We start from the raw sequence: 72,089 nt of genomic DNA, 5'->3' as shown, positions 1-72,089 counted from the left end.
TGCGTTTTGCACTGACGAGAATAGTCCACTATGCACTGAGTAATGTATAACAAAAACTCAATTTCTACAAAGGATTTCTGCAGCAATACTTTATAGAATAATCTAATAATATTAGAAAATGAAGGAAGAGAAGAAATAATATTAGAATTTTTTTATATGATTTCCAAATGAAATCCCATTCCTATTTATAGAAATTTTCATGTCTCTTCATAGAGACATCTTTCAATAGGTGTCTTTATGAATAAATAAATAATAATAATTATTCATTTAATTTTGTAACTATTCAAATAATATTTTTGAATAGTTATAATTCTTTTTAAAAAAATCAAATGATATAACTTTTGACCAATGACCAAAAGTTTTATCTTTTGATTAATTACACTCATTCATTTATAGTTATTGGGATACTATAAATATTTGAAAATATTCCAACACAAAATTATGTTGAAAGTTTTGACGCAACCCCAACTCAATTTCGCACACTTACCTTGCATGTAACAGAAGAAACCGGGCTAACATGGCGGAGGAGTGTCTCTCGTGATATTCTCGCCTAAAAAATAATCAATCGAGTGTTTAAACAAATTGTTCAAGTAAAACGGCAAAATCTCGTTTTGACAGAATAAACATTAACAAGATGAAACTTACAGAAACAAAAGGAGATAACGATGGAACTTATATAGTAATCGCACAATCGGCGTAACAAGCAATGAAAGAAATCCCAATTAATAAAGAATCAAGTATAAAACCAAGAAAAAAGATAAAAAGAGAAGAAGAACAAAGAACTTGAAAGAAAAGAAAAGAAAAAGAAAAGGACCATAAAATTGATTTTAGAATGGTTTAGGTTAACCACCAACCAGCCTTCTAGCGTTTAGAAAAAGTGTTTCCCTATCGTATACTCTAGGATTCGAACAGGGGACCTAAAAAAAATATAGACGCTTAACCAGTGAATCAGCGGGCTCATTTTAACTTAAATTTACACTAAATTGAACTTAACTATATGATGCATGATTAAGGGTCACTTTTAAAATAACAAAACTTTTAACAATGCGACTCAAACTCCAGACCTTAAACATAATAGCAGAATACAAAACCACAGATACAGAGATTTAATTAGTGCAGAGTTTCACAATTAAATTCTCAAAATTTTAGGGCGTTACATTTGGGTCATTACACATACCATGGGAATGATATCGGTACTTGGGAAATTTTTCTCAAATTTTTGAAACATCAAACCTGGTTTTGGTATCGATACCAAGGGCTGAGTATCGATACCATGAGGAGAGTATCAATACTTTTATTTTTTACCCAATTTTTCTAGAACTTCGAAGCTAAATTTTATATCGGTACCACAACGGATATTGATACTTTGAGCCAAGGTACTGCTACATTGACCTCACTTTCATAGAGAATATTTTATAAGTATTTGAAGACAGAAATTTTATAATTCAGGTATAAGCGTAATTATTTAATGATATTAATTAATCGAAATTTTATTTTACTGGCGTAAGCATGTCATTTATTTGATTTAAAATATATCTATTTATTAGAAGACTAATGTGGCATCCCGAGACCTTAATTTGACTAGTGAGCCAAGTTCAGAGGTGTTATTAGCATCCTGCTTCGTCATATGTGAGTGGGTCATCATCTTCCTGTTCGGTAGACTCAGTATTTAAAACACTTCTGCAAATTTGGAAGAACTCAAGTCTACGAGAGACCTTTCCACTGACAAAGCACCCTATGTTGCTGATCATTTGCAGGTTTACTATTATGAAGTGGTTCTGGAATCGTTACCATAAGGTTTTGTGCATTTCTCGAAAGTTCCTTGAGTACTTTTTACTTCGAAGTTTGAAGTCATTCATGTATCTTTTCTCAAAGAAAGTAGCACGATTTGATACTATCGCATTTTGCTCTTTCAAGTTATAAATAAATCACCCTTTGTTCCTTTTGGATATCCTACAAACATGCACAATTTTGTACATGAGTCCAACTTCCTCACATCTTTATTCAATGCTTGGGTTGGGCATCCCCAAATCCTTAAACGGTTTAGATTCGACTTCCTACCATATCACAATGCGTATGGAGTTTCTGATGTTGCCTTAATTGGCACATAATTCAAAATATAGCAAGTCGTTTATACCGCATATATCCAAAAACAGACTGGTAGCTTCGAATAACTTGACATCAAACGAACCAGTCTAATGAACCATAATACATCAATATATTTTAATAATTTAATAAAAAATATAATTTAAACATGGTTATTTTTAGTTTTCATGGAACCTAGACTCCGATGTACCTTAGTACTATTTAAAAAAAAAACAAAATTGATTTTATTTAAAATTAATTGGTGAATGGTTTAGGTGGAGGGGGCTAAGGCCTTGAATTTTGACCAAAGTCAAAACTTAACAACAGGCAAAAGGAGACCCAAAAACTATGGGTACGAATTAAAAGGATATGATTTGGAGAGGCTAAATAGTAGTGTTGACTCTCAAAATTCCCACCATTTTTTTTTTGTTTGCGATCATTGTGAGTGGTTAAGCGCATTTGTCTTTGGTTTGTTAAAAGAATTTCTTGTTTCATCAAGCTATAAGATGATGAGCTTCTTCTTCCAAGTCGAGAAGGTGAAAAAATCCATAACTAGAAGAAAAAACAATGAAGGCCATCATCACCAATAATGTTGCAGTTGCTCTATCTTTCTTCATTTGCCTTTCTTTCTTACCCTTACTAAATGCTTCCGAAGACATGGACAACCCGGCGAGCCAAATCTGTGAAAAAAGTGCCACTAAGCTTTGCTACGATACCCTTTATAAGGAACCCGACGCTACAAGGGTCGACTTTCTTTCCCTTTCAATAATCGCTATCAATATGACTAACAAAAATGGCACAGCCATTTGCGATTACATTAACAAAGGTGCTAAAGGATTTGAGGGCAAAAAGGTGCTAAAAAAATGCCAAGTAGATATAAGAAAGGCAATGCATAACCTTGATAATGCTCGGAAACTTATAAAACCTGAAAAAAGAACAATTCCCCTGGAAGTGAAAAAACTTGTGAACCAGTCCATATCTGATGGCCATGGATGTTTGGATATGTTGAATCCGCCGAAACCGCCCACGGAGTTGAAGTCTTACGTTGATATCTTTACCAACCTATTAGACATTATCTATAACATCATCATTATGATACCAATTGCAAAACCAAGCCATAAACCCTTGTGATTAAAGCTCTCCTACATTTCCAGTTTTGTTATTTCGAGCCTTAATATTTTAATAATAAAATCATATTTTAATTTGTAAAAGAATTAATAATTGAGTAGACATTATTCTTTGATTGAATATAATGAATGTAATTCTAAGAGAAAACTTTAATAACCATGCCAATTTAGGATTTAATTTAATTGGTTTTTAGAATGATTTTTTAAATTTTTTTAATATCTAATAGATTTAAAGCTTGACTCCATGTATTTATAGTTTTTTTTAATAAAAGTATATGGATAAAAATGTAATTTTATTATAAAAGAAAAATGACGAGAGGTAATAAAATATTTTAGGTGAAAATAACATTTAGAATAGAAAAAAAAATCAAGGTATAGACTAAATCAAAATATAAAAGAAGTTTAAGGGACTTAAAATATAATTTTTTTCATTAAAAAATAAGGATGATTTACATAACAGTAAAATTAAAATTACATGGACTAGATTTTTAAAATTGTAAAATCTGACTATCGAGGATTAAATAGTAAAAAACTGTAAAATTTACCGTGACTGTTTTATAGAAACTGAAAAATTTGCAAGACATGGTTTATAATAGTGACACATATTTTAAATATATTTTTAGCAACATTTATTTTTGAACAATTTTATTATAGGTTATGATTATTTTTTTTATACAATACTTAAAATTACTTATAGTCTATCACCAACTCATAAATAGGAGGATAATACGTTTTAGCGAATTAATGATGTATCCAAAGTTAGGTAATTTATTTGATTTTTTTGAAGGAATGGTAGGTTATTTAAAGATGCCTTGAATGTTTTGGAAGATAGTTGGAAACTCGTGTGGTCCTTTGCAAGGCCACAACGTGTTCGACAGTTTTTTTGGCTGGCTTTCAAGGAATGCTTATTAACTAATGCGGAACGATGTAGAAGAGGTATGTCAGACAATTCCTCATGTAATCTTTGCGGATTTGTGAATGAGTCTATCATTCATTCCTTAAGGGATTGTTGTAAGGCAAGAGATGTTTGGAAGCAGGTCATTCCTTCGATGTTATTGCGTCGATTTTTCTCTTACTCGCTAAAGGATTGGTTAACGATCAACTTGAGAAATGAGTTTGGTTTAGTTTTTCAAGAGTTTGATTGGAGGTCTTTGTTTGGTATTCTCTGCTGGAAGATCTGGAAACAAAGATGTTTGTGTGTGTTCCAAGATGTTTCGTTCAACAAAGATCACATCCTTCATTCTTCATGGAGTTGGGTTAAAGCTCTCAAGTTTTTATTTGGTAGACCCGTTGAAAGTACCAGAAGACGGAATAGGTGTCGGAAGTGGAGTCCACCTCCTTCGGGGTCCATTAAATTAAATACTGACGGTGCCCGTAATCTAGTTTCAAGATTAGCCGCATCGGTAGTAGTGGCGAGAGATGAATTTGGCAATTTGGTGTGTGGGGTAGGTAGAAATATAGGTAGGTGTAGTGTGGAGCAAGTGGAGCTTTGGGCAATCTATGACGGTTTTTCTATGGAATGGGATGCTCAGTGGAGAGATGTTGTTGAAACGGATTGTGCACTTGTTATTAAAGGGATCAATGGTGATTCAAGAGGATATGCACATAGAGATTTGGTTATAAGAATTTGGGAGTTACGTAGTTGAGATTGGAGTGTTGTCTTTGAATAGATCCCAAAGGAGGTGAAATTTGCCGCTCACTCATTGGCTAAAATGATGAAGGATTTCCCAGTTGGGGCCTAGAAATTCCATAAAACTCTCTCTTTAATCCGTCACCAGTTAAGCATAGATAGCATGTCTGTGCTTTCGAATTCCGTTATATCTTGTTAGTTTAATAATCTATTTTCTTGTTAAAAAAAAGCTAAGTGATAAAAACGATTAAATAATTAATAAGTCAATTATGTAAAGATGAAAGTATGATTAAATTTTTGGTGGCTGTCGGCAGTCATATTATTGAAGTTAACAATCAAATTAGTCTGCGGTGAATTAATTGTTTTTGAGCCACTAGAAGCTCAATTGAATGTATATTTTTTTTATAAAGGCTTGAAAGTTTTTTTACCTTTAAACCTTTAAAAAATTGTTTCATAATTTTTGTGATGGTTTTTCTTAACCTTGTGATCATCTATTTTTTTTCATGATTTTTAGATATTTAAGTTCAATTTAATTATGTATAAATCATGGGATGTTTCTTAATTGGTAATTGTTTGGATTTGTTTTATATTGTTAATAATTTTGCATATAAAATTGTTCATGGATCAAGTTTGGTGTCTACCTAAAAAATTAAAAAATTTGAAAAAAAAAATGTAAGTTCAAAATATGAGTTTAGACAAAAAAATAAAGCTTATTTAAAGCTGTTTTTAGTTAGGGCTCGACTGGACCCGAATACAAGCCCTGAAATGTTACCCTTTTTTCCTTTATTCAGCTAAATCTCACTCTCATACTCTCATTTCTCCCTCACCTATTTTTTAAATCCCTAACAAAACAACTTTCCCTTCTCCATTCCTCCACCTAGCTCTCCTCCTCTAGCGACTCCCTCGTCCGTTAGTGTTAGGGGTGTTCAAATGATTAACCAAACCGAATAGTATTAACTAAATTAAGCAAACATTTTAATTCTTTAACCATTAAACGAGTCGAATTTTTTTAAAAAAATTAACCAAACCGAAATATTTCGGTTAATTCAGTTGGTTACCTGAAATTTATATGTTTTGTTTTATTTTTTTTTATAAAATAAATATAAAACTTATCAAAAATAATAATAATGTTCATTTGACCGAATTATCCGAATTAGTAATAGCCTAATACATAAAATATATAATATTATTTATTAAGTTCAATTAATTCAGTTAATTACCTGATTTCGAACCGAATTAACCGTTAACCGAAATTTTAAAAACCTTTAATCGACCTCTGACCGAACTAGATCTGTTATCCGACCAGTTAACCGAATTAGATCAATTCGATAAGTTAATTTAATTTTTACCGAGGTTTAAACACTGCTAATTAGTATTCTCTTCTGTGGGTTTCCCTCTTTTCTTTTCAGTTGTTTCCAATGTCGTTTACAAGAAATAAAGGTATTGATGATTAATTGTTTCCTTTTTTGAAGTGCCTTTTTTCTGGGCGGTGCTCCATTCTCTGAAAATGACCCTTTGTTTCTTTTTTTTTCTTTTTTCTTTTTTTTTTTCTTTCTGGAAATTCAACCTCTAAAGTGGTGCTTTGAATGGAAGCAATGCATCACGGGATCAGGGATTTATTTGTAGTCATCGCCCTCAATAATGTCAAGATAATGTCACCTCATCTACTGCTATCTTATTTATATATAGATAAATTATGGCAGTTTTTTTTGCTTTTCAACAGTTGAAAAGGAAGAAAATAATATTTTTGTTTGGCTACTCTCTTTTCTTTTTCATCTTGAATATGTGAATCTTATACCACTTACAGGATTCTATTTCGATGAAACGAATAACTATGGGGCACAGAGACATCTTGGAATTTATAATTTACTATTTTTTTTTTGACAAATACTCATATTGGTTTTTAAATAGTATCATTGGATATGTATGGAAGCTCAACAATAAATAGAGATATTCTCTCTCAATTGTAATCACTCAGTTGTAATTCTTCAAAGTAATAAAAATACTTTGGGAGTATTTATTCAAACACTTGTGTGCATAGTTTTCTTTTGGCCTTTTTGGTTCTTTCATTGCTTCTTTGCTTGAGAGTTTATTTCTGTTTTATTTCAATGTATTAGAGAATTTCTTTTGTGAATTCTTAATTTTTAAGCGTAAGATTTATTTAAATGGATTTGGAACAAAGAAATCATCTAAATTCGTATGGTTTTCCAAACTAAAATTCTAGCCTTATAACACTTACTTGAAATTTTGACCAAATTCAACTTAACCACAAGCCAAAAAGGAGTCCTAAAAATTATGACTATCAATTAAAAAGATATCATTTGGAGCCGCTAAAGATATTCGTAATTTTGATTGACTTTCAAAATTTCGCCATATTTGAGGTCATTTTGAGTGGCTAAGCGCATTTGTCTTGGGTTTGATAAAAAGGGAGAAAAAAAAAAGAAAAAAGAACACTTGTTTCAACAAGCTATAAAAATGACAATTCCTTGAGCTTCTTCTTCCAAGTTGAGGAGGTGAAAAAATCCATAACTAGAAGTGAAAATAATGAAGCCCATCATTACCAATAATGTTGCAGTTGCTCTATCTTTCTTTATTTTCCTTTCTTTCTACCCCTTACTAAACGCTACCAAATACTCGGACATGGTCAACGAAATCTGTCCTAGTGTTAACAACACTAAGCTTTGCTCCGAAACCCTTAAGAATGATTTACCTGACGATATAGGCGCCAGCGATTCTTTCATTGTGAGATTTGTCAATATTGCTAAAGGAAATGCCACAGAAGTTTCTGCTAGCATCGACAAGTCAATAGGGTCAGGTGGTGAAGGAAGTGAGGACCTTCTGGCCTTGGAAAAATGCCAAGTAGATATAAGATCTGCAGTACAAGAACTTGGTGCTGCCGCGGGACTTGTATCATATAAAGAATACACAAAAGCGAGAAACCATGTGGCAGATGCCAAGAAGTTTAGCCACCTATGTGTGAAAAAGCTGCAACCGAACACGAAGTTGTATGGTTCTGTTAAAACCATCACCGAATTATGTGAAATCGTCGATGCTGTCCTAAAGATCTGATTGAATCTGCCCGCCTACCTTCATTGCCTACTTCTCTAACTAAATTACTTCGTATTGCAAAAATAGATTTTAAATGCTCTTTGTGCTTTGTATTTCTCGGAAATGAGAGGCTTAATTTTTTTTTCTATTTTACACCAACAGATGAAGGTGACAGTTATAAACAAATTATACATGATTGAAATGGATGAACTAGTTATAACCAAATTTGATGATCTAATGAAGAACTTTTATTTATTTATTTATTTTAAGAATAGTTAATCTTTTTTCTATCTTACATGTGGCCTGGAAAACTTTATAATTTTAGTTGGAAATTTTGAATTCGTCCAACAAATTTCCTAACGTGCCTGCCAAATTTCTTATTGGAACCAGTCACGAAGTCGGGGAACTCATCTTTAATATTTTAAAACTTATAAAGATATAGGCTATTAAAATAGTGAAATTATATTTTTACCATTGTAATAATCACTACAGGAAAATAGGGTTTTAGCGGTGTTTTTAGCGATAAGCGCTGCAAGCGCCGCTAAAAGTCGGAGCATTAGCGGCGCTTTCGGTAAAACGCTGCTAAAAGCCAGAGCATTAGCAGCGCTTTTGGTAAAACGCCGCTAAAAACCAGAGCATTAGCGACGCTTTTGATAAAATGCCGGTAAAAGTTATATAACCCCTAAAACCTAAAAAAATCATAACACTAACCTATAACCCATAAAACACTAAACCTCTAAACCCTAAAAATCCTAAACACTAAACTATAACTTCTAAAACCTTAAACCCCAAAAAACATCACATGGATGTTGATGTGTTCATAATAAATTATGGAAGCAATACTTAATATTGATTAAATTTATTTTTTGGTTTACGGTTTAATATTTAAGGTTTAAGGTCTATGGTTTAGGGTTTTATGGTTTAAGGTTTAATGGCCATGGGTATACAGTATGTTAATCTCAAGTGAATCATATTCAATAATTAAATCCTAAACCCTATAATTAATTATTGTTATCGATAATAGATATCTTGATTCTGATAAAAAATATTTTTTATATATTAATAAGGAGTTATATTGTTTAATGGATTGAAGGGATATTTTGTGGAAAATATTTTAAATGATAAGTTTACCTTTAAATTTTATTAATAGTTTTTTGTTTATACTATTTTAATATTTATCTATACTGATTAATTAAAATATATGTTTATTTATACGAACGAAAATTCTCTGCACTCATTTGTGTCTCCACGTTTTTTAATTGTAACTCATTTTCTTTTTAAAATATATATTTGTGTCTCCACGTTTTTTCATTTTCTTTTACACAATTATTGATATAACATCATTTTATATTTATATATTGCATGGATAAATAAATATTTATATTTATTCAATATAAAATATATTGATGTATTTATTTTTTTAAATGTGTATGATTAAATCAAAATTAAAGTTTCAACTATACATTTAAACCATAATTAGAATTTCACGTCTACAATTACACATTAAACCGAAATAAAAAATAAACTCAAAAAATAAAAATTTAAAAATTTAAAAATAAAAAATAAAAAACTTAAAAATTTAATATTTAATATTTTAGTCCTTATTTCAATTAAAAAGTTTAATATTCAAAATTTTAAAAAAATTTTAAAAAATGATAAACTCAGCACAAAATTTTTTAAAGAAATAAATAGAAAAAAAATATGTTAAAAATGAAAAAATTAAAATTAAGTAAACCCCGCAAAAAGTTTAGCTATAGTGGCGTTTTTAGTGAAAACGCCGCAAAAAACCAATAATTTTTGGTTACCCGCTCATTACTCCTCTTGGAAAATTTAGTCGCGCGCCCTAAATCCCCAATTTTCCCCTTTTACTCTAAAAATTTGCCCCCAAATTTCCCATTTCCAACAACACCAAGTTTGGGGAAAATGGATGCCGAATTGGGAAGGGCCGTATGTCGATGAAGGAATGAGTGATCCGAAATAGGAATCATTTTCATAACATTTTGCATTATAACATGTCTAATTAGGAGAATTTGACTCACTTCGATCATAGCATCCTAATTATTAGGCATGAACTCATATGCATTCTACAGGTTATGTCTTTTATGGGACAATGTAGATCAAAGAAACAAGATTTGGCATACCTGTGTTTATAGGGAACAGATCAAAGATAGCAGATCTGACATTCCTGTGCTTATAGCGAAGCAGATCGAAGATTTCAGCATGGCATCCCTGTGTTTATAGGGAACAAGTTGAAGATAGCAGATTTGGCATCCCTATGTTTATAGGGAACAGATCGAAGATAACAGATCTAACACTCCTGTGCTTACAGCGAAGCAGATTGAGGATTTCAGCATGGTATCCCTGTGTTTATAGGGAACAAGTTGAAGATAGCAGATTTGGCATCTCTATATTATCAGAGAACAAATCGAAGTCTGGCATCTCCACTTCGACGGAGGGCAGACACATAGCAGATCCAACTTTCAGATGTTTATACTGAAGTAGATCCAAGATGGTTTGGTATCCTTGTACTTATAAGGAACAAATCGAAGACGTAGCTGATTTGGCTTTCACGTGTTTACGTTGAAGCAAATCTAAGATGATTTGGCATTTCTGTATTGGCGGAGAGCAGATCGAAGACATAGCTAATTTGGCTTTCACGTATTTACGTTGAAGCAAATCTAAGATGATTTGGCATCTCTGTATTGTCAGAGAACAAATCGAAGTCTGGCATCTCCACTTCGACAAAGGGCAAACACATAGTAAATCCAAACTTCAGATGTTTATACTGAAGTAGATCCAAGATGGTTTGGCATCCTTGTGCTTACAAGGAGCAAATCAAAGACATAGCTGATTTGGCTTTCACGTGCTTACGTTGATGCAAATCTAAGATGATTTGACATCTCTGTATTTTCAGAGAACAAATCGAAGTCTGGCATCTCCACTTCGACGGAGGGCAAACACATAGCAGATCCAACCTTCAGATGTTTCTACTGAAGCAGATCCAAGATGGTTTGGTATCCTTGTACTTACAAGGAACAAATTGAAGACGTAGCTGATTTGGCTTTCACGTGTTTACGCTGAAGCAAATCTAAGATGATTTGTCATCTCTGTATTGTTAGAGAACAAATCGAAGAAGCAGATTTGGCATCTCTGTGTTCGGCGGAGAGCAGATCGAAGATATCAACATGACAGTCAAGAAAATTGAAGACTATGATTTGATAGGACTGGTCAAATTTGGTCTTTTTGAATCTTTGCTCAATTCCCGTTATACAGCAATAAGCAAAGAGGGGCAGCTGTAATAGCCCAAATTTGACCAGGCCCTTAACTAAAACAGAAACAAAAAAATAAATGTTTATTTATTTTAAAAGTCCATTAAAAAATAAACACTCCATGTTACAAAGCCCAAACAGTGGGCCCAAAATCAAACATCTTAGACCCATTTACCCGGATACCACCTAGTAGGCCTAAAGCTACCCAGTGGACCCACTTACAACCTTAACCCAAATACACCCGAGGCCCAGACCTAAACTAGACCCAAAAAACAGAGGCCCAAAAGCCTAAAATTATCAGCTAGGGTTTTCAACCCTTTCCCCTCGCTCCGCAACAGGTTCTGGAAGGTTCGGGGAGCGTCTGTCCAGCTCTCCAATCAAGGCCATCAGTGCTGTGATTCTGCCTTCGAAATCAGCGCGTGAATCTACACTAGCCCTCGTCACCACTAGATTTCTCGCAAGTATCTGCAAAAGAAAAGGAAACACAGCAAATACAGAAAAACAAAAAAAGGAAACTAAAATAAAAGGATTTCAGCAGATCACAATCAAAGATACGGTGGATAAAGTGGACAAGAAATGGAAAGAAATCGAAGATTTCTTTCCCAGTTTTAACAAAGCAGTGGCTATAAAAGCCCAAATAAAATGATGTAAAGATTTACGTTCAAAAAAAGAATACACACTGAGAGAATCAATAAAAGTTTAGAGATTCAGCAAAAGAATTTGTTCTCGTACACATATACAGAGCAAGCATCTCAATCGATTGAATATACAAAGGTGAATTTTTTTAGATATATGTACATATATACTGCAAATAATGAAAAGAGAAAGCAATGCCTTTAATCGGAGTTGAAACGCGAGGTTTTTAAACCTTCGACCACCGCATGCGGAGGAGAAGACGAGGGTGCGTGAGCACGTACAGACCCCTAGATGGAGGTCCGGTGACCCTCCGAATATCCCTCCCCAACTCTCTTTCAGAGAGGTTTTTTTCTTTTTTTCTCAGAACCGATTCAAAATGATTTAAAACTAATAGTTTGGCTTATATAGCCACAACAGAACGACGCCGTTTTAGCTTAATCCAATAAGCTTAAAACGACGTCGTATTAAGGCTAGGATCCGCGCGTTAACCCGATTACCCGGGGAGGATCCGCGTGTTTTTTAGAATTGGGTTAATTACCCAATCGGTCCTTCCACCTCTTTTAATTTATAATTACGTTTTATTCTATTTTTAATTTAGCCCTAATATTTTACAATTGTTTCAATTTAGTCCCAACGGTTATTAAATCACATTTTGGGAAACGGCGCCGTTTTGGGAATAGGGCAATTTGCCCAATGAGTCTTTTTTTTTACGCGCGTTTTAATTGGGACCTAAATTCAGTTTTATTTCTTTTGAATTCGCCCAGTAATTTTGCTGAACTTTAAATTTAGCCCTATATATTTATTTATTATTATATATATTTCATATATTGTTATTTGTTTTTATTTTTAACCTTGCTTTTATATTATATATTGTAAGATTACTTTATTATATATATCAATATTATTTATTATCTATTATTTTTCACAAATTATTATTATTATTTTACATCATTATTTTTATATTTTTATTATATTTTTATTTGTATTATATATTTATTAATTATTTATATATATTGTTTTTACATATATACGTTCATTATTTTATATTATATCTATTATATTTCTTATTTTCTATATATATTTAAATTATATTTTATTATATAACATTTATTATATTTTTATTTTTATTCTATATTACTTATCATTTTTTTATATATGTTATGTATATCATATATTATCTATTATATTATTTATGTCTATATTATTCATTATATTATTTAAATTTTTAAAATTTGTAAATTAAATTATATTTTTAACTCCTATTATACACATATTAAATTATTAATTAATTATTTATTATTTATTATTTTACTTTAAAATGATATTTTTATATTATGTGTTATTTTATAAATTCTTTTACATACTTTTATTTTATATATTTTTTAAACCCCATATATTTTATATATAGTTATTATTCTTTTATAAATATTTTGTTATTATGTTTTATATATTGTATAGCAAATACTATTTTAAAATTATTATTAAATATTTTGTCTTTATTTGTGCTATATGTATATTTTGTTAATAATAACTCATTTCATTTTTTTATATTGCATATATCTTGTGTTATATGTTATTTTATATTTATTATTTGATATTACATTTCATGAATATGTACATTGATATTGTATTACTCTTTTTTGTATATCATGCATTATTTAATTATTACTTTTTTGTATATCATGCATTATTTAATTATTACTTCGTATGTTTGTATGTTTTGTTTATTGTTAATATTTGCTATTTATGTATATTATTTTTATATGTATGTATCTAATGCACGATCTTTATATTATTGCCATCATTTTATTTAAATGCAGGTATTATTTACTTACTACAATAATATGTTACTATGTATGATTTGTAATGCAATACAATTCCCCACGCATCATTTTTTTTAAAAAGAAAAAACAAGGCTCCAAAGTTTTCAAAAAATATAAAGGCAATGCTTGGCGTTTGGAAATTTCGAGAAAGTAGTGCCCTAACTTATTGGGTTACAACTTTTCTCGTTGAGTTCGAATAATCAAGTACCCTTCTAAGTTTTTAAAGGTTTTCAAAATATGAGCAACTGTCTTAGAATTGCAAAGCAATTTGTCCTAACTTATTGGATTTGGCGTTTTGTTGTTTCGAGATGGAGGTTTCTAAAAAGCTAACTTAGTGTCAATGCTTTGATACGAGTGAACTCCAATTTACAAAATCAAAATATTTTAAAGAGGATTACATCTTAAAAATTTTAAATTTTCGACATTAAAAACACTTGATAATCAATTAGGTACCAATTTTTGGGCATTACGAGGGTGCTAACCCTTCCTCGTATGTAACCAGCTCCCGAACCCATCTTGTGATTTCGTAGACCAAAACTAATGATTTTAAAACAAAATGTTTTAAAGGTGATCCAATCACACCTAAAAGATTGGTGGCGACTCCTATTTTTGTTTTTAAAGTCGATTCCCATTTTCCAAAACTCAATTTAAAAATGGTTTCGACAGCTGTAATTGAGGTGTATAAGTGTTGTTAATTGAAATGTTAAAGTGTTGTAAATTGAAGTGTTTTAATACTGTAAATTGAAGTGTTAAACTGCTGCAAATTGAAGTTTTTGAATGCTGTAAATTGAAGTGTTTAAATACTGTAAATTGAAGTGCTTCAATGTTGCAAATTGAAGTGTTTAAGTACTGAAAATTGAAGTATTTAGTTGCTGGACATTGAGATGTTTTATCGCTGTAATTGAGGTGTATAAATGTTGTTAATTGAGATGTTAAAGTGCTGCAAATTGAAGTGCTTAAATGCTATAAATTGAAGTGTTAAAGTGCTGCAAATTGAAGTGTTTGAATGCTGTAAATTGAAGTGTTTAAATGCTATAAATTGAAGTGCTTAAATGTTGCAAATTGAAGTGTTTAAATACTGCAAATTGAAGTGTTTAGTTGTTGGACATTGAGATGTTTTATCGCTGTAATTGAGGTGTATAAATGTTGTTAATTGAGATGTTAAAGTGCTGCAAATTGAAGTGCTTAAATGCTATAAATTGAAGTGTTAAAGTGCTGCAAATTGAAGTGTTTGAATGCTGTAAATTGAAGTGTTTAAATGCTGTAAATTGAAGTGCTTAAATGTTGCAAATTGAAGTGTTTAAATACTGCAAATTGAAGCGTTTAGTTGTTGGACATTGAGATGTTTTATCGCTGTAATTGAGGTGTATAAATGTTGTTAATTGAGATGTTAAAGTGCTGCAAATTGAAGTGCTTAAATGCTGTAAATTGAAGTGTTAAAGTGCTACAAATTGAAGTGTTTGAATGCTGCAAATTGAAGTGTTTAAATGCTGTAAATTGAAGTGCTTAAATGTTGCAAATTGAAGTGTTTAAATACTGCAAATTGAAGTGTTTAGTTGTTGGACATTGAGATGTTTTATCGCTGTAATTGAGGTGTATAAATGTTGTTAATTGAGATGTTAAAGTGCTGCAAATTGAAGTGTTAAAGTGCTGTAAATTGAAGTGTTAAAGTGCTGCAAATTGAAGTGTTTGAATGCTGCAAATTGAAGTGTTTAAATGCTATAAATTGAAGTGCTTAAATGTTGCAAATTGAAGTGTTTAAGTACTTATTTTGGGTTTTTTAACTTGTAAGATTTTTTCTGTTTCTAGCTGTTGGTTTCAATTAGATGAGGCTAACATCTCCATCACCGGTGTATAGAGGTATCTTCGCCATGTTCCTCGCAGGTTCAAGACAAGTTTCAGGGAAGGTAGGAAAATGCTAATGTCCTTAGGCTCATTGCATTCTGATTTTAGTTCCATTGGGTATTTCTGCTCTTGTAAGAAATTTTGGGTTTTTTTTTCTTTCAAAATGTTCTTATTTTTTATTGGGGGTGATGTATAGGTACTGAAGCAGCACCAAGAAAGAAGGTTGCAGCAGCTTCTGCTTAAAAGGCAAATTGTAATGGTATGAGGTTTTGTTTTGGATGAAGCCATGTTTATGAGGAAACATTTAGTGATGAAGAGTGAAATTATGTTCCATTGGATGTTTTAGTTGTTATTTAGTTTCTATTTGAATGTAGCTGTCTTATATTTTGAACAATTATTGGAGCTAATGTTTGACCCTTAATTTCTTCATTGTTTTTTTTAACTTGATCAATGTTCTTGTTTCGTTAATTTAAATTCATTAATTTTTATATTTAGTTTTGAAGTTTAAATTTTAATACAAAATTTAATTTAATTAATATTTTTTATTTATCCTTAAAAGTATATAGTTTAAAGTTCAAATTTTAAAAATTAAACATAATATAATATTTATCATAGAAATAAATATTATTTAATTAATTTTTTTAAAGGTTATGTTCTTTAGCGGCGTTTGTGGGAAAAGCGCCGCTAAAGGTCCATTTTATAGCGGTGTTTGTAGGAAAAGTGCCGCTAAAGGTTATGACTTTTAGCGGCGCTTTCCCCACAAACGCCGCTAAAAGTCATGACTTTTAGCGGCGTTTTTTTGAATGAACGCCACAAATTTTGCGGCGTTTCCTATAGCGGTGTTTTTTGCGGCATTTTTACTAGTTTTAGTGGCTCTTAAAAACGCCGCTAAAGGCTAAAAAAAGTGCCGCTAAAACTCTATTTTCTTGTAGTGAATATACAATTTAATTTTGATTTCCCAAACGGTTTTGCTTCACCCTTAATTAGAATTTATCATTCTCTTGAGCAAGATTTATCGTATATTTTGATAGTAATTCACACTTTCTTTTCCAATTGAAAATTGACAAAAAGTCGAGAGAAAAGTCTTCCTTAACATTGAACACAACCATCTTGAACTTTCCAAGCATGCCAACACATAAGCAATGAACCCTCTCCAGTGCTAAATGAGTCTAAATTCGAAAATCATGCACCATTCCTTCCCATTATTTCTTGAAACTTTCCCTAAGTGGAGAGTAGAAAAAACCCAGTGTCACCTAGATGGGTAATTCTAGCATAAGCTTCTTTAAAATACGCTTCCCACAAGTTTTCATCCATTAGATATTTTGATAAAGTGATAAAATTTTTGGTATAGTGTTAGAAATAATGGTATTGGTATGTCGTTAGAAATTTTAGTATTGGTATATCGTTAAAAATATTGGTATAGCATTAGAAATTTTGATATAACCTTACAAAATTTGGTATAACTTTTTTTTTGCAGTGTAAAATAGAGCTATTGCATCCAGACTACTCTGGCAAATATGCAAGTAATAAAGTATGAGCATAAGTGACTACGAATGTGAGCACTTCTGGAAAAAACTGCGACAAGCACAATGTAAATAGGGTTCAACAAAGTTTGTTTATGCAATTCGATTTCTATACGTTTGCGAAGCCTAGCTTAGGGATGAAAAGAATTCACTAAATTTCTTGAATTGATGAAGTAAAAATGTTCCAATCCACCAATAATTTAAAGTTCAATTATTGAATTGAGTAATCAAATAAAATAGAAAATAGAAAATAGAAATAAACTTAATGAAATACCTAAAGTACAGAGTAGCCCTTATATTCTAAGAAAAAGTAAAAGTTGCAACAACAAAATTAAAACCTTAATCTAGAAATTAACCTAAAAACATCTAACTCCCTAAAAAAATCTGATAAGCTATAAAAGTAACATATTTTAATCACATTCTTAATGTATTTTTTTAACTCAATATAACCCCTTTATAGATATCTAACCTTCCCTGCAATTTTAAACCGAGACCAATCCATATCAACCAATCCAATTCAACATATTTTCAAGATAGATTCATGCATATTCATAAGATAACCTCATCACATACCAAAACCAGGATTTGTTAGCCATACCAATGGCTTACTTTACATTCATTGCACCTTAACTTTTACTTTATTAATTTATACATGCCATTGATTTCCAAAATAAAGTTTCTTGATATACCAAAATATTGAGGTTGATAGTATGATGTGTCTCCGACCAATTTCGACCTCCGAGCTCTTAGTACTACAAAACAAGGAAAAAGAAAACAGGGTAAGCACGTTGTGCTTAGTAAGCTCATGTAACAAGAATTATACTTACCTAATATTTTCAATACAATGCAATAAACATTCATATATCCATTCAACGCATTATTACCCTAACATACACAAACTCAACATTCAAGTTAGTCCAATAATTTCCATGTATCAATAATATATACCATGATTGATGAGCTCATCAATACCATGATTTCCATTCCCTTGTTATTTTTCCATATTTATCTCGTTAAATTTCTTGAAATTTCGACGGATTTTCAGACGTACACTTTTAATGTACAATTTTCGGGTCCGTCAATTTATATTCATGTGTGCACATTTCCATTTCAGAGAGCACACTCCTGTGAACCTCATTCTTACAGTGGGATTATCAGTCTAGGCTAAATCCCCTGTAATATAAACTCATAGAGTATTGTCGGGATTACCAGTCCAGGTTAAATCGCCTGCAACGATAGTTACTCTAATGAGCTTGGATCTGAATTACCAGTCCAAGCTAAATTCAGACCCTAATTTGGATTACCCGTCCTGCTAAATCCATTTTACACATATTCTTCGGGAGGGCTATATCAGAATAGGATCACCCGTACGGGCTAGATCCTTTTTACCCTCAATTTCTTTTCAGAGATCCATCGAATTTTCCTTTCATTCAATTGGGATTTCTTCCCCTTTTTATCCAATATATCAATGTTTCATCAATTTTCATACAATGAACATTCAAATCATATTCACATCAATAACATACATTTCAAGCATTTAAGAATATAATTAAAGTTACACGAATTTACCTCAATACTTGTTCGTATACAAAAATCTACTATTCTCAAACTTTTTCCTTTCCTCGATCTAGCTTCGTATTTGAATTTTCTGGATCTAAATAAATAACTTTAATCATCAATTTAATACATTTCATCTTCATATGTAACATTATTTACAATTCCACTATTATTTATAGTTCATTCAAAGCTGTCTACTTGAGTCGTAGTCACTAAATTATTTATATTTTAAGATACAAAACTCTAAATTAAGATCTACCAATTTTTCCTGAAACTAGACTCACGTATCTTCTTACCATAAATTTTTCAAAATTTTTGGTTTAACCAATAAATATAGTTTATTCTTTAAAGTCACCCCTGTTCTGCTGTCTGACAGTTCCGACCCTTCTTCACTAAAAATTAATTTAAGCCCCTAATTATTTTTCTTCAATTTTTGATGATTTTTCAAAGTCAGAACAGGGGAACCCGAATTTATTCTGACCTTGTCTCACAAAATTTATTATATCTCATGATTTACAATTCCATTGCTTACACCGTTTCTTTTATGAGAAACTAGACTCAATAAGATTTATTTCTATATTTTGTTCATATTCTAATTCGATTTCCATAATTTATGGTGATTTTTCAAAGTTAGTCTACTGCTGCTGTCCAAAACTGTTTTAGTGCAATATGTTTATTACCATTTTTCCCCTAAGCTTTTAATAAATAATAATTTCGTCCCTACTCAATTAGCCTCTCAATTGAGCTGATTTTACTCAATTAAGACTTTATTCTATCACTTTAAACTACTTTATAACCTTTGGGAATCAAAATTTCACCACTAGACTTTAATTCCAAACATTTTCACAATTAGGTCCTAAAAATCAATTTCTATTGAAATTACCTAATAAAATCATCTCATAAACAAATTAAAGCTTCAATTTCATGCTATTTCATCATAAAATTACAGCACTCAACCATGGTGACTTTCAATTTCATCCATGAAATCAAAAACTAATGAATTTAATAGTAGGACCTAGTTGTAAAAGTCTTAAAACACAAAAATTATAAGAAAAAGGCAAGGATTAACTCACTTGGTGCAAATATTATGAAATACCAGCTTAAGTAATCCCTCCTATGGCATTTTGGCTAATGAGAATGAAGAGAAATCACAAGAAATCTAGATATTTCCATACTAGTCCTAATTTTGTTTAGTTAATTATGCAATATTCCAAATTTTCCCTTAAATCATCCATTTTCTTGCTGATTTCATGCCCTTCCCGTCCAGCCCAAATAAATTTTGGGTCTAATTTCCTTTTAAATCCATTCTCATTAGACACTTAAGCTATTTAATCATCCCAACCACTTTTACACCTTTTCCAATTTAGTCATTTTCATTTAATTGACTACCCAAATATTAAAATTTCCTAACAAAATTTTAATACCACATTACTAAAATTTCATAAATATTTATAAAAAATATTTCCAACTTTGCTTTACGAGATCGAGGTCTCGATACCCTTTTTTACCCAATTCTTTTGGTAATTTCTTTTTTTAACTAACCACTAAATCGGTAAAATTTTTCTATCGATATTTTCATACGATTTTCCTATCATATCAATATTCATGCAAAAATATTAAAATAAATTTCTCTTTAAATCAGATTTGTGGTTACGAAACCACTATTCCTATAGCCTTGAATTTAGGCCATTACAAAAAAGAGTTATTTTCAGAATCCACACGGGTTGGCCTTACACCCATGTGCCAGCCAGTGTCGGTATTGCATCGTTCTTCCCAAATACATGGAAAAACCCAATTTTTAGGCTTTCTGAGCATTTTAAAGTCTATAAATACCAATTAGAAGAAGACATAAGAGGGCAATCAGAGAAGGTCAAAGAAAACACTCGAAGAACGCCATCGAAATCTACTCGGAAGCGGATCTCCCTCAAGATCGAAGATCTCCATTTAATTTTTTTGAAGTTTTATTGAGTTTCTTTATGTCTTGTGGTTATCCTAACTTTGAAATGTTTCTATTCAGGATTATGAACTAAATTCCCTAAATACCCAGGGAGGATGAAACCTATGGTGAATCTTATTATTTGATTTCTATTTACATGATAAATACCTGATTCTTGTTCTCAATTATGTATGCTTATTTCTTGTTTTAATATTTCTGGGATATTAATTCATGTTTAATGTACTTATTTCAGTAGAGCAAAACTCTCTGTTTAAGAGTAGATCTAGCATAATTGAGTGGAGTTGAATGTAATCCTAGAAATAGTACGATATAAATCTATCAGATTTGAGTCAAATCTAATAGGGAAATCCTTAGATCGAGTTAATACGGCAATAGAAGTTTTAATTAGAAAGAGATTTCAATTAATCAACCTAGAGTCAATTTTTCTTACTCTCGAAAGAGGTATTAACATAATTTAGGGATTTCTACGGATCAATACACAAGTGAATAAATCATTTAATTCAGATTCATAATACAAGGTGAAGTTTAGGTGGATTCTTTCCTGGGTATTGTATATCTCATTGGTTATTATTCGATTATTTTCTTGATTTATTCTCTGTTGCGTTCTTAGATAAATTAGTTTAGTAATTTTAGATTAAACGCAATCACTCCAATTTGTCGGCTAAATAATAGAAAAATGGTAATTACTAGTACTTTTAGTCCTCGTGGATATGATATTCCCTATTCACCATAGCTATAATATTATTCGATAGGTGCGCTTGCCTTTGTCGTATTTATAGTTAGTTTAGTGACCATCAAGTTTTTGGCGTCGTTGCTGAGGACTAAAATATTAGGAACATTTGATTTGTATTAATTTAGCCATTTTTTATTGTATTTTATTTTTATTTTCTAATTTTTCTTTTATTTGCTTCTGATAGGTTCCTTTAGTTTATGACTAGAAGGAATCTGTCGGGACCATTACTGTTTGACAGCAAAATTAAAAGTACAGCTCACAGAAACCGTAGAGAAGCAAGGCAAAGTCGACAAAATATAGTAGACGAGCAAGAGGACATTATTATTACTGAGAAGATGTGTAATAATCAGAATAATCAGCTACCTCCTGCAGTTGTTGCAAATCCAGATCCTATTCCTCGTACTATGTACGATTATGTCAAACCTACTCTATCTGGGGTTGAATCGAGTACTGTGAGACCCACTATTTCTAAAAATAATTTTGAACTGAAGTTGAACACTATTCAAATGATACAATAATTTGTTTAGTTCGATGGTTTGCAAGACGAAGATCCAAATAATCACTTGGCCAATTTTCTGGAAATCTGTGATACTTTTAAGATTAATGGGGTTTCTAATGATGCCATTCGCCTATGGGTATTCCCTTTCTCGTTAAGGAATAAAGCTAAACGGTGGTTGAATTCTTTACCATGAGGTTCCATCACTACATGGGATCAAATGATCGAGAAATTCTTACTGAAGTACTTCCCACCGACTAAGACAACTAAGTTGAGGAACGACATCTCTTCCTTTGTACAGATTGATTTTTATAAGGATTTATTGAGAAGGTGTCTTTACCATGGTTACTTCTATGGCCACAGGTTCAAACCTTCTACAACGATTTGAATCCCTCAACTAGGCAGTTGATTGATGTAGTAGCTGGTGGAAATCTGAATAATAAAACACCTGAAGCAGCTTATGAATTTATTAAGGAAATGTCACTGAGTAATTATTAGTGGCAAGTCACGAGTACGAAGCCGATAAAAGCAACTAGCGTTTTTAACTTAGATGTAATTACCATGTTATCAAATCAGGTAGAACAATTAAATAAGAAATTTGATGGTTAATATGTTTCTACGTAGGTACATCCGGTTATGCATTGCGAAACAAATGGAGGAGGAATGTCTAATCTAGAATGTTTACCCTTCGTTCTTAGCATAAAGAACAAAAAAAAATCAATTATATGGGTAATAATTCTAGGCCTCAAAATAACGCTTATAGTAATACATATAATACAAGTTGGAGGACCCATCCCAATTTCTCTTAGGGTGGTCAAGAAAATCAGAGAGCACAACCCTCTCTAAGCTTCCAACAACAACCTTACCAGCAAGAGAAGAAGTCGAACATGGAGCAGATGTTGACGAAGTTTATCTCGATGTCAGAAACCTGCTTTCAAAACACTGAAACATCACTTAAAAATCAACAAGCATCCATTCAAGGGCTCGAGAACCAAATTGGTCAACTTGCTAAGTTAATTTCAGAACGATTTGCCTAGCAATATTGAAACTAACCCAAAGGAGCAACTTCATGCAATTACTGTGTGAGATGAAGAAAGGTTAGTTGAATTTGAACCAGAATCGAGGTAAGAAATTGTGGTAAATAACGATAAGGTTGAGGTAAGTTAGAAAAAGTAAAAATCGGTTGGTAAGGAGTATAAACCTCGAGTGTCATATCTTAACGTGACGAAGAGAGACCACACAAGTAAATAATTTGGTAAATTTCTTAAACTTCTAAAAAAATTACATATTAAGTTACCGTTTGTTGAAGCTCTTTTGTAGATGCCCAATTCCGTTAAATTTTTAAAAAAGCTTTTGGCAAACAAAAGAAAGTTAGATGATTCGTCGACTATGGAGCTAAATGCAGTTTGCTCGGCCATATTGCAAAATAAACTACCCAACAAATTAAAAGATCCAGGGAGTTTTACTATTCCTTGTTTAATTGGTAGTTTGAATATTAATAATGCTTTGGCTGATTTAGGGGCTAGTATTAATGTCATATCTTATAAAATGTTTAAGTAATTAGGTCTTGGGAAACCCAAACAAACTAGGATGAGTATATTCAATTAGCAGATAGAACCATTAGATTTCCTAGGGGTATTTTTGAAGATGTTCTTGTAAAAATTGATAAATTCATATTCCCAGTTGATTTTGCTGTTTTAGACATGGATGAGGATAGTGACGTATATTTGATTCTAGGTCGACCCTTTTTAGCAACTACTAGAACTATAATTGATGTCGGTACGGGTGAATTAGTACTTCATGTAGGTGACAAAACGATTACTCTCCAAGCTCGTGATTCGGTTAAGACATCTAATAATTAAGATGATTTTACAAGTTCTGTTAATATGAGTAACCATGTGGTTCAACCTTCTTCACAGGAAACCCCTCGAAAAAATGCAATGGAGACATGTTCCAGTCATTACGACAGTAACAGAATGATTTACGATGAACGAATGTTGCAAATCGATGAACTAGATGAATGGCGAACACATGTTAAGGAGAAAACGAAAAAGCACGATGAAGAGTTAAGAAGACGCCATGATAAACATGTGGATGGAACAAACCAATTTAAGGTTGGGGACAAGGTACTGCTAGATAAAACGGATTCTTAAATTGCCACTTTAGAGCTTGATGCAAATGGATCAAATCCCTTACGATACTAAATGTCTTCCCATACAGTACAATCGAGGTAACTCATTCTGAATTTGGCACATTTAAGGTAAATAGTACTCGACTTAAACCTTATTTTGATAATAGAATTGATAACGAGAAAGAGGAGTTTTGACTCCGCAAACCACTGTGACAGTGCGAATACGAGGTAAGTCGAGCTTAGACTTTAAATAAGCGCTTCTTGGAAGGCAACCCGAGCGTTAACATTGCTAATTCTCTTAATTTTATTTCATGTTATTTTTTAAAATTAATTAATTTTAAAAATTAAAAAAAGAAGTTTTTTTGACCCACACGACCCTGGACACACGGGTGTGTCCTAGGCCGTGTGCACTATAAGAGGATCAACAATAAGCTACACAACCTGGCGACATGGCCATGTGACCCATATGGCCTGGACACACGGGCGTGTCCTTGGCTGTGTGGATCCCAGGACTTAATTTTTTCAAAAATTCAAAGGTTACACAGCCTGAAATAGTCCACACGGCCGTGCGACACAGCCGTGTGAACCTTGGAGTTAATTTTTTGATTTTAAATCAAGTCAGAGAGTTACACGGGCAAGGCACACGGCCGTTTGAGAGACACGACTAAGCCACATGGGTGTGGGAGAAGTGAAGGAGACCACACACGGGCGTACGACACTAAGACATATTCATACCAATTCAATTCAACTAAATTTTCACAACGTACCTCCGTATCTTACCATATAACAAAATATAAATATGAAACAATTAAAGTGGATTGAATTATAAAAATACAAATCAGAGACTCTGAACTATTCGTCGATGACTTTAGCTTTTTCTTTCCCTTTTAATGAATCCGGGTCAACGTTGGCTATGGATTAACATAAACATACAATATCATCAATATTCAACCATTTTCACAGTTTCACTAGGTTATAATATTTTTAATTTTATTCAGTTTAGTTCTCTTTCTCGATAATCATTCACAAACATACCAATATGATTTAATCAGTCTGAATCATCTATTCATTCATTAAATATCTCAAATTGCAATTCATCATATTCAATTTATCAGTCAATTTATCTTTTTTTTACGATTTAGTCCATATCTCACCTTTTGTATCAAATTGTAAACAATTCAAGTTACTATTACACATACACAAATTCATAATTCAAATATACAACAATTTAAATATAAACATACCATATGAACTTACCTAATCAAAACAACAAGCAACCAAATCTTCAATGACTAATCAACAATTTCAAGTTTTCCCCTATTTATCCTTGATTTGGTTTAACTCTTGATCTAATAAAGTGTCGAAAGGTTGAGAAGTTTCGGCTAAACATGGAACATGAAGATGAATTTCATCTCTTTCCATCCACTTCATTTGTTTTATTTATTTTGTTTTATATATTTTATTTAACTTATAAAGTTTAATTATAATTTTTATATTATTTACAAATAAAATCATACCTACCATCCAGTATATGCTAAAATGGTGTATTTACCATTTTGACATTGGTTTAATTACTTTATAAGTCCTTAAGCCTTTGGCCAATTAAAAACCTAATTTGAAAGCGGATTTTTAAATCTAAAATGCAGAAAGATTAAATTCTTAAAACTAAAGTAGGGGACTAAATTCTAAATGCACGAAATGTATAGCGACTTAGAGTAATGATTGTTCGAACCAGATCGACTTGATCGAGAACTGATCGGGGTACTAATCCAGAGAGAAGCATCAGACCTGTTGACCAAAGGCGAATCCAGGGGGCTGGCAGGGGCCTCGACCCCCTAAAATGGAAAATTATTGTTTTGGCCCTTTAGAAAATTTTAAAATTTAAAATTAGCAAAGATAAAATTGCACTTTGACCCCTAAAATTATGAAAATTTAATTTAATCATTTAAAAATTATAAAGATATAGACTATTAAAAATTAAAAATTCATTTCAACCCTCCTAATTTTTTTTTGGCTTCGCCCCTGTCATTGACCCAAGAATCAGTACAAACAAATTGAACCAAAATAAAAAATTGGTTGAATCGTATTTTTTATTTTTATTAATTTTTAAAAATTTATTTAATTGAATCCTACACATCCATCCAAATATGAAAACAAATACTAGTTATTGTTTTTTAAGTCCACATACTTCCGAAAAGATTGGAGTGGAGTTAAATGGCTTGGGTTTGAAGGGGCCTATGGCATTGGAATTATGATCAAGTTCAACCTAACAACAAGCAATGTCACTCAAAAGGGAGCCCAAGAGTAATGGTTATGAATTAAAAAGGTATGTCTGTGGAATTTGGGTTAACTCTCAAAATGATCTTCCACTATTTTTAGCGGTCATTGTGAACGGCTAAGCGCATTTATCTATGGATTGTTCAAAAGCAGTCGTTAAAAAAATTCTTACTTTGAATAACGAGTTTCATGCAAAAGGTATAAGATCACAAATTCCTTTAGCTATTTAATCCAGAAGGAGAAATTTTTTTCAAGAAACTAAAGGAGAAAACAATGAAGCCTATCGCAAAGAACGTTGCATTGGCTTTATCTTTCTTCATTTGCCTCTCTTTCTTCCCCATTATAAATACTGCTGTTACCAATCCCTTACTCACCGAAACCTGTCAAAAGGTTAAGAACAAGGATCTTTGCACCTCAAGCCTTGGGGCCGAACATGCCACCCAAGACGCAAAAGATGTAGCCGCCCTCGCATTGATAGCTATCAACGTTGCTTCCAACCATGGCGTCAACACTTCCGTCTACATCAAGAAGCAGCTCCTTGACGGTAAGATTTTGGAACCTACAACGGAGCAGAACTTCGAAGATTGCTCGGAAAATTACGAGGATGCAATGCAGGAGCTTGACGATGGGCTGGCAGTCACACTGTCGAGGGATTTCAAACAAGTGAAAATCGAGTTGGAAAGCGCCATAGACGATGCCGACACCTGCATCTCCGTGCTGAATCAAAAAGCAGGAAAAGACAAGGAACTGTATGAGAAGACTAATCACTTTCGCCAACTAATCAGCAATGCCTACGACATTGCCAATATTTTGGCTCCAAAATAATCATGTGCCCCGCTTAGCTTCATTGCCTACTATAATTTAATTATTCCTAATTATAGAACAAGCTGTTGTGCTATGTAATTGTTGGAAATGAGAGGCCGACTTGTCCAAGAACAAGAACCCTATAGTTTGGATCGATTTGAACCCATCGTTTTAATTTTTCATATAAAATCACTACTTTTTATTTAAATTTAATTATGAAACATCAAAAATATAAAGTTTTTATTTTGTTCTATTCAATCCGATCTTATTCAAACTCAACTTGAATGATTTTTAAATATGAGATGTGATATTTTTTTTTTGAAAATGGTGTTTAATATTAATCTATTATTTTTGGATACCATAAAAGGTTATGATTATGTACAATTTTTTTTAGGTAAACTACACCCATGTTCACTTTTGTTTCCCTTAGGTTATATTTTAATCACTTATGTTTGCAATGTTATGTTTCAGTCATTTATATTATTGTGTTGAAACATTTTAGTCACTGAACCATTAATTGTAGTTAATGGTGTAACAGTAAGCTAATGTGGCACATTAAATCATTATTTCAAACAAAAATTTTAGGTTAAATTATACGATTGATCTCCATATTTTTTTCGTTTTGACCAATTTAATTTTTTTTCTTTTATAATATTTTAACTTTCCTCTTTTTTTTTCTTCTTTTTTTTTTCATTCTCTTTTGCTTCTCCCTCTATTTTCCTACCTTCTCAATTTCTTTTAACATATCAGGAAGTCGAATTGACAGTGAAAAAAGAAGCATGGTATGGGTTTTGGTTATAGGCAATGATGGCTCTCGACTTCCTACTTCTTTCTTCACTGCCAATTCGACTTCCTGATATGATAAAATAAATGGAGAAGGTAGGAAAATAGAGGGAGAAATATAAGAGAATGAAAAAAAAAAGAAAAAAAAGAGGAAAGTTTAAAGAATATAAAAGAAAAAAATTAAATTGCTCAAAACGAAAAAATATGGAGACCTATTGTATAATTTAACTTAAAATTTTTGTTTGAAATAATGATTTAACGTACCACGTCATCTTATCATTACATCGTTAATGACAATTAACGGCTCAGTGACTAAAACGTTACAACAAGATAACGTAAGTGATTAAAATATAATATTTCAAATATAAATGACTAAAATATAACCTGAGGTAAACAAAAATAATATTAGTGTACTTTACCCTAAATTGTTTTGTAATGATATTTATTCCTTTCAAAGTAAGATAACCAAAATTATTTATTGTTACGAATTTTAGTTCAAGTTTAGTACACCAACTGACCAAGATGACAGTTATAACTAACTTATATATGATTGAATTGGATAAAGAACCAATAGGTGATCGAAATAGACTTATAGCAATCTTGTTCTCTTTTAAAATTTGAAATTATTGGTATCAATTAACGTAAGCTGTAAACATTACACTTACGAGGATATTGCATGCTTAAGTTTACATTTATTATATAATCTAAAAATCAATTTTAAAAAAAAACGAATTTTTCATTTGCCAATTAGTTGCTCATGCTAGTAAGCTTGCGGTGTAAGGCACCCCCGTATTCGGTAACCAATCGTTTCCCAACAAGAATCCCGACACTGTAAAATTAGCAGCATCAGTAGAATTAATCGTATGATAACCAGACCATGTGACCCGACTCGAAGTGTTCGAACCCGGTCCACTATTGTCGTACTCGGCATAGTACAATGTACTAAGTGCAAAATCCCCGTTCCATTCTCTCCAACCAGCAGGATCTATCAAACTGCCCATGAAATTCTGCATGTATACCGTCCTCGAATACTCCTTCCATGGTCTCCCCAAATACGTTTTGAATGTGGTATTGCTAGAGGCTAGATCATCAGCGGGCATGATATTGCAGTCATGAATCGATATGCCTGTGTTTTGGTTAGGGTCAGTCCGGCCTTGTGCTGTGATGGCATTGAATTGGCCGCTCATTGGTTGTCGAGGGTATATGTTGCAGTTCTGAAGAACTACCGCGGCATTTCCAAATATGAAATCAACGGTGCCGTAGATATCACAATCTCTGTAGAACTGCCTTAAGGAATGAGTGTATAGCGTATCTTGATATCCTTCAAAACTACAGCTATAAAATGCTGATAAATCGGCTCCATTTCTAAGTGCGACTGCTTGGTGCTTGATTGCCCCAGCTGTGTTCTGAAATGTCATGTTTATCGCAACAAAGTTTGGAGCCACCACAGCTGTAATAATGAATAAAATATGTCAGATTAAGCTCATTTTTACTTATACAGGTTCACATGTAATTAATCTAATTGAAAATTGAAACTTACCAAAAGTTGCAGAATTAAATGTTGTCCATCCGTCGACGACACTACGGTTTCCAGTGATGATTGTCTGATTGATACCATCACCAATCATCATCAAGTACTTTTTGTTCTTAGCAATTGAAACGTACTCTTGATAGACACCAGCAGTGATGTAGATTACAAAGTAACCATTTACACCATTGGTGTTATTTGGAGCCGCAGATATAGCATCATTGATGGTAGTGAAATTCCCACTACCATCCTGACTCACCGTCACAATATCACTCACCAAGACCTCTTCGTCAGTGTTGTTCGTTTGAAGAAGCTTTCTTCGGCTTACAGTCTCATAAATCGAGCGTGTTCCGCTCCACATTCTCATAAGCAAACGCCCATGTTTAAAGCCTAGTTGCTTGCTGCTACTAGGCTGCCATGTAGCCTTCTTCTTCCTCTTAGGAACCCATCCTTTAGTAAAAAGAGCCAATGAAACACTGTAAAGCTTTGTGTCATTTGTGAGAGGAACCGAGATGCCATTCCTTATGCTCCAAGCTGAAGAAGTTGATTGTAATCCGTCCAAACAGGTCTGCTGATTAGTTAAAATAGCACTCAAAAAAGTTTGTACGTCGTCAGCTTCGACATTGGACAGAGTTGAACTAGTGGCATTCACGGTCTTAAAAGAGCTCAACAAGAAATCCATGTTGAGGTCAGCTAGAAACCGGCAATCCTCCAAAGCACGAATGGCGGACACCGATAACGATTGGCGGTACTTCCGTAAGTACTTGTCGACCAAGTTAACGAATTTTCTGGATTGCGACAGAGACTTACGAACGGAGAAACGCCCATAGTTGTACACATTGGTGGTTTGATTTGGTAACACGGATATGCAATAAGAAGGGTCTGGGGTGGACTTGCAAACGGACCCGGGTGAGACCGGATCCGATGGGAGACTATCTGCAAAGGAAGGATATATGAACAAAGGAAGAAGAACAAGGTGACATATCATTAAAATAGAGCATATTAGCTTCGAAGCCATTGCATGTAACAAAAGAAGATTATGCTAAGCTGATTTGGAAGATATGTATTGGAGCATTAGGTCTATATATAGAGAGTGAAGAAAAAGTATACAAAGTCGTATTTGTCTTTTACTTTTAGAGAATTGCAGGGGTAGATCATATTTATTAATAAATTGGAGTCAAGTCAACTGCAAGTATTTGATTAAAAACGCGTCATTCATCTCGATGAATTGCAAATTATATAATATCCCACATGAACTGGGAAACCAACTAGCCGAGCTAGCTGTTCAGAAAATTTTTCAACATATATACGGCTTACCTACTACCAAAATAGTTTTATTTATCATGAAATCTCCCAATTTTGCCTAATTTCCCATTGGAATCTTTTATAGGTGGCGCATATACAAGGTCGTGTGAAATATTTATGGCTTGATAATTATCTTTTATAAATTTATTTATATATTTTCTTTTAAAATAAAAAAATTAAATATAAATAAATTATACAACTCCACCTAATTATTAACCTAACGGCACTTTGTAACGTTCGTAGATGTAGATTCATAGGTTTTTCGCTGCCGAACCCTTTTGCTATGTATCCAAGCAAATTAAACTTACTATTACAACTAAAGTTTTATTTGCTTTTAATATTTTCTTTTATAAATATATTTTTTTACATAATTTTTTAACATCAATTTTTATATAATTTAAATAATAAATATTATTTTTGAATTTTTTATATTTTCATAATTTATATCATATATATATAAAAATTAATTAAATCAACTTATGATGAATAATTTTCAAAGTATAGTATTATTTATGAGTTAAAAATCAAATATCATGATTTTAAAACTAACAGGCTTTAGATGTCGAGTCACCTATCACATTTTATTACCTAATAAATACTTCTTTGGTAATGAAAGAAAAATTGAAATTTAATTTCAGTTATTTGGTAAACTCATTGATAATTTTTTTCGGTATTATCCAAAATTTAAAAACTTCACGTCCAAGTCCAACATAATTCACAACCAAAGATTCCAACTGGCCTAAGACGTAACCTCCATAGGCGAAAGTGACGTTCGCCCAAAAATTTTTTTTTAATTTAATACTGGAATTTTAAGTTAATATTTATATTTTGATCGCTCAAAAATAAAATAAATATTATTTAATTCATTTAAAATAATTAGATCATAAATTAATCAATTATAAAATTGTATTTTAATCTTTTAAAAATTTATTATTCAATTTTAATCTTATTAAAAAAATTTTGAAAATATTTTGGAAAAACTTTGTTGAACCCAAGAAAATTATATTGAGACTTGGGAATAGGGATGGCAAAACCCAATCCATCCAATAGATTAAGAAACGATTCGTTTCGAATGGAGCAATTTTTTTCTTTTAAAAAGTGGATGTCGGGAATGGCGTGGTGGATTTTTTTTCTTTTGGATAGTCAGTATAGAACGGTTATGGTAATTGCTTGTCCTACCCTGACTTGCACCACTATATAAAATTACAAATTTATCTTTGTATATTTAAACTATTAAAAGGGTAAAAATGTAAAAATGTAAAATATAAAAAAATAGATATATTTTATGTTTTATTATAATTTTAAAAAATTATGTTTAAATATTTATTTGACGTTAAAAAGATTAAAAATATTAAAAATAAGTAACAAAATTTAAATTGAAATGAAGTGAAGTGTGGTAGGGATGGATGTATCCAACATCCATAGAAATGATAGTGATTCTCTAGATTATACATTTATAATAGAACAGGGCGGATGGTAAAACAAACCGTACCAGTTATAGAATGATGATGAATTTAACAATATTAATTCGCACCTCACTCTATTACTATCCCTACTTCAAAAACTTTGACTATGGTTACAAGAGAGAGATAAAACTATATATAAAGACAGATAAACGAGATAAAAGAGAGAACAAGCACAAAAAAAGAGATTTCTTAAAATAATATATAATCAAAATGATTATATTTTTCATTGATATTTTATGATTCACTAATCATGTCTAAATTAATTATATAATATTAATACATCAAATATAATTTTTTGGTGAAAACTAGTGGCGGTGCTAGTGCTGGTGCTGGTGCTGGCATGCTAGAAAATTTTTCATTTAGGTCTTTTATAATTTATAAAATTTTAAATTAATAATGGAAAAATTATAGTTTGGCCCCAAAAATGATAAATTTTGATTTAATCCTTTAAAAATTATAAAGATATAGACTATTAAAATAGTGAGATTGCATTTTTACTATCATAAAAATATACAATTTAATTCCATCCCTCCCAAATAATTTTCTTACTCCGCCATTAGTGAAAACTATGGTTGTTTTATTCTTTACTCATGGGATATATACTCTGTAATTTTTAGTATATTTAAAATTTAGTTTTTTTATTTTTATATTTTAGGATTTAGTCTCTTGACTTATTAAATTTAAAATTTTAGGTCTAATTTATTAATATTCTTTGTTAATTTTTTTTTAATTTTACATCTTGAAATTGCAAAAATACTTACTTGATAATATATAAAAATTAACGTTTTAATAAATGTGAATTAAAAAAAATAATTTTAACAATTTAATTTGTATTTTTAAATTTTAAAATAATAATAATAACTTCTTGAAAATAAAAAAATTAAATTTCAATACAAAAGTAGAAATTGAACATATTTTATTTCTAATTTCGGTGCTTTGGCTTCTTCTTTTTTTCTTTATATTTCTTTTCTTACATTCTGATAATTCAAACACGAATGTGATATCTAGCTACTAGCTAGTCACAATGACGAGCTTGTTTAAAACAAGCTCCTGCCTCCTTGGTGACCATGTTTTATGAATGATTTAAAGTGTTTCATTGAGTTACAATTTAGGCTCCGTTTGTTTGCTAGTAAAATGTTTTCCGGAAAATGATTTCTGGAAAATGATTTACTTTTCTAGAAATTATTTACTTTTCTGGTGTTTGAATGAATTTGTGTAAAACATTTTTTGTTGTTTGGCAGATTACCTAAAAATATTTTTTGGAAAAACTATTTTTACATATATTAATAGATTTATATTTTAAATTATTTTTACATATATTACAATGATTTATTTATAAATAAATAAATCAAATTAAATATATAATAATACTCAATTATTAAGCTAGAATATACATTAGAAAATAAAAAGGAGAAGAACAATGCAAAATGAGAAATATTTAAACCTTTGCTATCAAAGCACCAAAAATTATTACTGCACTTCGATGCGTGTCCTGTAAGACAGAGCTTTGAAAATTCCATAAACCATAAATTCACAATCTTGGACTAGCTTTAATTTATTAATTCTGACAAATAGATTCATAACGCCAAATACATGAAGAGAAAAAAAGCATGTATAAATAAGTTTGACATAAGTACAGAACTATCCATTCTTCTTTCAAATCTCTTTAATGAAATATTTATAATACCCTTTTTCTCAATGTCTGTGCGTCTTAATGCATGTTATTTCAAATGTTTGTCATCAGTAACGCAATGCAAGCAATGCTAGCACCAAATAACTTTAAAACTAAAACCAGTCGTTAGCTAGTAACTGAAATAGCCTATGGCCACCATGTAGAATGTGCAATGTCGAGCCTTGAGCTGGTCATCAATGCTAAAGGGAAGAGCTACAAATCACATCTGTTGGGGTTTTGATAGCAGAGGAAGGGGGACAGTGTTATACGGAACGACCTTATCATCTGTGCTATAAAGATACAGCTGCGGACAGTGCAGATGGGCCTCCAAAGCTGCATCAACCACCGCTCTAAACTTTCTACAGTAAGAACCGCAAGTTGTTTATCATAAACACAAGATTTGATTGCATTCGAAGAGAGCAAATAGCATGGCATGTATGTGTTCATTTAACATTTATGTGGACTCATAAGTGAATTATAGCAGAATCAATGTAATTGCAGAAAAAAATTATAATTCTCGACATGAAAGTGAATACAGACTATGCTGACAGATCAGCCGGCTAGAGTCCAATGCCTTATCGAAAATCCAAAAATGCATACCTGCAACATGGCTATGATCATTGCAAGGAGAGCATATGAACCTATTCCACTTGAATATACCTGCATAGTTTCAAAAACATTGCAAATCAAGAACAGAGGAACACTACTTTTTGAAAAAAAACGAACAGATCATCAATATAGATAAACTCAAACCTCATTCAGGTCTCTCTGTTGTAAAAATACTTTCAAGATCAAACACAATGGTCGGAATTGAGGCCATTTTAGAACTGCTTCCTAAGAGAAAACACATAAGTAAAGTTTAAATTTAGAAAAAACAAAAAAAAAATATCTAGAAAAAAGTTCAAAGTTTATAGAACATACAAAGAAATAAACTAAAGAAGCAGAGCTTTAATTAACCACAGGAAAACTACAGAAGTCCTAATTTTGAGGAACATGAGTTAACCAAAATGATTTACATAAATTTTAATCAACAAATCCAGAAGTAGACATAGGAAATAAATGAAAATTAAGCAATGATTCCCATTGGTGAAGATAAAGCAAGCAAACAATCAAACTCAACACAGGAGCACAATCCTCAAGCATAATTGCAGCCAAAAATGAAACTTGACTCAAAAGAAATCCTAATAAGAAAGAGGCTATGGTCCAACTTAGTTGACCTCATCTGACAAAAAAGGGGATTAAAATAACTATATCTTAAGCAACACTAACAAATGAAACATCTGAGTATAGGAAAGTCTATAATTGTAACAAACCTTGATAAACTCTGCAGCTTTTGGTCCATTATCCACATCAAAGCTGCAATATTGAACACCGAATTAAATATTAAACTGTGAGACAGAAGTGCTAAAGAAAATATGAAACATGGCTTTTAAATTGCCACATCAAGCCAAGATGGAGATAAACAACTTTCTTTGGTGCACTTATCACATCTGCTATAAGTCAGTCTAGGAACCTAAACATGCTTCCACCTTCATCAAATTCCAAGCATCCCATCAGATCTTGTCAATCAAGAAAATTCAAGAAAATAGGAATCTCAATCAAGTGAATTGTTTATGTGATTAGAGTGAAAAATGACCAAGATTTCTTGTTCATGAATTCTCGACAATCTCATATTCCTAAAATAAAAAGCAAAGAAAATTTCTATGTTTGGTAAACTATTTAGCCTTATTCGCTAATAATATCCAAATACTAAGTTTTTTTATGGAATTTCCAATTACTTGGACCTCCCAATTATCATGGACCTCAAAGAAAACAATGAAGACAATTCAAAAGTCCTACCATAATATCTTCCAAAAAACCTCACTGCTAAAATTTCATATTAATCCAGTGTCTTTTATGATGATATTCATACCAGAACTAAAACAAATTCAGAATTGTTCGGAGGTGAAGAGAATTTTAGATGAGATATTGGATTAAAACATACTAAGACAAGAGGGCAAGAGGAATATAGAACTACCTTATATCAAATGTGACACCGCTTTTCTTTTCTACAAACTTAATTATTGGCACGCGAGCTTTTACAATCACCTGATAGGAATTGAATTGTTAGCTAAATATACTCTATTGTATCAGTAAACTTCCCAAAAAAATAAAATACCTGCATCTTTTTTGCAATTCCCCTTTGAGATAATGCCTTGGAAAGAGCATACAAACCAGTCTGTGGATTTTTTATACCTGACTCTAGAATCACTACCTACATAAAATGGAAACAAATGGCTTAAGAATGTCAGTCATATAGAATAGGGGTTCCAAGGTACTTGTGTTAAATTTTTACTACTTGAAAATGATAATCTTAATTTATTAGTATTTAATTCAAGTTTTAAATTTGATTGGATGAAAATTCGTGATTAGCTAATAATATTAAATTGAAAGTAAATTGTATCCATCTGATTGTATTTGACAAATTAAACACAAAATTAAACAAATTCAAATTTAATACTAAAATTATTCTATTAACAAAATAAAGAAAATTTTAAATCTTATAATATTAATAACTAACATTCATAAAATCAATCTTAAAAATCAAATAAGTTAACACTATTACCTCTAAGTATCAAAATATATAATTTTTATCAAATACATATATAAAATTAGACAAATAATAATAATAATAATAATAATAATAATAATAATAGAGAAAAATGTGAAGCTCCAGTAATTATAAACGTATTAGCAATAGTTAAGGAAGCACATTTTCCACATATAAGACCCGAAAATATCTTAAGTTTCGAATAATTAAATAACAAATTAATAATTAATTATAGTTGGATCAGTATTAATTCAAAAGTCAAATTTTTAATTATTTAAAAAAGTCAAAATCTTAAACAACAACCTTATTATGTTTGAATTCAAACATTAATATTCTAATAATTGTAGGAAAAGTTCGAAGGTTTGAAAACTCGAATGCTTAAACAGGTTAAGGGCTGGCGGTGCCTAAACAGGTTAATGTCCTGCTCAGCAGTTCTGCATTCTTATAGTTACTTCTTTGATTGCTTAATCATTTAATTAAATAGACACCTTTGTGCAACTTGGGGCTTAATCGAATAGCTTTATCAATTGATTGATTCGTTGTTTTTCAAACGTTTTGGATAAAATTCTTAATTACTTCGGCAAATGAACTCAATTTTTTTATGAAATAAATTTAATTTTTAATATTTATTCACTTTTTCACTCTAACCTTTTTTATTTTAAATCATTTTAGCTTTCAATTTTAACAATTTTTTGAATGAAAAAACTGATTAAATTATTAAAATTTTAATGTCATTGATGTGAGAGTCTCCAGTGATAACATGGATAATTTTTTAAAAAAAATTATAATTTTTTTTTAAATTTTTTCGAATTTTTAAATATTTTTTTAAACTTTTATAAAATATACGTAAATTGCCATGCAAGTGACCATATCGATACTATTAAAATTTTAATAGTTGAATAAATATTTTCAACTAAAATATCTAAAAAAATAAAATAAATATCAAAATCACAAAATAAATAAAGTTAGAAATTAAATTTATCATTATAACTAAATAAATCATTTTTTTGTTATATCTATATGGTATATGGCTTAATATTCAATATACTTGTAGATATAATTCTAATTTAATGAATTAAATGATAACACAATTTTTAAAACTAAATTTTCTTTTAACTTCATTTTAATTAATAGGTTTCCATCGGTGTGTGAGAATTTCACATTATTAATATAAGATATTACTATTAGATAATTTCTAATAACTCTTAGCGAAGCTTGTATGCTTCATAAATATGATTGGAAAGAATGGCATATTTTTTATTATAGTATAAAAAAGAAATAAGGTAAGCCTTAGTATTTAAATTTGGTAATTTTTTAATTTTAGTGTCCATGATGATATGGTATTTTGAGGCTGTATCATGTTATCGTTTAAATTTTTGTTAAAATAATAATAATTTTTTAAGTAATGATGTTACACAATGTTAAAGTACTACAATATCACATAAACCAAAATTAATAAAGTTTTTAAGTTAAAGGACTGATAAGGGCAAAAAAGAACTAAGAATCGAATTAGAAAAAGTTGCAAAGTTTAAAAATTAAATGTTGCTTTATCCTTGTTAAAAGAAAAAGGAATTTTATTCAATAAACAAGCAAGTGCACCTTAAAATTCGACAAAGGCAAGTGCATCTATCAATTAATAGTATAGTTACGGTGAGCAAAGATATCGTTTCCACGAAGACTAAAAGTAGTAGTAATTATCGTCTTTATATTATTTAACTGGCAAATTGGAGTGATTGATTAAAACTAAAATTAACCAATTTAATTAACTAAAGAACATGACAAATAACAAATCAGGAAAATAATCGATTAACAACGAAAAAGCAAGACAGTACTTAGGAAAAAATCTACGTAAATTTCATCTTCATTATAAATCTAAATTACACAATTTTTCACATAGTATCTTAATCCGTAGAAATCCCTAAATTATGCTAATATATCTTCCGAGAGTAAGAGCAACTGACTCTAACTTTATTAATTGAAATTTCTTTCTGATTAAAACCCTTATTGTCGCATTAACTCGATATATGGATCCCACTATTAAATTTGACTCTAATCTAGTGGATTTATGTCATCTTATTTTTAAGATAGCATGCAACTCGACTCAATTACGCTGGATCTACTTTCAAACAATGTCTATTCCTCCTCTAACCACAAGAAGCAAGAAAACCCATAATAAATGTCAAAGAAATCAAAAGGAGATATTCAATCTTGATGGAAATCAGCGTCAGAGTCAACTTCAATGGTGTTTTTCGAGTTTTTTCTTCAATATTCTCTGACGGTTTACTCATGTCTTCTTATATTTGGTATATATATGTCTTAAAATGCCCGAAAAACCTAAAAATTGCGTTTTTACACGTTTCCAGAGTGCAGTTTGTGATTTCTATATGGTCTGGCACATGGCCGTGTGGCAGCCTGTGTGGGAGGGTCCAGCCTGTGTGGCCTCTGTATCTTGCTCTGATTTTTTGATTTTCGCTCGTTTTTCGCTCCTTTTGCTCCAAAATGCTTTTCTAAGTATAGAAACATGAGTTTAAAGGATTAGGAGTATAAAATTCACCATTTTACATCAAATAATCATCCAAAAATGCATTAAGAATGAGGCTAAAACATGTTACTTTTGGTATTCATCAAATATCCCCTCACTTAAGCATTTTCTTGTCCTCAAGCAAAATCCTCAACCCGCATTCAAGTTAACTTTTCTCAATTTTTCATTTCTATATTTTTCATTTTCATCAATAATGTTTCAAGGTAATTCACAAACAATCATGCATTGGAAATTCAATCAAAAGGACACTAAAGAATTAAGCAGTCCAAGCCGAAATTTTAAGCACAAAAAATAGAGGTGTCTCCCCTTATTTAAATAATTACCTTCAATTAAAAATCAATAAGAATTGACATCCTCACTAAAGATCACTCAAAGCATTCAAAGTGTTTAAGGTTCAAATATTATACACTCAACAGTTGAACGAGAAATGCTATTACCATAAGCTTGCTTAAAAATTAAATCTCCACCACTATAAAATGAGATGACACACCAACCAGAGGTCTTTAAAATGTTGTAATGGGGCTTAGGTTAAAGGTATGGATAAGGCCAGAAAAGTTGGTTATAATTGAGATCAAGTTGATAAGTTACCAAACTAGAAAAAATAATCAGTTGCTGAATTAAAAGAAACTTCATCAACAAGAATACTCACAAATGGAAATGAACTTTTCAACAGAATATGAAACTAATGTTTCAAGTTCAATCAATTTTTATGTTTTTTTATATATAAGTTTGAATTTTTTTAAAACAAGAATAAAATTCAGCAATACAAATAATGAAATATAGTTAGGCAACTAACCAAATCAAATCTCAACAAAAAGGTAGTCAATAAAAAGGATACATTACCAACATAGATTTGGATTAAGGGTTAACATTAACCGGTTAATAAAAATACATGTTAGGATTAATGGGGTTTACTAGGGGTTAACACAACAATTTAGGTGGTTAAAGGTTAAATGGGGTAAATCCTAAGTACATCTATCATCTCAATATATCAAATCAATAATGTGGTCTCCACATGTATAATTGAAGCAAGCTAGAATAACAAATCAAATTGATATACTCTTAATCAAAAATAAAATAAGCACGAATAATTATATGCTTTAAAGGCTCAAAGCTCACAAAAATTATGGTTTTTATGTCAAACTTGCAAATTTAAAATTTCAAGATAAAACTTTAATTTAGGGAGACAACCTAAAATATTTATTTATGAAAAACAACTTACAATGCTTGAATCTCTCGTGTCTTAAATTATAAATCAAACAATACATAAAAATCCACAAATTAATCCAAAACAACATCAATAAAAATTCCACATGAAAAAATTCACTCTAATAGAGGGTATAAGAAAATTACTTAAATACAACAAATAATTCAGGGATTTTATCACAAATACACAAACAACCTCTCTACACTTAAAATGTATATTGTCCTCAATTTATAAACAAATATAATCACAGAAGAAGCATAACATCATAAGAGAGGGAGAGAACTGAAACTGCCTTGAATTTGGATGAAATCGCCATCAAAATAAAAATAAAGAAGTCTCACAATCAAAATAAAACAACTAAAAATAAAAGAACAATCAAAAATAGTAAAAATAAAGCAAATAAAACGAAACAGATCAACAATCATCGTCGTGAGAAGTGTCAAGATCATGAGGCGCATGATCAGCATGAAAGGTATGGAGATGCTAACAAATCTAATGCAAATATGCCTTAATGCTATCGAATAGATCAAAGCATCGCTGCTCAAAATGGTCAAATCGCTCGGAGAGGTCATCAAGTGTAACAATGAGAGTAGCAATAGGGTGACTCAGAGGCAGAAGGGAATGAGGCGGGTTTATATGACGAGGAAGATCATCATCTGGAAACTCCTCGTTCTTAAGGATTGGAATGAGACAGTATATATCGACGGGGACCCACTCTATGTTGTCGCTCAATCATCCTCATGTGACTCGTAATCGATAATCCCTACAGGATCATCTATCCAACCAGCGTAAATGAGGATGTCTATTTTGGAGTATGAATAAGGTCAAAATACCTCGCTAGGTGAGTCACATAAGGGCCCAAACAGATAAGACCCTTCCTACTGCAGTATTTGGAGTATCAATGTACGTGTCAGAAGAGCGTGGATGTAACGGAAGACAGGAGGCAAGCATGTGGCGTTGAATGGCTCAGGTTATAAGGTGTCGTCATCTCTGCTATATCAGACCAAAAAAGACTCACCGGGGTAGATACCAAGGGCCACTCCAAAACTTGAGACACTCAGATATAACATCGTACCACCCAATCAGAATGAGACAATGCATGGCTCATCATGTCTCGACATCGCATGTTGTAGAAATAATGTCGAGTAGAACTCTAATGTAAGCTCTGAGTAGGTGGGCTCGACGATGGAGAAAAATCTGTCCCATGGAGTTGTCTTGATCAGTGCGCGCACTCCATCAACCAAATGTATCTCTTATAAGGTTTCCTAATAGATACAACAGTCTAATCCCAAGGTTCTCTGTCGTAACTGCTGATACATGCCCTCTTGAGGTCTCGAAGGGAACTAGGGACTTGGGTGTCTCGTGACTAGAGGAGAAACCGAGACGAGGTCGCCTCTGGTGTCTTTTGCTTTTTAGAAGCAAGGACAACGACCTTAGATTTACCTCAAGTATTCTTCATGATTTACCTGAAATAAAATATAAACTCAAATATCAGAAAACCAAGAAAAAATAGTATCACCAACAATTAATTGAGCAAATAGATAAATTAGCATAATAAATAACACCAATCAACATGCAATCATCTCAAAATGAACACCAAATCACATAATTAAAACTAACAACCATGCCTAAAACAAAAACCAAAACTAATACTAAAGTAAAAAAAATAAAATAATAACAAAAACTAAATAATAAAACAACTAACTATTAAATTCTAACATGAGTGCTAAACTAAATAGATAAACTACTAACAGTAATAATAGTAATAGGTATGACAATAATAATACTAAATAATAATAAAACTAAATATAATAAAAAAAGAAAAAGGTAATGAGCCAAACAGTGGGGTTTTGGGTAGTCGTAGGCGACAGTTGAGGATGGCAATGGAGGGCTGTCAACGGCGGCGTAGTTGCGGTTGATGGAGGTAAAAATAAATAGGGATGGGGGAATCAGTGGGTAAAAAGTTTAATGCTGGTGCTGCGCTGGTGAAGAAGGACTAAATTGGGGGTGAAGATGGTTAAGGAAGGACTGTTCATGTGTGGGTGGTGTAAAAAATAAAAGATCGGGGGAGAAGGGGATGAAAGAGAGTTGGTGAACGGTGGTGGAAGACCGAAGGAAGGAACGGTGAAACGGATCTACCTAGGCAATTGTAACACCCCTCACCTGGTCTGATCATCAGACCTGATTTATAGGATGTTACAACGGTTAACAGAATAGATGCATGCAAATCTTAATTCAAAAATTTCTAATAAACATGTAATTATTACACATATCATGCACCACAAAAAAATGAGTTTAAATCGAGCTTATGAAAGCTCTAAAAATTGACTCGGAAAAGTACATGATCAAATTGCAACATTTTCAAAAGATTAAGGTATTCATGCAAAACAAGGGTCACATCGCCTTGTGTCTAGACCGTGTGACTTATTGAGATTGTGTGGATTAGATACCAAATTTTCATCCATTTCATTTTTCGTTTCACTTTCTATTTTCGCTCAGAGAATTAAAGAACATTGAACTTGGATATACGAAACTAATTTAATTCCACAAACTGTAGAGTTGATTTGCTTATACAAGTTTTATTCGATGCTACTCACTCAAACTGTCAAGAATTTGTAATATGTGCCAGATCTCAGGCATCAGTAATGAATAATTCGATTTTCTCACACAAGCTATGATATTTGAATTTGCTAACACAAGCTGTAGGTTAGGTTTATTTTGCAACTTTATTTGATGCTATTCACTCGAACTGTTAGGAATTCGCAATACATGCTGGATCTCATCCACTGATAAAGAAATCTCTGACTAATGCACGATTACTTTTTGAACCTTAATGATATTCCATTAAGATTCTAATCGTTTACCATTATAGTTTTTGTGTCATTTCAATCTTGTAACCGTATACACACTTTTCATATATCGAATTACAATTTATATACATTTTAAACCTTATAACATCATCACATACATACTATTCAATCACATAGCTGATCACATCCATTCAATAGTATATACCTATTCATATTTATCATTTTATTCGTATTTTAGGATTGAGTCCATTCGATGCCAAAACATTGTAACCATGATAATACAATTAGTAAATTATACAATATAACACAAGCATAATATGAATTAATAGAATAAGTCTCATTTGAACTTACTTGGAAAAATGACAAGCAAATAAGGTGTTAGGGACTAATCTACAATTTCTCCTTTTTCTCGATTATCTTCTGATTAACTCAAATCTCGATATATAATTATTCATTTTAATTTATCAATTCTAAACATATTTTAAAAGCCTATTATAAAATATATCAATTCAATATCATTTTACAAACGTTCCTTAAAGTTTCACATTTTATTCAATTTAGTCCCTAAAACCGAAACAAGCATATCTTTCACATTTGAGCTCCATTTCATGATAAATTTTCAAATACATCCTTCTACAGCCCTTTATTACCAATAATTACAAGATTTCAACATTAATTTTGAAATATTCATACTTTAGTCCCTATGCTTAAAATTAACAAATTTCACTTTACAAACTAGTTCTTTTTCATATCTAAGTTTTAAATCTAACCAAATAACATCAAAAAAATTCTAAAAATAAACAATGACAACTTTTAGAAACTTTAACAGTTTCAAAAATTGACACATGGGTTAGTTAGATCAAGCTCTCAAGGCCTTAAAAATATAAAATTTACAAGAAAGGGACTTGAATTACCTAACCAATTGAAGAGGCAAAGCTTGAAACCCTTAGGCCGGAGCTATGGTGTTCGATGCTTGACAAAGAAGATGGGAATTTTTTTTCTCTTTCTTTCCATGTTTCTTATTATTTAACTAATTCCTTTACTTTAATTAAAGAAATTTTGTAATATTAATAAAATAAACATATACTACTTGATAGTGAGACTAGTCAGGAAAGACCTAAAGTGTCAAGAAAGTTCTGAGGTGAATCAAACTAGTGCCATTTCGAAGACGCAACAAGGGTGTTGCAAAAATTAGTGGGGGAGAATGTCACTGGCCGCAGTTCAAAGCTCAATGAACATCAACAAGGTGAGTTGAACATATAATCGAATCATATGGTATATCAAACATATATCAATCTAATTCATTTTAAAAACAACATTTTTATACCATGCTCATGCTAAATTCAACATTTATCCATTTGAACATTAATCTCATATCATTCATTTCAATTTTTCTTTTTACATTAACCACTTAGCCTGATGAACTCTACTAAATGGACTCGGATACTCAGGTAACTACACCACACCAGGTTGCTCGTCTGAGCTGAGACTACACCACATCAAGGCACCAAAGTGCAAAGCCCATAGTCATCATTTGCATATTCACATGCTAATACATCCTTCCACCACACCAAGGCCTTCGTGGAAACATATAATACACGATGATTCGCAACAAATGTTGGATCTCAGTTTAACCTATGACAACATTTTACAAACAAATATCCTATACAAGCGCACATAAAACCCTATTTACATGTCAATCATATTCTAACCTTTACTAAGTTCACTCGGGCATATTTAACACATATATACATTTCTTTATAATTTAGTCCAACTCTCACATTTATACCAATTTACGACAAATTAACCCACAATCAAACATACATACACAATTCAAATAAAAAATAACTTAAATACATTTACACAATATAAACTTACTTGGCAAAAAAGAACCTCCAAGGACTAATCGATAATTTTGGCTTTTCCTCAATTATCTCTAGTTTGATTCAATTCTTGGTCTAAACAATTATTTCAGACAATTCATCAATACCAAATATTTTTATATCATTCCAGGAGATGCATGAACCAATTTAATTCCATTTTTCAAATTCCCCTTAATTTTACTTTTTATTCAATTTAGTCCCTAAAATTGAAATAATACTATCTTTCAAATTTGAGCTTCGGTTTCAAAAATGATCTCAATCACATCCATTATAGACCCTCTACTATCTATTATTACTATTGAATTTTCATGTCAATTTCATATTTTATCAGTCCTTTTGTACAAAACTAACAATTTAAACATTACAATCTAGTTTCTTTTCACATCTAAGCTTAAAATCTATCAACTTAACACCAATTTCTTCAAGAAGCAAACAATGGAAGCTTTCAAAAACTTTAAAAGTTTTACAAATTGGTACATGGGCTAGCTAAATCAAGCTTATAATAGCCCCTTTTTCAGTAGTGTTAGAAACAGTGATTTTGGGACCACAACTTCTGTCAGTCCATAAATATTAATTATCTAATACTTACAAGGTCATTAGTGTCGTGTTAAATTATGGTTAAAGAATTTTATTGTTTAGATAGTAAATTAATTAAAAGGATTAAATTTTAAAATAGGTAAAAGTTAATCGTTATAGATTTAAAACAGTAAAGGGACCAAAATGGTGATTAAACCATAGTAAAAAAGTCCAAGCGGTGATGGACATGATTACTCCAATAGCTTTTGGGCCATTTTCTTATTAAGTCCTAGTTAGTTTAGGGTTAAATTGAAATTAAGAGTTTTGCTAAAAAAATTAAAATAATTGAAAGACTAATTGTGCAATTAAACCCTCCATAATTGGTAATTATACCATTTGTTAAAATAGCAGACAATTTAGGTAAGTTGAAGTTGAAATTTCATTAGGAATTAAAATGTTAATTTAGTAAATTGATAAATCAATTAAGTAAAATAAAAGAATAACAAATTTTGAAAGGCATCATCATCTTTATTTCTTTTAACTAAAAGCCGAAACTCCATTTCCAAGAAGAGGTAAGCTTCAGTGACTTAGGGTTCCTTAGTTAGGTAGGTAAATCTTGTCTGTTTCTAGTAATTTTTATGTTTTTAAGCTCGTACTAGCTTAATCTAGCTAACCCGAGGACTAATTTGTAAAATTTTCAAATGTTAGGGTTTATTCCATTGATGATTTTGGTATATTTTATGGTAGATTATTCAGCTTGGTTGTTAGATAGGATTATATTGTAAATGAGTTTTTGATGATTTTAATGTTTAAGGACTAAAATATGAAAATAATAAAATTACTTGTACTTGATGTGAAATAACTGCAAATATAGGCTATAATGAAGTCCTAGATTGCTCTGATAAGCTTGGGTTTGATTGAAAATGGTTAAATAGCATGTTTTGGCTTAGGGACTAAATTGCATAAAAGTGAAATGTTGGGGTAATTTTATAAAAATGTCTAAAAGAACTTCATCGCATAAAATAGGTTAACTTTTCTGTTGGAATTAGTTAATTTAATGAAATTATTATTTTAGATCAAGAACAAATTGAGAATCGAGGAAAAGAGAAAGTTACGGAATAGTCCCTGTACTTTTGTTATTGCTGCAATTTAGTTTGGTAAGTTCGTTCAGTTTAATTTTAATACAATTTAAATGCGTGTCATATGGATTTAATTGTTGAGTGTTGAACAATGTATTAATGCTTACAATTGAATACTATGAAATATCCTAAGCCGGATAACGTAGGATAGAGTAGATTGGCATGCCAATAGGTTATTCTGTGCATAGTTCGAGATTCGTATGAGATGTGATGATGATTTTTGTATTTCTTCTGTTCACTGAATATACCGAGGTCCTACATCTGTTGCAGACTATCGTGTTATATTACAGTGTTTTTCTGGTGTGTTACAAGAGAGGATGTTAGCCTACGGGCTAAACACTTAGTGCCGAGGTGTGTTATCAGTTGGATTGGCTCGTATGAGTGTTTGTGTGTTCCGAATGGTTAACCGTGTACTCATATCCGTATACCATTCATTGGCCAATGTTTTATTGATCATTGAATGCTCTTGAAATGGGGAAAATGATTTGCATAGTTGTTCGAGTATTACTCACCTATTGTGAACTATGACTGACAGGAACTCTGTTTACTGATCTTGTTAATTGAATTATTAGGTTTAATTCGGTAAGCTTTACTGTTTAAACGACGAATTTACTAAGATTCATGAAAGCTTACTCATGTTATTTGTTTGTTCTTTGTAGATTACGTTTGTGGAAATCAGAAGATCGAATCAAGTTGAAGAATCACAGTATTCGAGGATCTTTTGGTAGATTTTGAATTACTTTTGGCTTATATGGCATGTAATAGGAGCATTTGGTTATGTTTGTAAGGTTCCTAAATACTTGTAATGTGTGTTTGTGTGCATTTGATGTTATGATATGAGTAACTAAATGTGGTATGCATTGTTAATTCTAAGTTTAAGCATAAGTGGACAAGCATGAAATTGTAAGTCTGACATGAATTAGGTATGGTATGTTTGGACTGAAGTAATTTGTTTTATGTGTGTGATATGATCCTTGTTTCTAAAATTTTCATTTTGTCCCAAATCTTCTGATTTGTTTCGAATTGGTTCCTGATCATTCCTAATATATTTTAAGGCCTCATAGGCTCGATTTAAGGCCCGTAAATGTATGTCATACTTCAATTTGAATTATTTATAAATTTGTTAATTAATTTGGTAAACTTGATGCTATCTGTTACTGGTTGTTCTGAACTGTACGGTAATACTCTGTAACCCTAATTCGGGGCGTTACAAAGCTCTCATGACCTCAAAAACATAAAAATTACAAGAAAATGATTTAATTGAACTTACAAATTAGGGGCTAAATGTTTGTAGCTTCCTTAAGGGTTTTCTTTGTTCTTTGTTCAGTGGAGAAGAAGATGAATAAAAAAAATGGCTTTTTCTCTCTTTAATTTTAACTTTTATACTTTTGACTAAATTTAATTAATCAAAATTAATTAATTAAACTTTAATTAACCAAACCTTAATCTTAATTATCCAAAGTTAGTGGATTATAACATCATCCATTACCATTTGATGAAACAAAATGGTTTATTTACCATTTTGAACCTTTAACTATTTGACAATCTATAGTGATTGAACTTTTACAATTTAGTCTCTGTACCTTAATTAAACAATTAATAGACAAAATTAAAGGACTAAACTTTAATATTCTTTTATACCAACTCCGTAAATATTAAATATTTACAAACCCATTTAGAAAATAAAATTTTAAAACCATCGTTTTCGGCACTATTGAAAATATGATTGTTACAACTAATTTTTTAGCCACATTAATAATGTCAAGTATTTTAAGAGGGGCAATTATGGTATTTTAAAAAGACATTAAGAATAATATTTTTAAAAAATTAAGAAAAAGAAAATTTTACATTAGATGTTTGCTTTATTATTTTTTAATGTAAACTTATCTAATTTTTAAACTTTATTAATTAATTATATATATGCATATATTTTTTTGCTGTGTTCATGCTTTTTTTTTTGAAGTTATACACATTACTAATTAATTTTATATATATTTTGATGCAATCATTAAATCCGGTATTATATTCATGTTATTTGTTTTAATTATTTTCAATTGTTGATCCATATTTAGAATAACTTTGCCATGTCTATGCTTTTCTTAATATATATATATAATTTTCACACCTTAGAAATAGGGGTGAATTTGAAGGGGGTAGGCAGCGCCTTGCCTCCCCTCAAATGGAAAATTGATATTTAAGTTCTCTATAAAATGATAAAATTTAAAAATTAATTTATAATAAAATTATATTTTAATCTTTAAAAAAAATTATATTTAATCCTTTAAAATGATGAATAATAAATTAATACATTATGTTTAATCCTTTTGAAAAAAAAATTACACAATTTTAACTTCTAAAAGAATTTATGGATTCGTTCCTGCTTAGAAATTAATTGTATGTATATTTTGCCACATTGTGCATGTGTGTCACACTTATATTACTTTCATTTTGTAAAATATTTTATACAATTTTTCATAATTATTCAATTTTAAGAAATAATTATTATTTTTATGCGTATGATATATAAATTTTTATCATACTTCACTTAATTTATCGTACATATTCAATTTGTAGAAAAAACATAGATTCTTATTATATTCAGATTATATAGATTTTAGCATATTATGTTTGTCATGTACATATATATATTTATGACACCATGAACATATGTTTTGATTATTTTACATTCTTTTATTAAGTCTTAAGTTATGTCATATTTCCTATAATATATCAAGAAATTTTAATTTTAATTTTAAATCCATGTACTTAAAAAATTACATATTAACACTTATGTATATATATTATTCAATTCAATTCGGAGATAATACATATTTAAGTGTGTTGGAACTCACATCCTCTAAATTATTGTAATGTTAATAATATAAATTGAACTAAAGCTGAATTAATGTAATTTATTATATATTAATATAAAACTTTATTTTCCGGGAAGAAAGCCAGGATGTAATCTAGAATAATTAAAAGATGAAACTTAATTACTAGACAAAAGTTTCCACTTCTTCAAGTACAACTTATTCATTATCGTACGTGTGGAGAATTATTCACATATAATGTTTTAGTTTAAGCATTTAAGGGATTCTCTCTACATTAAAAAAAAAAAAAAGGAAAAGGGTTTTAGTTGGCAATCTACTCGTGTATTGTTGAGGAAAGATTTTATGAAACGGTTTTACTAAATCAAAATTCCTTTTTTACCGTAAAATTGTTTATATTGTGATCTTATTTGTAAAGATTTATTGTAAGATATTGAAATGGTCCGCACTGACTATTAGTGTTAAACTCAATTAAACCCATTATGACACATTACCATATATATATATGTTTAAGGTCTGTAAAAATGTAAGATATACAAACACCTGTACTTGTATGTATATATGTGTGTATAAACTCAGTCCTCCACTCTCTGTTCTCTACTTCTCTTCCATTTTTCAACTTTGAAAACTAGCATGTACGATCCAAGTGAAAGATCTAATAAGATCATACTTGTTCTTCTACTTGTTTTGGTCCTCATTTCTTTGATAGTTCCTTTGGAAAAGAGCCCTGAAACTAGTGAAACCCACCATTTTCATGTCAATAATAATCTCCAAATTGCATACACAGCATGTGAAGGCACTTTATATCCCGACCTTTGTGTCGCCACTGTCTCCATTCTCCCAAATCTTGCTTCTAGATCACTCCCCGACCTTATCTCAGCAATTTTAAACCAAACCATGGACGAGGTGAGACTCTCTTGTGCCAACTGCACTGAGATTGAAAAGGGTCTCAAGAGTAACACCACCTTAGAATGGGCCGCCATAAATGATTGCATCGAGCTTTTTAACCATACCCTAGCCGAGCTGAGGGTAGCCCTCGCCGAGCTTAACCCGAAGAGAGTACGGTTCTCTAGGAACTACCATAAGATAAAGACGTTTCTAAGCGCGGCAATGACGAACCAGTATACATGTCTCGATGGGTTCCATGGTAGCAAAGGAAAAACTAAATACGTAATCAAAGAAGCTCTACATAACATATCTCATCATATCAGCAACTCTTTAGAGATGCTCAACAAATTCCCTGGTGTCAACGAATCGAAACCCGTTGAGGTTTTTCCTGAATACGGTCGCCGGAGAAGATATTTCCCGGCGTGGTTATCGCTTAAAGATCGGAAACTTCTACAAGCTCCAGTTGACGCAACTGAGTTCGACCTTATAGTTGCCCAAGACGGTAGTGGAAACTTCACTACCATCGGCGACGCTGTTGCGGCAGCTCCGATACACAGCTACGAAAGGTTAATTAAATTTCTTAACAAATTCATAATTGATTGAGGGAGTAATCATGAGCTTAAATTGTTGAATGTTTATGTTGAAATTGATTATAGGTTTGTGTTAAGAAATGGCTTAAAATTGGTAGTGGATTGTTGTTGTTGGTAGTGGGTTGTTGGTGGTAGTGGATTAGTGGATGGTTGTTGGTGTCCATTTTCAACCACAAATCTTTGCCAAAGTTTTGGACAATTATGTCCTTGAACTCTCTTATAAATAGAGAGGTTCATTAGCCATATTCATCATCCCAAACCAAGAGAGAGCAAAGCTTGTTCTTTGAAAGCTAGGATTTTAGCTTTCGGGTTTTCTATAGGGGTTGAGAGTTGTGAGGTTCTCGGGTTGTGTCTTGAGTGTAAAACACTTGTAATCTTCATCTTGTTATAGTGAAATTTCTTTTCGCCTCTGCCCGTGGACGTAGGCATTAAAGCCGAACCACGTAAATCCTTGTGTTCACTTTATTTTTCGTTCCGGTCAATTTACTTGTAGTCATATCGGAGTTCTCGAATCGATCCTTTCCGCAACAAATTGGTATCAGAGCGTAGTTGAAGGAGTGATAATATTTTCTGAATTGCCCTGTGACTGCAGCTTTGTCTGATCTTTCACATCAGGAAGAAAATATTATCATTCATTCAAAGGTTCCAAATTATGGCTACAAGTGTTTCATCGACTAAGTATGATGTCGAGAAATTTACCGGGAAAAATAGTTTCAGTTTATGGCGCATCAAGATGCGGGCAGTGCTGGTTCAACAAGGATTGCTAAAAGCATTGTCTGGTAAAGATAAATTACCAAGCACGCTTTCGGAAGAGCAAAAGGATGACATGCTAGAAAGAGCACATAGTGCTATTCTGCTATGTCTAGGAGATGAAGTGCTACGAGAAGTAGCGGATGAGAAAACCGCGTCCGGTTTGTGGCTCCGGTTAGAGAGCAAGTACATGACGAAGTCATTGACGAACCGGCTCTACCTCAAGCAAAGACTCTATGCCCTGAAGATGGAGGAAGGTACACCTGTTTCCCAGCACCTGGATAAATTCAATTCCATTATCATGGATTTGAATAATATCGATAACAAAATCGATGATGAGGACCAAGCAATAATTGTTTTGTGTTCTTTGCCTCCCTCGTATGAGAATTTTGTTGATACAATGATGTACGGTCGTGATGACCTGACTCTAGAGGAGGTGAAAAATGCCTTAAGTTCCAGTGAGTTGAGGAAGAAAATCACTGGTAAGGTGGTCGAAAACAATGAAGGCGAAGGCTTGGTTGCTCGAGGAAGATCCAAGGCAAAGGGTGGAAGTTCAAGTAAAAGCCATCCTAGATCGCAGTCCAAGAAGAGAATACAGTGCTACTACTGTAAGAAGTACGGGCACATGAAGGTAGATTGTCCGAAAAGGAAGGAGAAATCAGAATCACAGGAGCAACAAAATGATCGTGTGAATGTAGCTGATGCAGATTCTTCAAGTGATGCCGAGATCGTTCTTGCAGTATCCGACTCTTACGCTGGTGGGAGATGGATTCTTGATACGGGAGCTACATTTCATATAAGTACTTCGAAAGATGCATTCTCAACATACGAGAAGCATTCTGGTTCAGTACTAATGGGAAATGACCACGCATGTCAAGTCATGGGGATTGGCACAGTTCGTATAAAGATGTTTGACGGTATTGTTAGAACTCTAACTGATGTTCGGCACATTCCAGAAATGAAGAAAAATTTGATCTCTTTGAGTACGTTGGACAAGAAAGGCTTTCGGTACTCTGCTGAAGGTGGAGTTCTCAAGGTATTCTCGGGTGCTTTGACTGTGATACGTGGTAATTTGGAGCGGGGCCTTTACTTCCTCGATGGTTCCTCGGTTACAGGTGTTGCGGGAGTGTCATCATCAGATGATCTAGATTCTGACACCACGAAGTTATGGCATATGCGGCTCGGGCATATGAGCGAGAGAGGCTTATCGGTGCTAAGCAAACGAGGATTATTGTCTGGGCAGTGTACAGGAAAGTTGAATTTCTGTGAGCACTGCGTCTTCGGTAAGCAGACTCGGGTAAAGTTCAGCACTGGGATTCACAAGACAAAAGGCACAGTGGATTACTTCCATTCTGACCTTTGGGGGCCTTCTCCGACAATTTCTAAAGGTGGTTACAGATATCTGCTTACCTTTATCGATGATTACTCGAGAAAAGTTTGGGTGTATTTTCTGAAGAGCAAGTATGAGGTTCTCATCAACTTCAAGCAATTTAAAGCTTTGATCGAAAATCAAACAGGAAAGAAGATCAAGCGATTCCGGACGGATAATGGCTTGGAGTTTTGCTCAGGTGAATTCAATGAGTTCTGCAAAAATGAAGGAATAGTGAGACACCGCACTGTTCGTCGAACACCACAACAAAATGGAGTTGCAGAACGCATGAATAGAACTCTCTTGGAGCGAGCTCGTTGCATGCGATCAAATGCTGGGCTCGGTGAAGAATTTTGGGCTGAAGCTGTTAATACTGCTTGTTATTTGGTTAACAGATCTCCGTCAACAGCTATTGAGCTGAAGACTCCTGAGGAAGTATGGTCTGGTTCTCCTGCTGATTACTCTGGTTTAAGAGTGTTTGGCTGCCCTGCGTATGCTCATGTAAATGAGGGAAAACTCAAACCGAGGGCGAAGAAATGCATATTTCTTGGATACGGCCAAGGGGTGAAAGGATACAGGTTGTGGTGTCCTGATCCGGTTTCGTCCAAGTTCATCATCAGCAGAGATGTGACTTTTGATGAGTCATCCATGCTTCGATCCACCACAAATTCCCGGGAAAAGGAGGAGTCAGATAGAATGGGAGATCACGGTGTTGAGAAGCAGGTGGAGTGTCAGGTGGACGCTCCAATTCCTACGGAAGGTACTTCAGTCCAGGATGATCAAGTTGAGGTGCAAGATTCCGATGAAGATGAGTCACCTCAAGAAAAACCATATAGCATTGCCACTGGAAGAACGAAGAGACAAATCAAACCAAATCCGCGTTACGCTAATCTGGTGTCTTTCGCGCTCAGTGTGGCGGAGTCCATTGGTATAGAACCTTCCAGTTATAATGAGGCTGTCACGTGTGATGAGTCGGCACAGTGGGCAATTGCTATGAGTGAGGAGATAGAATCTCTTCACAAGAACCATACTTGGGAGTTGGTTAAGCCGCCAAGTAACCAGAAGATAGTTGGTTGCAAATGGGTCTTCAAGAAAAAGGAAGGCATCCTAGGGGTTGAAGCAACTAGATTCAAGGCACGATTGGTTGCTAAAGGCTTCACTCAGAAAGAGGGGATTGACTACAATGAAGTTTTCTCCCCAGTCGTAAAGCATTCTTCCATTCGTGTATTACTTGCCATGGTGGCCAAGTCTGATCTAGAACTTGAGCAGCTTGACGTAAAAACGGCGTTCTTGCATGGTGAGCTCGAGGAAACAATCTACATGCGTCAACCAGAGGGTTTTACAGTTCCTGGTAAAGAAGACCATGTCTGTCTATTAAAGAAGTCTTTATATGGATTGAAACAATCCCCAAGGCAGTGGTACAAGCGGTTTGATAGCTTCATGATTCAGCATGGTTACACAAGATGTGACTATGATGCTTGTGTCTATCATCGGAAGCTCTCAGATGGTTCGCACATTTATTTGTTGCTGTATGTTGATGACATGTTAATTGCTTCCAAAAACATGTCGGAAATCAACAAGTTAAAGTCGCAGTTGAGTGGTGAGTTCGAGATGAAGGATCTGGGTGCTGCCAAGAAAATTTTGGGCATGGATATTCACAGAGATCGCAAGGCGGGCAAGCTTCGTGTGTCGCAGAAGAACTACATTGAAAAGGTTCTTCAACGCTTCGGCATGGATAAAGCGAAAACTGTGAGTACTCCGTTGGCACCACATTTCAAACTCTCTGCAGAGTTGTCACCACAATCTGATGAAGAAAAGCAGCAAATGTCTCACATTCCATACTCGAGTGCAGTTGGAAGCGTGATGTATGCAATGGTTTGCACTCGTCCAGACATTTCACATGCAGTTAGTGTGGTCAGCAGATACATGAGTTGTCCTGGCAAGGAACACTGGCAGGCCGTGAAATGGATTCTCAGGTACTTGAGAGGTTCTGCAGATTTATGCTTGGTATATGATCAGAGTGACTGCACTAGCAGTGTCACGGGCTATGTGGACTCTGATTATGCTGGAGATCTGGACAAAAGAAGATCTCTGACGGGTTATGTTTTCACTTATTCTGGAGGAGCCATTAGTTGGAAAGCTGTGTTACAGTCTACCGTAGCCTTATCTACGACTGAGGCGGAATATATGGCGTTAGCAGAAGCAGTGAAAGAAGCATTGTGGATGAAAGGTCTAGTAAGCAGTTTGGGTTTACAACAGGATTTCACTGTTGTATTTTGCGATAGCCAGAGTGCCATACATCTGACTAAAAATCAGATGTTTCATGAACGGACCAAACACATTGATGTCAGATATCATTTTGTTCGGGAACATGTTACGCAAGGTGACATTGTTATCAGCAAGGTTGCTACCGAGAAGAATCCTGCAGATATGTTAACTAAGGTGATCCCTGCATATAAGTTCAAGCATTGCTTGGACTTGATAGGTATTCGGGATTGATTAGCGCCAGAGAGGCGTTTGGAAGAGGTGATCCAGTTCGAGGAATTCACTATGATGTTCAGCTTGGTAAATTTCAAGCCAAGGTGGAGATTTGTTAAGAAATGGCTTAAAATTGGTAGTGGATTGTTGTTGTTGGTAGTGGGTTGTTGGTGGTAGTGGATTAGTGGATGGTTGTTGGTGTCCATTTTCAACCACAAATCTTTGCCAAAGTTTTGGACAATTATGTCCTTGAACTCTCTTATAAATAGAGAGGTTCATTAGCCATATTCATCATCCCAAACCAAGAGAGAGCAAAGCTTGTTCTTTGAAAGCTAGGATTTTAGCTTTCGGGTTTTCTATAGGGGTTGAGAGTTGTGAGGTTCTCGGGTTGTGTCTTGAGTGTAAAACACTTGTAATCTTCATCTTGTTATAGTGAAATTTCTTTTCGCCTCTGCCCGTGGACGTAGGCATTAAAGCCGAACCACGTAAATCCTTGTGTTCACTTTATTTTTCGTTCCGGTCAATTTACTTGTAGTCATATCGGAGTTCTCGAATCGATCCTTTCCGCAACAGTTTGTGATATATATAAAAGCTGGTGCTTATCTAGAAAATATAGAGGTGGAAATGGAGAAAACAATGGTGATGTTTGTAGGAGACGGCATAGGGAAGACAGTGGTGAAGGCAAACAGAAATGTGGCCGATGGCCATACCACTTTCCGCTCTGCAACAGTCGGTGAGTTTCTAACTTTGAAAACTTCAAATTTAGTACTACAATTTTGTATTTTTGTTAGGGTTAATATACTATAGGGCTTTACTGTTTATTTTAGTACTGGAGTTGTAAATTTACTCTAAGAATCTTGAAATCCCACGATGGAGTTGTAAATTGAGTTAATTTTTTAGGTCAATTTCATAATTTGCTAATTAGTTGAATTAATATTTTTTATTATTGCAATTCAAAACAAATATTATTACAAAAATATCTCCTTTTGTTTTTTCATTTGAAAGTATGGAATCAAAATGTACTTTGGGACTTTAATAATAATATTGGGTTTTCACATCATTGTTTGGATGGGGTCCTTCAGCGGTGATGGGCGACGGATTCATAGCCAAGGGGATAACCTTCGAGAACTCAGCAGGGCCAAGCAAGAACCAAGCCGTGGCATTAAGGAGTGGATCAGACCTCTCCGCCTTCTACAAATGCAGCTTCGTAGCCTACCAAGACACTCTCTACGTCCACTCCCTCAGGCAATTCTACCGAGAATGCGACATATACGGCACCGTCGACTGCATCTTCGGCAACGCAGCTGCCGTTTTCCAAGCCTGCAGTTTATACGCTCGTAAACCAAACCGAGACCAAGAGAACGTTTTCACAGCTCAAGGAAGAGCAGACCCAAACCAGAACACTGGGATTTCAATTTTGAACTGTAAAATCCGTGCCGATTCTGATTTAATCCCCGTAATATCATCGTTCAAGACGTATTTAGGGCGTCCCTGGAAAGAGTATTCGAGGACGGTTATTATGCGGTCGTATATAGATGATTTGGTGGATACTGCAGGATGGTTGGAATGGAGTGGGAATTTCGCTTTGAATACACTTTATTATGGGGAGTTTTTGAATAGAGGACCAGGGTCGGATACGAGTCGTAGAGTTACATGGCCTGGGTATAGAGTCATTACAAGCTTCGCAGATGCAAATCAGTTCACTGTTGTGGCATTTATACAAGGAAACCAGTGGTTGAATTCTACTGATATTCCATTCAATCTCGGCTTGAGGTGAAACCTGAAATTTAATTAAATGGCGTTTACGGTTTAGCCCTTTTTTCTTTTTTGTAAATATTTTGATCAATTGCCATCACATGCATGTCAAATTGCTTATTTTCTACCATAACTAATAATAGAAAAACTCTATTTTAAAGTATCTGTTTATAAATTGTTTAGGGTTTTCTATTTTTTTATTATTTATTAATATGGGTGGTGAAAGTTTTTATAATATTTTTGTAAGGATACCTTGAAATTCATGGATGTTGAATTTAAGATGTTTGTAATTACCTCCAAATTTTTTGTATTCTTTTTAAATTAGGGTATTTATTATTAGGCATAATTGTAAAAAAAATTACCTTCAATGTTTAGCGGTTTTTAGGTTTGATCTGTTAACTTTTTTTTTTATTGACATCCTCAACGTTATGTTTTTTTTAGAAATCAACCCAATTTTAACAGTATACATGAGTTGACCGTCAGTCAAGCACCGGTCAACGAAGTAAACCTATGTGACGTGCCACATAATCACGATATCATAAATGATGTCATCTATAAAAAAATTATTATTTTGTTTCCATCTTCTTTCTTCTCTCTTTCTCTCTTCCCTTTCCCCTGTAGTTGTTGTTACAGTTAAAAAAAAAACCTCATCATCTTCATCAAGCCCACACTTGCGTTTCGCTCTCTCAAATACCCATTTCAATTACCGTAAAATATCTATATCTAAATATCTATTGTGAAAGAAAAAATGAAAGGAAGAGAATGACTCGGGATTCAGGACTATTAGATTCAAATTCATTGGCGACTTTAAGCAGCAAAGACAATAAGGAAGCCGAACAAGACCTAAGCTTGAAGGTTGTCGAGAAGGCACTGTTAGTGAAAGCGACGATGTTAAATCAAGGAATCGATTTCTTTTTAGTCGATCGAGACGTCATCTCTGCTGTAGATTTGGCGTCTTCATCTTCTCATGGGGGATCCATTGTAGTCAGGCCCGTTCTTGACATTTTTTGGCCCTAGGCAAAATAATCAATTGCGACCCCTTTTAAAAAATTATAAAATGTAATACAATAAAATAAAAAATAGGGGCCCTTTTCTTTTTTTTTCTTGCCTGCAATGAAGTGTCCATAAGAAAATTTAAAAGGCTGAATTTTTTTTCCACGTTAAAAGTTGAAAATTTTATTTTTAGGCCCCTTCCAGTCTTGGGCGACCACACTCTCAAACTACCCTCAGGGCTAGGCCTGACTGTAGCTAGTACCAGTGGCGGCGAAGAGGTAGCTTTGGATTTGGAAAGTAAGAAGATTATTAAAAGGAAACATAAGAAAACAAAAATTGAAAATGTTAAAATTTTGTTATTCGTATTTCTAATTTTTAATCGAGTGTCCTGCTTGTAAAATTAGTAGCTGAAATTAATTTGAAAGAAAAATTCTTACTAGAAATAGTTGATGAGATGATGGAGGTAATTTTGTTGAACTTATCATATTCTTAGGAATGATGTGAATTAGATTAGTAAGTAAGATGGCTTATGATAACTGTTTCCTTTGGTTCATCGTTCAGAGCATTCTTTCACGATAAACTTTGACCTTTTTCTTTCTTTAGATGTAGATATTTCGATATAGATATTTTACTGTAATTGAAATGGGTATTTAAGAGAGTGAAATCCAGGTGTGAGCTCTGATGAAAATGGTGGTGGGTGTTGTCGAAATCTTTTTGTGAAATCGACTTTTTATTTTTAAAAGAGCTAAAATAGGAGTCGTCACCAATCATTTTTATTAGGTATGATCGGGTCACCTCATAATTTGATTATTTTAATAAAGTTTAGATTTACTAAAACGATAATTTTTGGTTTAAAAAATCTAGGAAATGTGTTTGGGAGTCTGTTACGCACAAGGAAGAGTTAGCACCCTTGTAATGCCCAAAATTGGTACCTAGTTGATTAATTGATGTCTTCATATCGAGAATAGAAAGTTTGAAGAGAATTTAAACACGATCCTACCTTGCATGATGATATCTAGTTAATATATCGCTCAACTAAATTTTATGAAAAAAGGGCTTTATTTCGAGTTAATTGAGAAGGAATAATCGTGCCCCGTAAATTAGAATATGATCCCTCAAATTCTCGAAAAAAATTAGAATAATCGTCATTTTTTATCATTACTTAAATCTTTCTTTTTTGTTATTTTAAATAGGGTATTCAATTACTTCTGTTCTAGCTATACTCCGTAAGTTAGGAGCACAACTTCTTCGAATCCCAAAAATAATGAAAATTGCCTCGATTTTGAATATTTTATATGCATTAGATAAAACGAGTGTAACCTTTAAAACAAAGTATATTTATTTGGGCAAAATAAAAAATGATAAATATATTGTAATATGACCCATGGAATAGTGATAGCAAAATAAAATGAAATAGTCATGTAGGTAAAAAATGATATAACAATATTAGGATAACAAGCAAAAAAATGAAATAAAATAAATGAAAAAATTAAAAATTAAAAATAAAAATTAAAAAATAAAATAAAAGAAACATGTTGATAAATAATAATAATGCAACTATAATAGTAATAAGAATACCGGTTTATAATAATAATAATAGTGATAATCATATCTTAACTATTATCATAATAATAATATGAGTAAATAAAATAATAATAACAAGAATAATCATAAAAATAAAATGTATAAATAAAAGAAAATATAAGTAACATAAATTTTAAATACTAAAATAAATAATATAGTAAATAAAGAGGCAAAATTAACCAAATAAGGGATTAAATTGAAATTTAAGAGAAACTTGAAGCATAAATCGCAAAATAAATAAAGAAAAGGGAATAAAGGACTAAATTTAAAATATAACAAAACTAACAGTCTAAATTATAAAGAAAAAGAACTTAAAGGATTAAATTAAAATAAGATAAAAATCTTATGGGGTCAAATGGCAATTATCCCCCTAATATTGACATTTGTCACTCCCAAAGGGGTTCACAGTGGGTCAAGGGGCTAAATTACATAGGGATTTAAATTATGGGGCAAAAATTAAAACAAATAAAAATGAATAGGATTAAATTAAAAAAATGAAAAAAGTTGAAGGACCAAAGATGAAAATATCCCCTCCCCTAAAAAAACACGCAGATCCTAAGGGGAAATGGGTTGGTTTTTGGGTTGAGTTCCAAAACGACGTCGTTTTGGGGTTTCTGAAGCCAGGCCAAAATGACGTCATTTTGATATGCTTATATAAGTCAATTTTTTTAAAAAAAAATCATTTTAGCCTTGTTTTAAAAAAAAATTCCTCCCTTTTTCTCTGGGCTCTCCCTAAATCAGGCCACGAGGCTAATGAGTCTCTGCAGTGGCCGCCTATCATTGACGACTAAGACCTCCGCCTCCAATGGCCAGAGATCTCCAAAATTTTCCAAAGAATCCATTTTTTCGTGTAGAACTCCGATCTGGAGTCAGAATTGTCAAAAATCTTACCGAAAATCTTCGAAAGGGAGAAAAACCTTTCGACTTCTAACCCTCTGACAACGGCGCAATAGATAAAAAAAACTTTTTTTTATTTTCTATTTATTTCGAAAAGTAAAAACATAAATAAATAAATAAAATCACCTTTTTGTATTCAATTTTTTGTATTTCTGATTGCTTTTCTCTGTATACAATTTCTATTTCAAAAAATCCCCTCATTTTACAATCTGTTGATTTAGGCTTTTTATAGCCAATTGATTACAATATTTTTTTCCTTTTTTTTGTTGTTTCTGCTACTGTTTTCGCTTTTTTTTTTGCGTGTTCTTTCTTTTGTTCTTGTGTTCTCTTTTCGCAGGTGGCGGTAGAAGGAGAAGGGCTCCATTGCTGTTTTGGTGAAGGAGGAAGAACTCGAGCGGCGTTCGTGTTGACATGGCAAAGTGAAGGTGGCAGTGCGCAGAGGTTATGGTTTTTTTCTGAAAAATTTTAGGTTTTTGGGCCATTAGGCTTTTTTCATTTGGGCCATTTGGGCCTCTCTCTTTTTTTTGTAATTGGACTTTGGACTGTTATTAATGGATTCTGTTATTCTTTTTTTTTTGTATTTGGTTTCTGTTTAGGTCCAGGCAAAATTAGGCTCCTACATTTTCCCCTCTTTGCTCATTGTTATGTAACAGGAATAGAGCAAAGACTTTAGGAAGGACCAATTTTGTCTGGTTTTGTCGAATCTTGACTTCTTTGTTGCTTCACTTTTTCAAGTAGTCTTATTAACCCACTGTAACTTTAGGGTTATAGGAATTTTAGTTTCAATCTACTCCACTGTAACTTCAAGGAGATAAGACTTGTAATTTTAATCTGCTCCACTACAACTTTAGAGAGAGAAGATTTGTAAGTTGTAGCTTTAATCTGTTACACTACAACTTTAAGGAAATAAGACTCGCTATGGTAGATTTAATCCAACCTACTGTAACTTTAGAGGTATAGGATTTGTCGCTTCAATATGCATCCACTGCAACTTCAGCGAAATAAGATTTGTAGCTTCAATCTGTTCCATTACAACTTCAGGGAGACAAGATTCATTATCTTCAATCTACTCCACTATAACTTCAGGGAGATAAGATTTGTAGCTTTAATTTGTTCCACTACAACTTCAGGGAGATAAGATTTGTGGCTTTCAATCTGTTCCACTACAACTTCAAGGAGATAAGATTTGTTGTTTTAATCTGCTCCACTGCAACTTTAGGGAGATAAGATTTGTTATTTCAATCTGATCCATTGTAACTTTAAAGAGATAAGATTTGTGGCTTTAATCTACTCCACTGTAACTTTAGGGAGATAATATTTGTAGCTTTAATTCGATCCACTGCAACTTCAAGGATATGAAATTTGTGGTTTTACTGATCTGTTACACCGTTCTCTAGGGAACATGACCTGTGAAATCTATCTCATAGGTCTTTTTGTGCCAAACGATTATGATGTTATGATCAAAATGAATCAAATGTTCTTAACTATATGTATGTGAATAATATTTGCATAAATACAGAATGTCATTTTTTGATAATGATCCCCTTTTTAATGCTTAGGTTGACATTGCTCATTGTTCATCAAGATTCCATTACTGATATGTTACCATGCCTTCTTGTTCAGATCTGGTATCTTTGATAGAAAACTCGAAGAAGTAATCACAATTTAGACTATTCGTTCCCAGATATTTCTGACCCTTAGATTTGGTTAGTTCTAACTAGTGGTACTGTTTCAAGTCCTTGTACCATTTAGAAAAAAATTCAGATTAATATGCAAAAGTCCTTTTACTTGAATATTGTTAGTTCATTAATCGTTATTTCAATGTAAAAATGCTTGAAAAAGGTTGTAACAATAAACAAGATCGAAATTTATTGGGAGCAAATCTCAAAATTAATAGATTAATTAAAATAGCAAACGTTGCTAAAATGCAAAATGAGTAAGATAAAAATAGGTGCCCCAGATATCATAGTATGAGCTTCTCTGCACAAATTTCTTGAGGACTATTTTGAGCCTAATATGTGTTTAGAAGATCTAGAGTACTTTGTTGATGCCCCAAGATGTAACGTTTCTCCTTCTAAGAAGACACGATTACCACATGTTCAATCTTCAATCTGAATCTGAGCTGCCATTTCCTAGGTTTTCAACTCAAAACCTCTTTGGTCTCAAGATGCCCTTTTGCGAGTTTTCATATTGGCATCTCCCTTTTTTTCTTTTAGGTGAAGTATTTTTTATTGAATTTTAATTTACAAGGTTAGGCAAGTTTTTGTCATCCATCTCGATCAAAATCAGCGCTTTTCCAGAAAATGCCTTCTTTACTACATAAGGTCCTTCCCAATTTGACATCCAGTTTCCTCTGAAGGTTTTTTGTATAAGCAGAATTTTTTTTCAATACCAGGTCTCTCTCATAGAATTCTCTGGGATGAATGACCACAAAGATGAATTGATGCCCATTGGAAGCTTCTGGTAAGACCAACCCAATGACATCCATGCCCCACATAGAGAAAGGCCATGGAGAAGTCATAACATGAATAGGTGAATGAGACACATGAATTTTATCTCCATAAATTTGGAACTTACGACATTTATTGGCATAAATGATGCAATCCCCTTCCATAGTGGACCAATAATATTTGAATCTCATGATTTGCTTGGCCATTGTAAAACTATTAGCATGCATTCTGCAAACGCCCTAATGAACTTCTTCCAAAATCTTTTTGGCCTTAACAGCATCCACACATCTCAGTAGCACCTAATCCTTTCTTCTTTTGTATAGGATCTCTCTATCTAAGACATAATCATTGGCCAGTCTTCTCAACGTCCTTTTATCAATCTCGGTTGCTTGATCGGGGCATTCATAGTTCTTCACATATAACAATATATCGTGGTACTAAGGGTGATCATCCTTTTCTTTGTCCTCGATGTTTAACAATGGGTCGAAGCCTCGTAAATACTCATCTGGATAGGTTTTACATCCTCTTATTTGTTCACTTTAATCATGGAAGCTAAAGTAGCCAGGGCGTCAGCCATCTGATTTTCATCTCGCGGGAGGTAGCAGAAGATGATTTAATCAAACTTCTTTATTAACTCAAGAACCAGCCTTCGATAATTGATCAATTTGAGGTCTCTCAACTCTCATTCACCTTTGAGTTAATAGATCACTAGTACAAAATCCCCATATACCTATAGTACCTTGATATTATATTTTATGGCTGGACGGATACCCATGATGCATGCTTCATACTCTGCCATTTTATTTGTGCAATCAAAGTCAAGTTTGCCGGTTAAAGGAGAATGATCTCCGCCTGAAGATACCAGGACCGTCCCGGTTTCGTTACCCATAGCATTTAAAACTCCGTCAAAATTTGTTTTCCAAGGATGTCCTTCTTGAGCATCTTCTTCAGTGGCTGCAACATATATCAGATCTTCATTCGGAAAACCAAAGTTCAAAGGCTCTTAGTCTTTTAGAGCTCTACTGGCTAGAAAATTTGCTATTGCACTCCCTTTTATTGTCTTCTAGTTCACATAGATTATATCAAAATTCGAAAGTAGAATTTTCCATCAGGCCACTCTTCCATTCAAAGCAGATGACTCAATCATTTACTTTAGAGGGTTCATTTTTTAGATTAACCAAGTTGTATGGTACAGCATGTATTGTTTCAGTCTCTGGGTTGTCCAGATTAAAGCGCAACACAACTTTTCAATTGGTGAGTATCTTGTCTCACATTCAGTAAACTTCTTACTGAGGTAATATATCACTTTTTCTTTTCTTCCTGACTCATCATGTTGGCCAAGCACGCATCCCATGGAATTCCTCAATACTGCCAAGTACAGTATCAGCGGCTTATCTAGGCTAGGTGGCATCAGCACTGGGGCATTGCAAAAGTAATGTTTGACCTTTTCGAAAGTCTTTTGGCATTCTTCATCCCATACACCTAGATTATATTTTTTAAGGAGACGGAATATGGGGTAGCATTTCTCGGTTAGTTGTGAAATGAACCGGGCGATTTAATTTAATCTCACTAAGAAACCTCGGACCTCCTATTGAGTGCATGGTAGAGGCAACTCCTGTATAGATTTGACCTTATCTGGGTCGATCTAAATCCCCTTTTCGTTAACTACGAATCTTAGCAATTTTCCTGACCTAGCCTCGAAAGTACATTTTGTTGGATTAAGCTTTAGCTGGAATTTTTTCAACCTCAAAAATAGTTTCCTCAAGACTTGGACATGCTCTTTTTCTATTAGGGATTTTGCGATCATATCATTGGTGTAAACCTCAATTTCTTTGTGCATCATATCATGAAACAAAGTTACCATGGCTCTTTGATACATCGCTTCCGCATTTTTTAGTCCAAATAACATCACTTTATAGTAAAATGTTCCCCACATGGTTATGAACGTGGTCTTTTCCATGTCTTCAGGGTGTATCTTTATCTAGCTATATCCAGAGAAGTCATCCATGAAAGAGAATAGTGAATAATCTACTATGTTGTCTATTAAGGTGTCGATATGAGGCAATGGGAAATTACCTTTCGGGCTGGCTTTGTTTAAATCGCTGTAGTCTACACACATTTGTTCTTTCGCACCTTTCTTAGGGATGGGGATTATATTGGCTACCCACTCTGAGTATTTAACGACTTGTAGGAAACCAGCGTCGAATTGCTTCTTAACCTCGTCTTTTATTTTTAACAGGACATCGGGCATCATCCTTCGGAGTTTCTATTGGACTAGCTTGCATTCTTTCCTTATGAGAAGCCGGTATACCACAATATCAGTATTTAAACCAGACATGTCTTGATACGACCACACGAATACATCTTTGAATTCTTGGTGTAACTCAATGAGGTCTCGCTTTGTCTCTACAGTGATGCAAGCTCCGATTTTCACCTCTTTTTTTTTCTTATTTGTCTCCTAAGCTTACAACTTCTACTAAATCTTTGTAAAATAGGATTTTTTTCTCATCTTGTTCTACCATCCTTAACAAATTAGGAGATATGTTACAATCTCGATCATCTTTAAAGTCCTGAGGTTCCTTTGGACACATATCTTGCTCAAAAGTAGATTCTGAGTCAGTAGCAGCGTCGCTCATATCATTGATATTTAGAGACATGTTATAGGAATAAAAAAACATCCAAAGAAAAAATGAATCTAAGAATAATTATTTGTATGGTATGAGTATGAATGAAATGTAAAAAATAAAAGAATATTTGCCAAAATGAGACAAAAAAAGGGAATATTTGCCAAAATGAGACACAAAGATGCATTTTATTGAAATAAAAATAGCAGACATATGCCTTTTTTTCACAAAAGGATTCTTATTGCTTCTAGGCTTAAAGCAATAAATGTGTTTTGGACATTACTCTAAATTAGTTCTAAAAATTAAAGGGATCTTTTTCGTAGTCCAATTATTCAGAACACCTCCAAGGATATAAGGACGAATGCCTGACAGGTTTTCCCCAATTCTTTCTTCGGATATGGCATTGATGCTCTAGTTTCTCCTTCCGGGCTTTTTTTTCTGTGATTTTTTATTCAGGGTAAGTGGTTTCTCTTGACACGAACTTTTTAGATCTATAGGGAAAGGTCATCAGTTCCTATTTGACCTCTCCCCCACTCAGTCGCGCTTTTTTTCTTTCTTGTTTCTTATCCAGCTATTTCTTTTTTTGCCTCACATCTAGTTTGTATCCTTAGCCAAAGCGGTCTTGCTTGTCCACCAGTATTGGTGCCTCGACTATTGCTTGAAGATATTTTTTGAGTCCTCTTCTAGGCAAGGCTTATTTCCCAACCGTCAACTGCAGGCCCATCCTTGTAGTTTTGGATATTTTGGGCACTAGGATCTTGTCTCCTTCAACAATGAAAGTTGCATTGGAAAATTTCAGTAGTCGAAAGGAATATTCTATTGCCTCTTCATCCACTCCTATGTATGGTGCGTTACTAGTTACGGATGCAATAATATCCTCTTCAGCGTTTATCTTCACTAGTCGACCCTCCGTTACCAACTTTAGTTTTTGGTGAAGTGACGACGACACTGCCCCAACTGAGTGAATCCAAGGCCTACCCAACAAGCAATTATAAAAGGGTTTGATATCCATCACCAAAAAGCCTACCTCATATGTGTTCGGACCAATTAAGAGAGGTATTTCAATCCTTCCCATCATCCCCCTTTCTGTACCATCGAATGCTCTTACTATATTTTCGCATGTCTTCATATGAGAGCTATCCACTGGCAACCTATTCAGTGTGGATAGAGGCAAAACATTTAGTGCGGATCCATTGTCGATTAAAACTCCCGGTAATGTATATCCCTTACAGCGGGTAGTGATGTGTAGAGCCTTCGTGGATCCCATACCCTCTGGAGATATTTCATCATCATTGAAAAAGATGAAATTGTCGACACTTAGATTGTTAAACAGATGGTCTAGCTTGTTTATAGAGATATCATGTAATACCCCAAACCCGTACCTGAGACCGGGATAGGATACGAGGCATTACCGAAATTTTCAGAATAATTTCAATTAATTTATATTATTTAGTATTCATTTTCATGTTTCATGTAACATCCTTTTCATATATTCAATTCAAAATATCACATAAAATACGATACAATACTTAAATTTTCATATTTACATGCTCATTCAGGGTATCCGAACCTACCTGACTAAATTGCAGAAATACCAAGATTTAGGGGCATATTGGTAATTTACCATTTTCCTAAATTTCACCCAATCTTAAATTGATAATTTCATTCAATTTATTAATTTAGATAATAAAACAATTTATTCCCTTCAATTTAGTCATTTTTTACATTTTTACAAAATTGCCCCCTAAAGTTTTACTTTTATTCAATTTAGTCCATGAGCTTAAAACATGCAAATTAGCCATGCTAACTGAATATTCATATATAGTTTTCCTCCTCCTCCTCTCCATTCCACATTCTTAATGTATATAACATTCTTGTAAGTACGATTTCACAATTTACTTATTAATGCTCACATCAATCTGTTCACACGAGTCATAGTCACTCAATTGTTTATAATACGAGCTACAGAGCTCAAAATTAAGATCCGTAAATTTTACCTAAAACTAGACTCACATATCATTCCACCATAAAATTTTAAGAATTTTTGGTTTAGCCAATTAGTACAGTTTATTCATTTAAGTTTCCCCTGTTTCACTATCCAACAGTTCTAACCTCTCTTCACTAAAAATTAATTATATCACAATACAAAACTCGGATAATGTTCCCATTGATTTTTATTGAATAAACTCATTAAATATTCTAAGCATATAAGTTTGAGACTCTAATTAATTTTCTCCAATTTTTTGTGATTTTCCAAAGTCAAAACAGGGGAACCCGAATTCATTCTAACATTATCTCACAAAATTCATTTTATCTCATAATTTACAAATCCATTGCTTACACCATTTCTTCTATGAAAAACTAGACTCAATAAGCTTTAATTTCATATTTTATTCATCTTCTAATTCGATTTCTACAATTTATGGTGATTTTTCAAAGTTAGTCTAGATTTTTCAAAGTTAGTCTACTTCTGCTGTCCAATATTGTTTTAGTTCAAGATGTTTATTACCATTTTTCCTCTAAATTTCAAAGGTCATACAATTCAGTCCTTGCTTAATTAGCCCATCTACTAAGCTAATTTTTCTCAATTAACATTTTATTCCATCATTCTAAACTATTACACAATCTTTAAAATCAGAATTTTAACACTAAACCTTAATTCACAACTTTTTCACAATTAGGTCCTAAAATCAATTTCTATTGAAATTACTTGATAAAATCATCAAAAAACAAAATCAAAGCTTCAAATTCATTTTATTTCATCATAAACAGCTAACACTTATCAATGATAGCTTTTAATTTTGTTCATAAAATCAAAAACTAATGAATTAAACACTTGGACCTAATTGTAAAAGTCACAAAAACATAAAAATCTCAAAGAAAAGGGTAAGAATTGAACTCACATATGTCAAAGTATGAAAAACCAGCAGCTTTCAGACCTCCCATGGCATTTTTGCTGAAGAAAAATGATGATATCTCTAGATTTTTCAAATTTGTGTTGTTTTATATGTTTAATTTGCAAAATTAAACATATTGCCCTTGTTTCTCCTTATCTTTTTTGCTGATTTTCTTGCCCAACCGTCCAGCCCATACAATTTGGGTCCAATTGCCTTTTAAATCCCTCCTTTTTAATCACTTAAACTATTTAATCACAATTTAATAAATTTTGCACTATTTTCAATTTAGTTCTTTTTAATTAATTGACTAACCAAACGTTAAAATTTTCTAACGAAACTTTAATACTAACTTAATAACACTCCATAAATATTTATAAAAATATTTATGGCTCGGTTTACAAATCCGAGGTCTCGATACCTCTTTTTCAACCAAATTTACCTGATTAATTCTTTTAAAATCGCAAAATTCACTAATTAAAAATAATTCTTTTAAGTTCGCGCTTGGCCTATAATTATTATTTGTTAAAATTTCTAAACTTACTCGTCGAATTTAGTGATCTCGAATCACTGTTTCCGACACCACTGAAAAATTTGGCTGTTACAACTCTCCCCCCCTTTAGGGATTTTCGTTCCCGAAAATCTTACCAGAAAAAGTTGCTTTCAACTCTAATGAAAAACTTCCACAAAATTTCTCAGAATCACAACCAAATTAATCTCAAACATCTCTTCCCAATAACCTTTAGACTGTAGCATACAGTGTCGGAGCATATCATCAAAATCTCACTTATTCCCTCATAATTACAACTCTGGTAAGGGGGTGAGGTCGTAAAGCCTCTAACTTAACTCTCATAACTACACACATATGACTTGACATTCATGCATAACATCATCGTTTTCACATAATTCACTTCAAGAAAATTTATACACTTATATAGTCTATCAATATTTTCTGCCATCTACAATTTCAACCAATGAATTCACTTAGTTTAGCTCAATATCAACAATTAATCAATTTCAATCTTTTAAGTCCATTTATCACTTACCTTTCTTAATCAATTTAGGGAACCATTTCAGAATTGAGTACTTCGTTTTCATCATGCCATAGTAAAACTATGGTCTTGCACATAGTCACATATCACACACCGTAGCCATAGCCCAGCCATGGTCTTACACGAATCACATATCACACTGATGCCATATCCCAGATATGGTCTTATACGGAAGCACGTAATCACATATCTCTGATGCCATAGCCCAGCTATGGTCTTACACAGATCACATATCACATTGATGCCATGGTCCAACCATGGTCTTTTCCGTCAATTCGTCTTAGCCACTGAACGAAAGTACTCAAATCACAGTTTAATGACATTCATATGCAATAATATACTATATCATTCATGAAATTTTCATATCACAACATTAAATTTAGCCATATGAACTTACTAATCATACTTATTCAACCAAGTGTACATAAACACACACTTATTCAGTTTTGAATAAAATTTACTTAATCAAACATGTTGGGCAAATAACATCGTAGACATGCTAAACAGACACGGATAGTCTTATCATAATAGACATAGTCATCATAAACCAAAGAACATACTTTAAGGATAAATCATGATCGATAATTTACGAAATAAGAGTGATAGGAAAATCGAGATAAAGAACTCCAAAATACGATACCATACCAGAAATCCGAGAACATAACTCATACGAAAATAATAATAAATATCCAAATGATTTCTCAGAGAAAACCGGAAGAGATAGAAGAATAGTCTCATGTAAGTTTCACCATCGACTTCTTTTTCCAAACATAATAGAATTGAATCCCATATGGAGTGATAGGGATTTAACACTTAATAATAATAAATAATTTGAATTATAATAATATAATCGTATGTTGAGCATGTTTGTACTCAGTGGTAATACCATAATTCAAATTATAAATACTATAATAAATAATAGACATCAAACATGTAACAATATAAGTCATATGTGTTAATTATGCTTTAATTTCATATCTCGGCAATAGTCTTTCATCAAATGGCATCATATATCATCTATATTATCTTTAATCAATTCATGAACCTTTGGTTCAAGCTTTCAATCTCATATCTCTATTTCAATTCACAATTCACATTTCTTTTTAGAATTCCACTTTTTCACACTTTCAATAGTTTATTCGATCAAATTCATTCGATTTTCTCATTTCATTTACTCAACCCTATTAACATAACTCGGACTCAGACGGATACACAGATCCAACCAAACACACCAGTATGGCACATTGTGCCTGAAATGACACACGAGGTGCCTGATTTGACACACAAGGTGCCTAAAATACGACACATAAAGTGCCTGATCAATATAGCCGACAAATCCCGTACACTTCCAGTTCCTATGGCATGCCAATTATATCCGACTAGTCTGACAAGTTAATAGGGAATTCATTTTAATTTCACTTAATATTCATATTTACCCCTATTAACAAGACTCGGACTTTGGCGGATACACGGAGTCCATCCAAACACACCAAAATGTCCAACCAAAACACACCAGTATAATCCTCCAAAACACACCAGTCTCATATAATCCTCCCAAACACACCAGAATAATATAATCCATCTAAAACACACCAGAATAACACAAAGTGCCTCTTCGGATAAATCCGAAAGATATAAACATCAGCATATCCAAATCTCATCTCCAAATCCCTTCTCAAAATCCTATGGCATGCCAACTATATCCGACTCAGTCCGGTACAGTTAATAGGGTATTCAATTCACTTTCCAGTTTCCAATCAATACACATTTCAATTAATCACATATTCATATCAATTTCATCACATTCCCAATCAATAAAATTTTCAAATATAACATATATCCAAAATTCTATTTCCACACCAATCACATATATCCATACAAATTCAATTCAATATTAATACTTACCTTAAAATTTACTTACTATACACATAAATTTAAATATAACATTTATTTATACCTTTATGAGTTCCGACTCATCATAATCTACTTTTGCTCATATATTTTAGTATCGCTTTTATCATTATCGTAATTAGCTCGGTTGGGAAAGTATCTCTATCTTTAAGTAAAATAAATCTCATCAGAGTTGGAAGATATTACATTATCTTATCACAACTTATATAATGACATGTATTTCTAGACTTCACATATGCTACGTTCGGTCCGAGAACCGGCTAAACCTTAGCTCTGATACCATTAAATGTAATACCCCATACCCGTACCTGAGACCGGGATAGGATACGAGGCATCACCGAAATTTTCAGAATAATTTCAATTAATTTATATTATTTAGTATTCATTTTCATGTTTCATGTAACATCCTTTTCATATATTCAATTCAAAATATCATATAAATACGATACAATACTTAAATTTTCATATTTACATGCTCATTCAGGGTATCCGAACCAACCTGACTAAATTGCAGAAATACCAAGATTTAGGGGCATATTGGTAATTTACCATTTTCCCAAATTTCACCCAATCTTAAATTGATAATTTCATTCAATTTATTAATTTAGATAATAAAACAATTTATTCCCTTCAATTTAGTCATT

At 32.6% G+C, this 72,089-nt stretch overlaps 4 protein-coding genes and 1 long non-coding RNA gene across 5 annotated transcripts; 3 read left to right on the top strand and 2 right to left on the bottom strand.

The window, feature by feature from the left end:
- The first annotated feature begins 15,417 nt into the window (after nucleotides 1-15,417).
- Nucleotides 15,418-15,892, top strand: LOC107925616 (uncharacterized). Its single transcript, XR_001692031.2, has 2 exons — nucleotides 15,418-15,525; nucleotides 15,660-15,892. It is a non-coding gene; the product is annotated as an uncharacterized lncRNA (long non-coding RNA).
- A 10,473-nt stretch (nucleotides 15,893-26,365) lies between these two features.
- LOC107925625 (pectinesterase inhibitor) lies at nucleotides 26,366-27,199 on the top strand. Its single transcript, XM_016856333.2, has one exon. The coding sequence runs from the start codon at nucleotides 26,411-26,413 to the stop codon at nucleotides 26,960-26,962; it is 552 nt and encodes a 183-aa protein (XP_016711822.1). The 5' UTR covers nucleotides 26,366-26,410; the 3' UTR covers nucleotides 26,963-27,199.
- Nucleotides 27,200-28,260: 1,061 nt separating this feature from the next.
- Nucleotides 28,261-30,383, bottom strand: LOC107925567 (probable pectinesterase/pectinesterase inhibitor 7). Its single transcript, XM_016856284.2, has 2 exons — nucleotides 29,265-30,383; nucleotides 28,261-29,174 (listed from the first exon to the last, which is right to left on the bottom strand). Exons 1-2 carry the CDS (start codon nucleotides 30,268-30,270, stop codon nucleotides 28,480-28,482), a joined length of 1,701 nt encoding a protein of 566 aa, XP_016711773.1. The 5' UTR covers nucleotides 30,271-30,383; the 3' UTR covers nucleotides 28,261-28,479.
- Nucleotides 30,384-33,619: 3,236 nt separating this feature from the next.
- On the bottom strand, nucleotides 33,620-35,954 carry LOC107925626 (terminal nucleotidyltransferase 4B). The gene is made up of 6 exons (XM_016856334.2): nucleotides 35,854-35,954; nucleotides 35,713-35,783; nucleotides 35,009-35,051; nucleotides 34,449-34,529; nucleotides 34,296-34,355; nucleotides 33,620-34,054 (listed from the first exon to the last, which is right to left on the bottom strand). The coding sequence occupies exons 1-6, from the start codon at nucleotides 35,857-35,859 to the stop codon at nucleotides 34,046-34,048; spliced, it is 270 nt and encodes an 89-aa protein (XP_016711823.1). The 5' UTR covers nucleotides 35,860-35,954; the 3' UTR covers nucleotides 33,620-34,045.
- Nucleotides 35,955-49,784: 13,830 nt separating this feature from the next.
- Nucleotides 49,785-57,167, top strand: LOC107925603 (pectinesterase). The gene is made up of 4 exons (XM_041082937.1): nucleotides 49,785-50,664; nucleotide 51,017; nucleotides 55,859-56,018; nucleotides 56,368-57,167. Exons 1-4 carry the CDS (start codon nucleotides 49,844-49,846, stop codon nucleotides 57,060-57,062), a joined length of 1,677 nt encoding a protein of 558 aa, XP_040938871.1. The 5' UTR covers nucleotides 49,785-49,843; the 3' UTR covers nucleotides 57,063-57,167.
- The last annotated feature ends 14,922 nt before the right edge of the window (nucleotides 57,168-72,089 follow it).

The sequence above is a fragment of the Gossypium hirsutum genome, chromosome A12, assembly GCF_007990345.1.
Source record: "Gossypium hirsutum isolate 1008001.06 chromosome A12, Gossypium_hirsutum_v2.1, whole genome shotgun sequence".
Classification (NCBI taxonomy): Eukaryota; Viridiplantae; Streptophyta; class Magnoliopsida; order Malvales; family Malvaceae; genus Gossypium; species Gossypium hirsutum.
This window is presented reverse-complemented; position numbering and strand designations above follow the sequence as displayed.

Coding starts and splice junctions, on each gene's coding strand:
- LOC107925625 (XM_016856333.2), top strand. CDS start 26,411: ATGAAGCCTATCGCAAAGAACGTTGCATTGGCTTTATCTTTCTTCATT.
- LOC107925567 (XM_016856284.2), bottom strand. CDS start 30,270: ATGGCTTCGAAGCTAATATGCTCTATTTTAATGATATGTCACCTTGTT. Junction 29,175..29,264: donor ATTTAATTCTGCAACTTTTG/GTAAGTTTCAAT, acceptor TCATTATTACAG/CTGTGGTGGCTCCAAACTTT.
- LOC107925626 (XM_016856334.2), bottom strand. Junction 34,530..35,008: donor AAGCTGCAGAGTTTATCAAG/GTTTGTTACAAT, acceptor GTTTTCTCTTAG/GAAGCAGTTCTAAAATGGCC. Junction 34,356..34,448: donor AACAGAGAGACCTGAATGAG/GTTTGAGTTTAT, acceptor GAAACTATGCAG/GTATATTCAAGTGGAATAGG.
- LOC107925603 (XM_041082937.1), top strand. CDS start 49,844: ATGTACGATCCAAGTGAAAGATCTAATAAGATCATACTTGTTCTTCTA. Junction 56,019..56,367: donor TTTCCGCTCTGCAACAGTCG/GTGAGTTTCTAA, acceptor GGGGTCCTTCAG/CGGTGATGGGCGACGGATTC.